The 72089-nt window shown below is 35.3% G+C and overlaps 1 pseudogene; it reads right to left on the reverse strand.

Moving 5' to 3' along the window:
* Positions 1 to 4654: 4654 nt before the first annotated feature.
* Positions 4655 to 35482, reverse strand: LOC132370192 (small ribosomal subunit protein uS2-like; annotated as a pseudogene).
* Positions 35483 to 72089: the final 36607 nt, after the last annotated feature.

A 72089-nucleotide genomic window follows, 5' to 3' on the forward strand; every position in this document is an offset into this window, starting at 1 on the left:
AATTACTGATATTATCTTTCAAATATTTTCTGATATCATTTCCCAGGAAATAGGCAGTTTATGTGAAGGTCCAATATGCTTTATTTTAAATGTGATATATACTTTTATACTTTTTTTTTTTAGGATTGTTTTCAAATAACAATTTATTTTTTTAAAAAATTGCAAAACATGTTCTAGCACATTCAGTAGCAAGGCTCTACCGGTGGTACACACATTAAGGTTTCTAGTTGGCCTGATTCAAATCTATACGCCTGGAAAGGTGGTTGTGCTTAGTGGAGCTTTTAAGAATCAAAATGCAAAGCAATGCATAAAAACAAGTTTGAAAACGTCAAAGAGTTTTGAGATAGACTTATTACAGTTTAGTGTATTATACCATTTATGTCCATTTTCCAATAATCAGTGAGGACTTTTATGTCAAGTATCTTATATTATGCCTTTATATCTGGTTCATACAAATACTCAACGAATGCTTGATAGATGAATGACTGTAGGGCAATGAACCTATAAATGAAGAACATAACTTCTATGGTGACATTTTAGATGCTGTTAGAAGCTAGTGTAGATATGCAGAAAGGTACCCTTGAGCTTGAAGTGTTTCAAGTACCATCAAAAAGAGATTCACCTTTTATAATGCTGTATGTAGACAGACACACTGTGTAGACAGTAATGTTGCCTGAAAAATTGAAATATTAATTCACATGCATAAAGTTCACATTGATATAATTGACTTTCAAAAGTGAAAATTCATATAGCACAATATGTTTTCTACAAGTAGCCACTATTCCCCTTACAACATGTTTGATCACTCAGCATGAAATTACTATAATATTATTATTCAGTTTTTAAAGATCTAGGAAAAGAAAAACAAACTGGCAGTATATTTATGATTTAAAATTATGAACATAAGCTTGAGGATAAAAACAAGCAAGTATGCTTAGGATGATGGTTGTAGCAGATGAGTATGATGCTTGTTAAGGTATATCTTGATTTTGGTGTCAAACTGCCTTCAACATTTCCTATCCAAATCCTTGGACTAATTTTGTTAAATGGAAAATGCTAAGCAGTTTGTCTTAAAACTGCCTGTAAGAACTACTCAGGCTTAAGAATGATTTTAACAGACATCAAGCTGAAATCTAACTAGTGGTAATGACAACACAACTCAATTTGCTCTATTCTTCAAGTGAACTAGATCCAAATTGTGCTGTGATAAATGACGTATAATAGTTCTAGGAAAGGAGTGATAGTAATCACACCAAACAGTTTTCTAAGGAAGAATCAGATTTTCAATCAATATAAATTTGGCCTGCCCATGGAACTAGCCTATGAAATAGGCTTATCACTCTAAAGACTGGACAAAAAGTAAAACTTCCCTTATCAAACCTATTCACCCTTTGGGCTAACGCTAATCATTGGGAGTCTCTTGCTACTGCAAATTTTCTTTCCATTCCAATAGCCTTAAAATTGCATTTGTGTAAAAAAAATTTAGTTCTTACTCCATAGCATGTTAAACTTAAAAAAAAAATTATTGGACTTATCATTTATTTTCAGGTAGCTTAAATGAAATTTCATCCTTACTTTTTAAGAGCAGCATTTCACTACAGTGTTCCAGCCAAACAAAATCTCCCATAAGAAATATGAATACTACCTTTTTTACTAGACTAAAATTCTATACAGCACTAAGGAATACGATGGCACAGATGTAAAAATAAAAAAAAAATGCAAACTTTGAGAATTATCTATTTATAAATGGGTAAATGCATAGCTTATATATTCCACTACTGATACTTTCAGGTTTGATTGTAGTAGGTATTAAACTAAAATTTTATTAAGTGCCTTCCGTGTGAAGAATATTGTATAGTTTTTGATTTAATGAACCTTGCAATTTTTCTTAAGACTTTTATTTAAAAAAAAAGGTTTTAGGTTATAAAATGAAGTGAACAAAGCACAAGCTGAAAACAAATATAAGAATATAGAATTTAGGAGAATCCAGTGACAGGGAGCTAATCAGCAAAAAGTTTCTAGAGGAGGAGGAATTTGTGTCTGGGGCTTGAAGATCATGCTCAACTTGGAAAAGTACGGGGTGGAAAATAGATACTCCAGGCTGGTCCTTAGTGAAGTATGTAGAGAGAAACAAGTAACCTACTGAGAATTATACTGATAATTATGAATAAGGACAGCTAATATTTATTGACCACTTACATTTTTTTCAAAACACTTGCTAAGTGCATTACTTCTGTTATCTCTATACCTTCATCAACTCTATGAGACAGTTACTATTATTATTCCCATTCTATGATTAGGGCCTCTAGGCCAGAGTGATCAGGTTAAATAGCTAGTAAACTATGGAGCTAGGGTTTCAGACCAGGTGAATTTAACTGCAGAGCTCACTCTCTTTTCCACAGTGTCCTCTATATTCTTATTCTAATCACATGCAGGTAAGATTTTTGGGTACTATATATCATTTCTGAGAATACCCTTAAAATAATTATTTCATTCTACCCAAAGTATTCATAAAACTGATACATATTCTATTCTTGTATTATAATTCTTAAAATATTTATTTTAGCATCCTGATATAAAAAAAGATGCTTGAAGGCCCAAATTGTGTTGACTCAGGACATTAATATGCACAGAAAAACCAGCTGAAGAAACAGTTGTTGGACTTAATGCATCCCTTTTGATATCAATCAAAGAGAATGCTTCTAATGTAACATATGGGGAAAAGTCAGTATTTCTGAAAAAGATGCATGAGGAACTGATATTTGATATGATAAACAATTAGAAGTCATTAGCATTTTCTTACACAGAAACATAATATGATGAAAACAGAACTTTATATATAAAATGTAATATATTTTAAGTGTATTTATAAACATCATATATATACTTAGTTATTTTTATTAAATTATATATGGATATATAGTTGGGATGATATATTAAATAGCTATATAGACATACCTATCCATAATTTAATCAAAATAACTAAATGATCCTCTCTAGAATGTCTAAAGAAACCAACTTGAGAAGCTTGGAACTGGGTGGAAACTAACTCCTGATCCATATAACTTCAGAGTTATTTTTTCACTGAGACTATCTCTGACTGGGTAAAGGTAAAAAAAAAAGTCATTATTTGATGGACAGGACTTTTTCAAAATGTTTAGAAAAACACCCGAAAATATAAAGTGGAACAAGACAACAGATAAGTAAGTGCATATCAAAAATAAAAGGATATTTAAAAGTTAATGGTGGATTCCATAGGTTTAGAGATCAATACACTCCTTTCTGTATAAAACATAACAATAGCAAAACAAAACAAAACAAAGCTAAAAAAGCACATATGAAGAAAACCAAAAAGAAATACCTTAGCTCAAAAACAAGAATAGCTTAAAAGATAGACATTACTATATATAAAATAGATAAACAACTAGGACCTACTGTATAGTACAGGGAATTCTATTCAGTACCTTCTATAATCTATAATGGAAAAGAATCTGAAAAATAAAAAATATATATGTATAACTGAATCACTTTGCTGTACACCTGAAACATTATAAATCAACTACAGTTCAATATAAAAAAAAGAAGAAACCAACTCTGCTCTTGCCTTGATCCCTAACTTCTAACCTTCATAATAGTGACAAAATAAATTTCTCTTATTTAAAAAAACGCACAAAAACAAGATTATCATGTTCTTGGGTCAGAAACAGGAGAGAGTCAAAGCAGAAGTTTGTTCTCTGAACTTTACAAAATGAAGGTGCAGCCTGCAATTCAGCTTTGATTAACTATAGGGATAAAAATATGCCAAAAAAAGCTAGCACTAGAGCTAAACTCATAGGTTGAAGTGAGGACAAGGTTAGAATTTCTTTACTTGTAAAAGGAGTCTCCAACTCCCCAAGCCCACACACACAGAAAAGAAGTGTACCTAGGAACATCTCACACTTGTGATAAATACACAGCATATAACTTTTGGCTGAGATGAGTTACTAACTTGTTGGTGAATGGACGTCTGATGTTCACAGTATCTCCCTGTAGAAAGAGCCCTAAAACTCATGTAAGACCTGAATTCTGACTGGGAAAATTGGAATCAGGTACAGGCAATCACAATCCCGCTCAACAGGTATAGGTGAGCAGAGTAGAAAAGAGAAGCAAAGTTAAAGGATCAAACAGAAAACGAAAACTTCCCCACAGAATAAGTCTTTGAACCCATATTCTAAGATATATAAGAAATCTATTTCTAAGAAAGTAAATAAAGTCTAAATCAGACCACAGAGGCATTGCAAGAAAAATCAATTTTACAGGACAGGGAACAAGATTTCAAAATAATATTTAGGAAACTCAAAGATACAAATGAAATAATAACATTTAAAATAAAAGGCTGATAAACATGAACCATTTTCAGAGTGAAAAAACATTAGCACTAGGTCCTATAAAAACAGCCGCAAAACTTGAAAAAAAAATATGGTTATTGAAATAACACAAAATAAAACTATAAATGAGGTGAACTTTTGTATAGCTATGATTTAAAAGATAAATCACATCATAGAGAAAAATAACAAAGAATTCACTAAGAACTACACACAGAGAAACAAACATATGTATATAGTCTCTTTTACCATCTTCAAAGAATTTCTATATTAATGTCATATTTATGAAATCAGGCAAACAACACTTGCATCTTAAAGACTCCACAATTGATGCCATATGCAAAACCATTATCAGGTCTAATATCCTGGATTAAAACAATAAGGAAAGTATTGAGAGTTTTCATATTCCCCCATAATCTGTTTTCAAAAAATCAAAAAATAAAACACAAGTATGACAGAAATCACTTTACTTCTGAAACTTTTAACAGTTAAGTTGTATCAGCTGTTTTGAACTCCAGTATAATACTTTAATTAGAAATAAAACGTAGGTTAATCTAAAAGAAAAACTTAGTCAAATGCATTTTTTAAAAAGAAAACTTTTAGCATGGTGAAAATGTGTGATCGTGGTTATTCATTTGTTCATATCTAATTGGTCAATAAATGGGATGCGTACCTTTGGTTGTAAATGTGTGAGTGAATAAAAGGTAGATATAACCACAGCTGTCTCTCCATTTCTCTATTACCCAAACACATTCATATATGTGTGAGGACAGATACATTCCTACGTGTGTGTGCCTGTGTGTAAGTATGCATATATATATATACATACATACCCACAAAATATCCTACTGAATCTAATTCAGGAATGTCATTTTTTTTAAGAAACTATATTTTCTGTCCATCTTATTTACATTTTCTGTTTAAGATTCTGTGGAAGAACAACTTAAGGACCACTCAGTGGCTGTTCCTACCTGTTCAGTGGCCTGAGCGGTGGAAGCCGCAGTCCAATCCCCGGTAGTGAGCTGAGCGCTGCAGTCTTCACTAGGGAACTGCTGGATGGCCACAGAGGGCACCTGCAGACCTGTCTGCAACCTCAGGTCGAGTAGCAGTAAATTCTCGGGAGCTGGAGCAGTCCATTCACCTGGAAATTCCTCCTGGGTCACACCTTTTCCAGCCACCGCCTGCCCTTCCTTTTCAATCTCTTCAGCATCTCTGTAGAAGTAGAGATCAGGCTGCCCTGACCCCGGGTGTTCATGGGAGACAGTGCCACGCATGCGCAGAACTTCCCGCGTCTCCCCCCGCCCCCGCCCCCGCCCCGCACGGCCCGCCGCCGCATCCACCACAGCAGACTATCGTGTGAGTTCCCTTATCGTTGCTCGGGGATGGCAATGTCCACATAGTGCAGAGGAGAGTCTGTGTGACACGGTGATGGTAGGTGGGTTAACATAAGACACCTCTGAGATCAGCCCTGGATCAGTAACCAAGGGAAGTCGTGGCTCCCAGAAGGCTACCTAGATCTCCTTAGGGAAGGTTCCAGGAGAGAAGCAGCCGCAATACGAGGGGTCCAGTGGCAGCAGCAAACTTCAGCACAGCTTGCTAGCCAGTATTCCTGGAGGATACAACACTGACATCTGCCCCGTTTTCAATGGCAACAATGGCACGAGCCGTCAGCAGAAGCTTCTCCCAGGTCCTCTTTAGGTGTATGAGGTAATACCATCACTTTTCATTTTGTAGATATACTGTTCTGTTTGGTAGTCAAGGTTGATGCTACCTAGGTGGGTTCCTGCTGCAAGGAATTTGAGGACATCCTTCTCCTTTATTTGCAGGACATCAAGGGATCCGGGTTTCCTTTAACTTATGAGATGAACCCAGAGCAATGCTGTATGGACCCCTCTCTGGGTAGTGCAGAAAAGCAGGAATGTCTCTTTTAATAAATAAAGAAAAGCACTATATTAGCACACACACAAAAAAAGTAATTGTTCACAGCAGTAAATATTTGGCAAGTTTCAATTAATGCAAAAATAATAAACCAGGTGTAAATATATTTCCTCTAATAAGTTAACTCTGATGACCTTGGTTTATCATGTTTACTGATTAGCAGTGGTTGAACATAACATTATTATTTAAACAGGTGACATTAATGTGGCTTAAGCAGCTAACAATTTTTTTTCTGTGAATGTGGAAATATATAGCATACTTTTATATTCTGGGTCTGAGAGAAAGGAATGATAATGTTGACACCATTTTAAAACTAATTTGTTTTTCTCATAAACTGAGAGGAGAGAGATCTGTTTTCCATCACAGTGGTCACTCATTATGCTCTCTAATTGAGTAAGTTGAGGAGAGAATACCCATAACAGTAATTCTGATGAAATTACTACTCCTTTTTAATGATCTCATATCATATTTATTTTTCATAGTTTCTATTCTAGGGGCAAGGATGCTTTTTAAAGCATAATTAATAATATTTTCTGCCTAAGGGGCTGCATTATCTGGTGAAAACTGTAGTCTTCTTGGACTAAAGACTCATTAATGTTGAAATCAATGGATATATGTTTTGTTCATTGCGATTCAACTCATTTCTCCATGAGTTACACTGTAGACCAAAATACTTGACTTCATTCTTTTTTCTCAAGAGAGAAGAATTTGAAAAGACCATGCAGTTGACAGAGAAGATCCTGGGCTTTAGCAGTAATGAGCTAGAGTACCAATGAGGAAAGAGAATTAACTGTATAAGCCTCAGATTTATAGTCTAAAAAATGCAGACTATAATAATATTTGCCTTGCAGGGTAGATAGCATTAAATAAAGTAACATAGTAAAACACCAAGGAGTGCCTACACATCAAGTTATCCATTGCCTTAATGGTGTGCCTTCTATATCTACCAAATTTCAGTGTCTTATAACAAGAAACATTTTCATATGCTTATACGTCTATTTATCTGCTGAAAGGTCTTTTCATCTGTGCTACACTCATCTGACCTCAGCTGGGTTTCTTCAGGAGCACGTGGTCAGTTGTAAGTTGTGGAAGAACTATTGATACCTCGTTTCAAATGTCTTTAGCTGGGATAAATTTACTCTCTTCCATATGGTCTCATTGTCCAGCATTCCAGCATGCTAGCTGGTACTTATTAGCATATGATTTGATGATGGTGCTGGAGGGAAGGGTGTGGAGTCCATGAGTAAGGGTAGAAATGTGCAAGAGTCTTGAGCCCTAGACTTGGAACTAGCACACAGCTATTCATGCTGCTTCCTACTGGCCAAATCAAGTGACAGGGCCACCTCGGATTTGAGGTATGGAGAAATTGACTCCTCTTCTTCTTAGGAGGGTTTGTGAAGTCTATTAAAAGGAGTATAGATACAGAAGGGAAGAATTGGGAGCATATTTGTAATTAATCTACTACAACCTGGCCCAAAGGGAGCAAAAAATAAATTTTTTTCTCTATCTATTGATATAAACACTATGCATAAATTAACTACCAAATCCTCCATAAAAGACAATATTGGATACATAAATTAATTCAGAATCCAGAGTACTAGTCTTTCTAAAGAATAAACACGATGTTCAGATTTCCCTTAAATATTATACTTTCAAAGATTTGCCTTCATCTGGCAGAGAGGGTGTCAGGTAGCTCATGGACCAGGCTACCTCTTCAGTCTTATCACTCATTGCTCTCACCAGCCTCTCACATATGTCAACCAAAAGAACCATGAACTATAAAGAGGCAAAAAGGCAGTTTATTTGGTGACTTAGAACTGCAATTTTGGGATCACAGATTCTGGAGGAACCCAGAATAGTGTCCCATCAGAGAAAATGGGTAAGGGTTTTGATGGGAAAAAAGAGAGACGTTCATGCAGGCTTACACAAGTTGTTTACCAAAACTTTGGATTGGAGGGTAAATTTGTTCTACATGTACAATTGGGTTGTGGAGCACATCTCATCCTTTACTAGGGAAAGGTATGTTTTCTTTCGTCCAGAAAAAGTCCAGTTCTCAGCATTATTCTTTGGTTTTGGCAATTCAGCAACTATTCGGCGGTTTGATTTTAGAGTGTTCAACAACAAAAGTTCAGCCCAGGCAGGGAACATAGAGGTCCTCAGGTCACATCTCAGTCATTCCTGACACAGCTCCTTTCACACATATATCCACAATAAGCTTTTCATGGGACTTTTGCACAATCTTTCTTTTCACCATTTCTTCTTATCCAGCAGATGCCTTCCCATACTCAAACTTTCAGCTCAGGCACCCACTGGTTTGATGCTCAATCCCATCCTATGCCTGTCTCCCTCAGAGCTGGGGATTCTTCTGTCAGCCTCTTCTCCTAGATCATGACCTCCTGCAGGAGGAATTTTCACCTTTATCTCTGTAGTCTCAGTGCTTGGAACATAGAAGTGTGTAACATATATTCAATGAACAAAGGAATATATGTTTCAAAAAATAATGTTTGTAGTGAATGGCATCCCATATATTTAGTTCCATTTTTTTAACCCAGTAGGGCAAAGCGCTATACTAAAGATAGGATATAATAATGACAGAAGAAATAGATTCTATTGCCAAGATGCTTGCTCTTTTAGGGAGAAAAAAAGTAGATCTAGAGAGAAATACTATGAAGTACTACATTTTCCATAGTGGATTCCAGTTTGGAAGTCAGTCTAGCATGTTTGATACCCAGCGTGTTTTCCCCAGTAGAACAAAATAACGGGAGATCTCGATTATAACCATTTTGAAACATTTTGTTTTATTTCTTTTAAGCACCAAGGGAAAAAAATATAATTTTTTTGGTTTTCGTTTGAAAAGGAAATAACCCCATTTCAAGTGTCTCAGTGTTAGAAAAGGCACTGTGTATTCCCCATGAAAATACACAGATGCTCATATATTTGGGAAATTAACATACATCTTCCACAAGGAAATGTATGAAGACTATTTCATTGAAACATTTTAATTTAAATGGAAAATCTAGTGAGAAATAGCTGAACTTTCTTTGAAAACTCAATAGCAGGCAATACTGAATTTCAAGCACCTGCAGTATGGCAGATATTTAGTTATGTTTTAGAGATAGATGCTCCTATCGTATCCAGATAAGCTTTATAAGTCGGTGAGGTAGATTTCTAAACTGATTGTTTCAATACTGTATGGTAACAAATGGGACCTAATTAAAGTTAAAAGCTTCTATTCAGCAAAGGAAACCACTGAAAACAAAAAGACAACAACCTACTGAATGACAGAAAAAGTTTGCAAGTCATATGACTGATAAGGGGTTAATATCCAAAATATTAATCAAAATGTCATCCAAACAGCTCACAAAATTCAATACCGAAAACAAACAAACAACCCCGTTAAAAATGGGCAGAAGACTTGAATAAATATTTTTCCAAAGAAGACATACAGGTAGCCAATAGGCACTCTCAACATTGATAAGCATCAGATAAGTGAAAATCAAAACCGCAATGAGAGATTACCTCACACATGTCAGAATGGCTATCACCAAAGAGACTGCAAATAACAAATGTTGGCAAGGATGTGGAAAAAAGGGAACGCTTGTACACAGTTGGTGGGGTTGTAAATTGGTGCAGCCACTGTGGAAAACAATATGGGAGTTCCTCAGAAAACTAAAAATAGAACTACCATATGATCCAGCAATTCCACTCCTGGATATATATTTAAAAAAACCAAAACCACTAAGTCAAAAAGATACATGCATCCCAATGTTCATAGCAGCATTATTTAAATAGCCAAGATATGGAAGCAACCTAAGTGTCCACCAACAGATGAATGGATAAAGAAGATATAGTATTTATATACAATGGAATATCACTCAGCCATTAAAAAGAATAAAACTCTGCCATTTGCAACAAGGGGAATGGACCTAGAAGGTATTATGCTTAGTGAAATAAGTCAGAGAATGACAAATACTCTATGTTATCACTTATATGTGGAGTCTAAAAAATAAAACAAACAGAAGTATATATATAAAAAAAAGACTCACAGATATAGAGAACAAACTAGTGGTTACCAGTGGGTACAGGGAAAGGGGGAGAAGCAAGATAGGAGTATGGGATTAAGAGATACAAACTACTATGTATAAAATAAGCAACAAGGATATATTGTACAGTATGGAGAAATATGGCCATATCTTGTAATAACTTTAAACGGAGTACAATTTATGAAAATATTGAATGACTAAGTTATAAAAAAATATTACTACATGGTAAGGAAAAGAGCAGAGAAAAATTTCTTGTAGTCTAGAGGAAGGATACAGGGTCTGGATTAGAGTGTTAGGAAACTATTCCTAGAGAAAGTGTTGCCTCAGTTAACTCTTTAAAACTGAGTAGGTTTATCAAAAGATGGCGAGAGATTCTACAGGGCAAGTGTGAAAGGCATTCCAGATAATACTGTGTGTTGTTTGGAGCAAATATTTTATAACTGGCTACAATTACTTTAAATTGCCGGTAGTGAAAATGGATTATACACTGAGAAATCCATCTAGAAACTATTGTTGTGAACATTGGTGGTGCCACCCACAAAAGGTGCTGTAGGAATTGTGGGGGGAATGCTGCACTGTAGTTTATGATTAGGAAGAAAGATGACATGAGTCATCCTACAGTGCCCAGGACCATACTAAACAAAGATGTATTGTCCCACATTCAACGTGACTTTAAAATCCTTACCAGATCATTATTTAGATGAAACACACACACACACAGACACAGAGTCATCTGATTACCAGAAACTAAACTATAACTATATAACTGTTTCTATAGAATAATAAAGTTTTTCATAAGGGTCTAATACATAGTAAATTTCATGAGTAGTTTAATTTACAATAAATAAATATGTTCAGCTATAAAACAAACTAAGGAAAATAATATTTGTCTCATTCAGAACTTTATCATGGACTGTTCAAATTTCATAAAATAATGTCACTAATACTAGTGCTGCTTGTGAGATGTGAGTTGTCAATACAGTACTCTTTTTTTTTTTTTTAGTACAGTACTCTTATAACAGTTTTCCTTAAAAGTTGTTGAATTTATGACTACTGTATTTTATGTATAGGTACAAGCCTGTAGTCACTTCACTTCACTAGGTTCTAGAACTCATCATGCTTAAAGATCTTTTTTGATCCACCTCCTAGAGTAATGGAAATAAAAACAAAAATAAACAAATGGGACCTAATGAAACTTAAAAGCTTTTGCACAGCAAAGGAAACCATAAACAAGATGAAAAGACCACCCTCAGAATGGGAGAAAATATTTGTAAATGAATCAATAGACAAAGGATTAATCTCCAAAATATATAAACAGCTCATGCAGTTCAATATTAAAAAACCAAACAACCCAATCCAAAACTGGGCTGAAGACCTAAATAGACATTTCACCAAGGAAGACATACAGATGGGCAAGAGGCACATAAAAAGCTGCTCAACATCACTAATTATTAGAGAAATGCAAATCAAAACTGCAATGAGGTATCACCTCACACCAGTTAGAATGGGCATCATCAGAAAATCTACAAACAACAAATGCTGGAGAGGGTGTGGAGAAAAGGGAACCCTCTTGCACTGTTGGTGGGAATGTAACTTGATACAGCCACTATGGAGAACAGTATGGAGGTTCCTTAAAAAACTAAAAATAGAATGACCATATGACCCAGCAATCCCACTACTGGGCATATACCCAGAGAAAACCATAATTCAAAAAGACACGTGCACCGCAGTGTTCAATGCAGCACTCTTTACAATAGCCAGGTCATGGAAGCAACCTAAATGCCCATCGACAGACGAATGGATAAAGAAGATGTGGTTCATATATACAATGGAATACTACTCAGCCATAAAAAGGAACGAAATTGGGTCATTTGTAGAGACGTGGATGGATCTAGAGTCTGTCATACAGAGTGAAGTAAGTCAGAAAGAGAAAAACAAATATTGTATATTAACGCATATATGTGGAACCTAGAAAAATGGTACAGATGAACTGGTTTGCAGGGCAGAAATTGAGACACAGATGTAGAGAACAAACATATGGACACCAAAGGGGGAAAGCGGCTGGGTGGCAGGTGTGGTGGTGTGCTGAATTGGGCGATTGGGATTGACATGTATACGCTGATGTGTATAAAATGGATGACTAATAAGAGCCTGCTGTATAAAAAAATAAATAAAATAAAATTTAAAAATTTAAAAAAAACCTCATGCTTAAAAATTTATGTATTAAAATATATCTTGATTTGTTATAAATAAGTTTCCATTTATATCAATTTTAAAATGAGGGCATTATTTAAATTGTTTACATTATGTTGTGGGCAAATTATATTGCCCATGAATATCTTCTTCTAACACTCATGAATGAATGTTAAATTTTGTGAAAAGAGGAAGTTGACTCTGATACAATTGAAAACCACTCTATAAATTAAGTTGAATATGATTCATGTATGTTAGCAAAATATACAGACTACTTTCTCAATGCCTATGCACTACCAAACTATGATTGTTCCTGAAATTATAAAACATGTTCATATATCATCCGGGGAAAAAAATTATATCAGCAAATAGTTTGTCAGTACTCCCACTTCATTTACCTGTGCCATCCGTGCCTCTGAAGTGATTTGGATTAAGAAAGTCAAAGTAGGAGATAACAAGATCTTCCCCCACCCCCTTATCACGTGTAACTTTCAGGTACATTGGGATCAGCTGTGGTTGCAGTTAATTATGCCCAGTTCTGAATATCTTTCAAGGGAGTGAACATCTCTAACTCAATTTTTCTCAAAGTGCGGTCCTAGGACCAGCAGCTTCATCATCATCTTAGAACTCGTTAAAAATGCAAAATTTCTGGCCTCATCGAGCATTAGTGAATCAGAAATGCTGGGGCTTTGCAAAGAAAGCTGTATTTTCATAGTCTTCCAGGTGACTCTGATGTTATACTCTAAGGTTTGAGAATCTTTGTTCTAACTCTTAATCTTTGAGTATGAAATTTAGTATGATGGAAATATATAGCTTTACACAGTTACCTAGAATTACTGACTGCCAGAGGGCTTCATAATAATTGCCTATTTCTAGGTTGCTATTTAGATAGTCATGTCTAGGCTTCAGAGTCTTCCTTAGGCCAATGCAGGTGCATTGGCCAAAATACTATATATATACTGTTAAATTTTCCTTCATTTACTGTTATTAAAAGATATATGAGAAAATATGTATATACATATATGTTACTGAAATCCTCATTAGGCTGCCTAATCACCTTGGAATCTAACAGAACAAACGAGAAAATAGTTAATTTATCTTTGTTACAACTGAAAGACTTTTTTTCTATTTGAATCGTTACATTTTAGTTAAATAAAGATGATTGGACTACATTAGTACTCAAGATCCCCTCCAGACATTAAAAAATTGTCAATTCTAAAAACACTGCTAATTATAAATTAAAAAGTGGGATAACTACACATAACTATGATCCTAAGGATGTGTTAGGGAATCAGAACATCCTAAAATTATATTGGGACATAGCTGTGATAATAACAATGTGTACTCATCAAAACATATTTCTACAATATAATAATAAACAGGACAAAGAGATGAAACATACAAACTTAATAGAGAGGTAATTGATGTGTCATCTATAAGAGCCAACTATTTAGATGACTTGTATTTTGGAAAGTATGATTCCATATGAATTTTATACAAATAATTGGATAGAAATCATTGTCCCATATGGTACTTATGGAAGATATACACAGACTAGTTGTATTACTTTGCTTGTTAAGATGACGAAATCATTGTAAACTAAGTAGTTGCTTAGTGGTGGGTAGTAAACAGTTAATTCAATCAATCTTGTAACTTTGATTTATGAGTGAGAATTTTGTAATAAGTAGATATTGAGCCCTGAGAGCACATCAGAATTGGGTCACAAGGGACCTTATACACAAATTAAGCATAATGAGAAACTGAAAACTCCTTAGGCCCTGGCATCAACTGAGAAGATGGCTCAAATACCTAAATATCTAAATATGAGCCAATTAAAGGCAGTAGTATGCCTTTAATTCTTTTATCTAAAATAAATAAAAATTATTATAAATAATAAATAAAAATTATTATATTCTATATGACAAAATTGTACATGTAGATAAATACCTTTGTACAAATGTTTGTATATATTATATACATTGGATACACTTAAAGAAGAGCAAAAATACTATCATTAGAGTCTAGGATGTTAATTCACTTTCATAATTGAGATCTGAATGTCAAGAAGATTAAAAATATATTCAGTATATGGACACATGTAGAACTTTTTGTTAATATTTCTATCTCTAAAATGTTATATTAAGAGAAAAATCCTCCAATACTTCTGTTTAATGGTATTATTTTGAATACATCTGAATTAAGAAGACAATCTACTATATTCCATCCTGAGTAGCCAGAGGTGTGAATATTTGAGACTATATTTGACATTTTAGATATAAGGTCTCAGACTGAGTTTACAACCCCTCCATTGTATTTTTAGTTCATTCATTCAACAAGCACAATTCAATTTGTCCTATTCACTGAGGGTAACCCTAAGAATTAAAAAAATAATAAAATGAAGGAAATAAATTAAAGGGCTGCTGGTCTAGTGAAAAGGAGAGCAATGTGAACCACCATAATAGGGCCATTTAATTTGCCCCTAAATGATACAATATCCTGAGACAGCACATTGCAGTAGATTTTTAAAATCCACTGTGGGTTTTCAAGAGTGCCCGAGATATCAGAGGAATTACTGTCCTAATAACATTGCACAGTATTTTATGGGAATTTTTTATGTTCTCAAGAAGTTCTATGAAGACAAACCTAGTAGAGATTTGAGGTGTTTTTCAAAATATTTATGATTTTTAGTTGTTGTTAAGTGAGGTAATAAAACAAACTCTGTCACCCCAACGCCCTGAATTCCGGGACGCTTCTTAGTGTTGGAATCATCTTCAGTGACAAGTACTGGCCGAACACGAGCTATGAGGAGGGCATGCTTTCTGTCACTGGGAACCCAGGGAAAAATCTGACATAGATTCAACTTTCAGTTTAGATGAGGGAGCAGGTCCTAAATGTAAATAGCGAAAATCAGAAAAGTACCCATTCTAGTCTCAACCATTTCATATTTTGTACTTCTTTTTATGTGTTACCAGCAGCATCTTTAATACCATTTTACATTGATAAAATGTATTGTTTTTTAAATTAATTTTTATTGGAGTATAGTTGATTTACAATGTTGTATTAGTTTCTGCTGTACAGCAAAGTGAATCAGTTATACTATACATATACATATAGCCACTCTTTTTTTAGATTCTGTTCCCATACAGGTCATTACAGAGTATTAAATAGAGTTCCTGGTGCTATACAGTAGGTCCTTATTAGTTATCTATTTTATATATAGTAGTGTATATATGCCAATCCCAATCTCCCAATTTACCCCTCCCCCCCACTTTCCCCCTTGGTAACATGTTTGTTTTCTACATCTGTGACTCTATTTCTGTTCTGTAAATAAGTTCATTTGTACCGTTTTCTTTTAGATTCTACATATAAGCTTCATCACATGATATTTGTCTTTGTCTGACTTACTTCATTCAGTATGACAATCTCTAGGTCCATCTATGTCCCTGCAAGTGGCATTATTTCATTTTTTATGGCTGAGTAATATTCCATTGTATATATGTACTATATCTTCATTATCCATTCATCCATCAATGGGCGTTTAGGTTGCTTCCATGTCCTGGCTATTGTAAACAGTGCTGCAATGAACATTGGGGTGCATGTGTCTTTTTGAATCATGGTTTTCTCTGGATATATGCCCAGGAGTGGGATTGCTGGATCATATGGTAGTTCTATTTTTAGTTTTTTAAGGAATCTCCCATAATGTTCTGCATAGTGGCTGCACAAATTTACATTCCCATCAACAGTGTAATAGGGTTCCCTTTTCTCCACATCGTCTCCAGCATTTATTGTTTGTAGATTTTTTGATGATGGCCATTCTGACCAGTGGGGGGTGATACCTTATTGTAGTTTTGATTTGCATTTCTTTAATAATTAGTGATATTGAGCATCTTTTCATGTGCCTCTTGGCTGTCTGTATGTCTTCAGAGAAATGTCCATTTAGATCTTCCTCCCATTTTTTTGATCGGGTTGCTTGTTTTTTTGATATTGAGCTGCATGAGCTATTTGTTTATTTTGGAGATTAATCCCTTGTCGGTTTCTTCATTTGCAAACATTTTCTCCCATTCTGAGGGTTGTTTTTTTCATTTCGTTTATGGTTTCCTTTGCTGTGCAAAAGCTTTTACGTTTAATTAGGTCCCATTTGTTTATTTTTGTTTTTATTTTCATTGCTCTAGGACGTGGATTGAAAAAGATCTTGCTGCGATTTATGTCAGAGTGTTTGGCCTATGTTTTCCTCTAAGAGTTTTATAGTATCTGGCCATACATTTAGGTCTTCAGTCCATTTTTAGTTTATTTTTGTGCATGGTGTTAGGGAGTGTTCTAATTTCATCCTTTTATATGTAGCTGTCCAGTTTTTCCAGCACCACTTATTGAAGAGACTGTCTTTTCTCCATTGTATATTCTTGCCTCTTTTGTCCTAGATTAGGTGACCATAGGTGTGTGGGTTTATCTCTGGACTTTCTATCCTGTTCCATTGATCCTGTTCCATTGATCTTTCTATCCTGTTCCAGTACCATATGTTTTGACTTCTGTAGCTTTATCTTTAATCTTGTTTTAGTATTTGAACTTAAGTTTGAAATCTATATTGAAATATATAGATATATAGATTATTTGTAATGATATTGATATGTTAAAATCTATTAAAATGACACAAATCTATAAATAACATAAACTACATAAATAACAATAAATCTGTGAAGATTACCAAGAATTGCATAAGCCGATTGAGTAAATTTTTTTATTTGCATATTTTGCCTCTAGTCCTTGAATATATGCTTGTTCAATCTTTATATACCTAAATTTAATTATAATTACAGATAGAGTTTTATTTTCCACACGTTCATGAAATATTATACTCTGACTTTTAACAAGCTAGTATATGCTTTTCCTCATTTTTTATGAAATTTCATATAGTTGAATATGTGCATATACACTTTGCAAGGTTAGTTTTTTTCAAAAATGGAGTTATATCCCATATGTTTGTCTATTACTTGATTTTCTCATATGACAATGCAGTACCGGGCAATAACTATAGATCCAATTCATGGTTTTTAATTATACACATATTATACGTATATATAGCTTTAATCATTTATCCCAGGTAAGTGCTACACATTATCACAGCATGTAGGATCTGTAAGTGCTGACAGCCCCCATATTTATATTTCTACACCTTGTCCAAACACAATGCATGGCTCTAGTGAAGTCCCAGTGACTACCTGAGTGAATTAATGAATGCACAAGTTATTTGTTCATTATAGAATGGCACAAATATTGCTTTTATCCAGTTAAGGCTAAAAAATAGAAACTCAACTCACTTATGTTTGGATGACACCAATTTTGTTTGAGGAAAACAATAGATTATTGAAAACTAACAAAATATTTCAAATTTAAAAAATTTTAATACCAAGACTTTAAGCTTTGTTCACAGATAAGACCTTCAGGTGTGAGATGTAAAACAGTACAAAACAGAGTTAAACTACCATACGACCCAGCAATCCCACTACTGGGCATATACCCTGAGAAAACCATAGTTCAAAAAGAGTCATGTACCAAAATGTTCATTGCAGCTCTATTTACAATAGCCAGGACATGGAAGCAACCTAAATGTCCATCGACAGATGAATGGATAAAGAAGATGTGGCACATATATACAATGGAATATTACTCAGCCATAAAAAGAAATGAAATGGAGGTATTTGTAATGAGGTGAATGGAGTTAGAGTCTGTCATACAGAGTGAAGTAAGTCAGAAAGAGAAAAACAAATACCATATGCTAACACATATATATGGAATCTAAGGAAAAAAAAAAAAAAAGGCCATGAAGAACCTAGTGGCAAGACGGGAATAAAGACACAGACCTACTAGAGAATGGACTTGAGGATATGGGGAGGGGGAGGGGTGAGATGTGACAGGGTGAGAGAGTGTCATGGACATATATACACTACCAAATGTAAAATAGATAGCTAGTGGGAAGCAGCCGCATAGCACAGGGAGATCAGCTCTGTGCTTTGTGACCACCTAGAGGGGTGGGATAGGGAGGGTGGGAGAGAGGAAGGGAGGGAGATGCAAGAGGGAAGAGATATGGGAACATATGTATATGTATAACTGATTCACTTTGTTATAAAGCAGAGACTAACACACCATTGTAAAGCAATTATACTTCAATAAAGATGTTTAAAAAAAAAAACAGAGTTAAGTTTGTAATGTAAAATTATGTTCCATTAATTTATTGATTATTATTATCACATTCATAAAAATGAAACTTTTTATACTTCTTCCAATCTTTTCAGTGAGAGCATTTCACCTAACACGACACTTAGAAAAAAAAATCTAGCTTTCCCTGAACATTTTAGACTTATGTGTTTATTTCATAAAATCTAGGTGCATATATTATATCTGCATTTTGTTTATTAATGCCTAGGTGCATCATATATTAGCGCTGCCTAATGTAGAATTGCATAGCAATGTGTTTATTATGAATCATTCATTCTACATACTTATTTGTTTATTTAAAGTGTGGATTTAAAGTTTAATATTCTTTGAGAATGGGGGCTCTTCTTTCATGCTTAAGGAATTTAGTGGTAAATTTAATTCATCAATTCAACTAATTATGGTTCACACTGTCTTCTAAACATCAGGCACTAGTGTAGGAGGTAAAATTACAGTGATAAAATCTAAATCAATGAACCTAAACTAATAATTCATAGAAAATAAAATTTAATTTTGTAATTTGCCAAGGCAGAATATTAAAAGGATTAACTTCACTATTATTTTAAATGTCAGTGATTGTAGACAGTACACCATAATCAAACTATTCTCTCCTTACCTAGTCCTGTCTGTTGGAAAATCCTCCTCTCTTTCCTGGCAAAAACTGATGTTCTAGATACCCACCAAGAACATAGGCTCACATCTATAAATAAAGTAAGCATGTCTTTCCCCTGTAGTCGTCATCTTCTTTTCCTTCTCATCCTCCTGCTCCTCCTTGTCTTCTTTCTTTCTGCTTGTTCTGTGTTTTGCTTTCCATTCTCTCTCTATCTACCACCTCTGTTCCCTCAGTTCAGTTTCTCAGATCCCTTAGGAAGGACTATATGCACTTAGTTTCCATTCCCAGGAATATGTGTTTTCAGCAGAAATGAGAAATCACTTCATTGCTAATGAAGAGGTAAAGGCAGATGGGAAGAAGGGAGAGAACAGTTTGGTATTCAAGTATTTAGTGTTTAAGGAGGTTGCTAAGGTCATGTTAATATCCTAAATTCCTGCACTTAAGCCACAGTTAAAAGGCAAAGCCAGTCTGAAACTACAACCACCAATGTCTTTACCTTTTTCTTCTGCATTGAATAGTCTCTTCTCTAACTCAGTTCACAATTTGTATATATCCTACATTTTCCACCACATGTCAACATTTCAATGTACGAACATTTACTGAAGCATGAAAATAGGTGTAGTCATGGATATATTTTGGATATGTAAAAAATTCTCTTTGTATATACTGTTAAACATTTTTGTGATATCAGAGCTTCCTGCATTCAATCAGGCAACCAATATACCACAGTAAAGAAATGCCACTAAAGACCAGAACTGTGCTACATGCTAAAAGTGACAGAAAAAAATAACTTTGAGAAAAATTTCTTTACAATTTAAAAAAAAAGTCTTCTCAACTAACCTATTTAGAATTTATTATATATATGTATTATTTTCTTCCAAATATTTTGTCAATTCTTGCCATTTGGGGGAAAGGTAACATGATGTGTTGTTTGAATTCAGGTGATCTGGGTTTTACTTTAATTCTTTTGATTATTTGCAAAATGAGACAGTAAAGTCTCTAACACTGGTTGGGTATCACTTTCCCTATCTGAAAAGGGTATGATTAATATATGTTGTTCAATGTTATTTGACAAGTTCAATGAGAGGATATGGGTATATGCATTTAAACATTATTTTACTACTCATAAGCAAGACCATCTATTAAGCTATATATTTGAAATTCACGTTCTTTCTCCATTACCAATGGACTGCTCTCTACTTTTCAAAATGTTGTATTTCTCAAGGAATTTTCAGACTACTTTATCAGACTTTAAAACTATTCTTTTTTCCTCTTTCAAGAAATGTGTTGCAATTTCTTAACTCAGAACCTTGTACTGTCCAATCTTTGTGTTATGTGGAACTGTATTCCAGGCCAATTTTTTCCTGTAGCTACATAGCTGCCTTGTAAGTCAGTGGGCAGCAAGTCATTCATTTCACCTGGGGTAAAACATTTGTTTTGTTTATTTAAACATTATAGAAGCAAGAGTTCCTTAAGCCCATTCAAGAGAAGATTCAGCTCATATTCTCTAGTATGTATCAAAAAGCAATTATAGCTTTTCTGAACAAGTTTATCACTAGAATATGTTTTCCAAATAAAGGTTTTACATAAGTCTGTTTATTAGAGAAAAGAAATGGATATTGAGAATAAGAACTAAATGCAGTTTATTAACAATTGTTGCTGACTGCTGTCTGAAAAAGAGACCTGAAAGATTACATTTTTTATCAACTGCTTATAACATATTTTTCCGGGGATGACAGATGTAAGTGCTCTAATTTCGATTGTATACATAAAGAGTTTTTGCTGTAATATTCTTGTTTCTTTTTGAGTCTCTCTTAAGCAAACTTGATATGCTGATTTGTTGACCACATATGCATTAAAATTTGTAAGAGTCTCAAAATAAACAGAAAAAGTACAGAGTTGGAAAACTGCACAGCGTATGGGGATAGTGTAAGGGGGTTGAAATGGTTGGGGTGTATAAGAAATATTTCGAAAAGAAATTAAACTTTGAAGTGAATTTATAAAGAGAAGGAGTCAGCAAAATGTTGGAATTGGGGAGGGGGAATTGGGGCAGAGGCAATGGCATGAACAAATGCATACAGATATGAGAGAACGTGGAGAGCTTGGGTATAACAAATAGCAAAAGATATCAGTGATGACCTGGCAGAAGTTGAAATATATTGGGGGGTGTTGTATGCCAGGCCTTGGTACCTTAACTTTTACTCCTCATTAGTAGTAATAGTTTTTAGAGTTTAACTGAAATTTAACATGGATGGAACATCTTAAATGAGACGTTTGTGTCCATAAACTGCACCTATGCAAAGTTCTGATTCAGGGACAATGACATTGAAAGCAGCAAGGGCAGAGTTCTTCCCTTGAAATCTCTGCAGTGAAATCCTAAGTCCTTTGCAACCTGGAAAACATATTTCAGAATGAACTGCCAGATGCTACTGGCAAGAAGTGTATTACTCAGAAGAGACTCCTATTTGCCAGTTTTAGAGGTTAAGCAACATATTCAGATGTCAAAATGCATCCCCTCCACATTTTTCTCCCTGCTGTTTTTTTTTTTTTTAACATCTTTATTGGAGTATAATTGCTTTACAATGCTGTGTTAGTTTCTGCTTTATAACAAAGTGAATCAGTTATACATATACATATGTTCCCATATCTCTTCCCCCTTGCATCTCCCTCCCTCCCACCCTCCCTATCCCACCCCTCTAGGTGGTCACAAAGCACAGAGCTGATCTCCTTGTGCTATTCGGTTGCTTCCCACTAGCTATCTATTTTACATTTGGTAGTGTATATATGTCCATGCCACTCTCTCACTTTGTCACAGCTTACCCTTCCCCCTCCCCATATCCTCAAGTCCATTCTCTAGTAGGTCTGTGTCTTTATTCCCGTCTTGCCACTAGGTTCTTCATGACCTTTTTTTTTTTTTTTCCCCTTAGATTCCATATATATGTGTTAGCATACTGTATTTGTTTTTCTCTTTCTGACTTACTTCACTCTGTATGACAGACTCTAACTCCATCCACCTCACTACAAATAACTCCATTTCGTTTCTTTTTATGGCTGAGTAATATTCCATTGTATATATGTGCCACATCTTCTTTATCCATTCATCTGATGATAGACATTTAGGTTGCTTCTATGTCCTGGCTATTGTAAATAGAGCTGCAATGAACATTGTGGTACATGACTGTTTTTGAATTATGGTTTTCTCAGGGTATATGCCCAGTAGTGGGATTGCTGGGTCATATGGTAGTTCTATATTTTGTTTTTTAAGGAACCTCCATACTGTTCTCCAAAGTGGCTGTATCAATTTACATTCCCACCAACAGTGCAAGAGGGTTCCCTTTTCTCCATACTCTCTCCAACGTTTGTTGTTTGTAGATTTTTTGATGATGGCCATTCTAACCGGTGTGAGATGATATCTCATTGTAGTTTTGATTTGCATTTCTCTAATGATTAATGATGTTGAGCATTCTTTCATGTGTTTGTTGGCAATCTGTATATCTTCTTTGGAGAAATGTCTATTTAGCTCTTCTGCCCATTTTTGGATTGGTTTGTTTGTTTTATTGTTATTGAGCAGCATGAACTGCTTGTATATTTTAGAGATTAATCCTTTGTCAGTTGCTTCATTTGCAAATATTTTCTCCCATTCTGAGGGTTTTCTTTTATCTTGTTTACGGTCTCCTTTGCTGTGCAAAAGCTTTTAAGTTTCATTAGGTCCGATTTGTTTATTTTTGTTTTTATTTCCATGTCTCTAGGAGGTGGGTCAAAAAGGATCTTGCTGTGATTTATGTCATAGAGTGTTCTGCCTATGTTTTCCTCTAAGAGTTTGATAGTGTCTGGCCTTACATTTAGGTCTTTAATCCATTTTGAGTTTATTTTTGTGTATGGTGTTAGGGAGTGTTCTAATTTCATACTTTTACATGTACCTGTCCAGTTTTCCCAGCACCACTTATTGAAGAGGCTGTCTTTTCTCCACTGTATATGCTTGCCTCCTTTATCAAAGATAAGGTGACCATATGTGTGTGGGTTTATCTCTGGGCTTTGTATCCTGTTCCATTGATCTATGTTTCTGTTTTTGTGCCAATACCATACTGTCTTGATTCCTGCTGTTTTAATAATAGGAAAACCAAAAACAGTGAAGTAGATGATCTTACTTGTCTAATTCTGGAAATCAGAAGCAGGAGAGGTAAGAGATATTTCAATAATAATTGGCCATTTATTTATGATGATATGAAGTTAAAAATAGATATTTCATTCTAAATATTCTTCTACATTTCCACAGCCACTGTTCTTTTCCAGACTTTATCACCCACTCCAAATCATTGTCGGAGCCTACCACACGGGTCCCCCCGGCCTCAGTCTTTTCCATCTGGTCTCCTATACTGTAGCTTAAATAGTTGTCTGTCCAAAATGCAACTGTGCCCATTTCCTCCTCTCTCAAATCCCTCTTATCTCTTCAAACCTTATAGGATTATGTCCAGTCTTTTTACCAGGTATACAAAGCTCTCCACAAAACATTCCCCTTAACTATCTTTCCAGACTTATCAGGAGAATGTATTAGTCCATAAAAGTGTTATATGACATTTATTTCTCCCTTTATTATCTTTGCATCCTAAATACATATTTGCATATAAGAAATGGTTTTGAAAGACAGGTTCTAGACTAGCTAAAAAGCAAATTATAGACTAATTTTCATAAAATCTTGAAAGCAAAACAGAGAGATGGGTTCCAGAAATGCTTCTGTAAAGAAAGCTTTAAGCTATAAATCAGCTCTGCTTATCATACAGAGATTAGGCAGGGGAGAATGTTTATTACACAGGGGAGAGTTCCAAAAGAAGGAATAAAGAGAAGTCACCAAGCAACAGATGATTTTTTTAAATTAATTAATTAATTAATTAATTAATTATTTATTTATTTATTTATTTAATTTTTGGCTGTGTTGGGTCTTTGTTTCTGTGCGAGGGCTTTCTCTAGTTGCGGCAAGCGGGGGCCACTCTTCATCGCGGTGCGCGGGTCTCTCACTATCGCGGCCTCTCTTGTTGTGGAGCACAGGCTCCAGACGCGCAGGCTCAGTAGTTGTGGCTCACGGGCCTAGTTGCTCCGCGGCATGTGGGATCTTCCCAGACCAGGGCTCGAATCCGTGTCCCCTGCATTGGCAGGCAGATTCTCAACCACTGCGCCACCAGGGAAGCCCGCAACAGATGACTTTAACTTAACTCTGCTGAGTAGAGAAAAAAGGGTCAACGGATTTTAAACTCACAACCCATCACTCACAAAAATCCCCTCCTCCCTTAATGAGCAGTCGAGAGAATCCAGGAATCCAGAAATATATCTTCAGTATTATTTCCTCCTGGAAAATGAAGGAGTTTCTTATAAAGCTGTAAGGTGAATGAAGTATAAAGAAAACTGTATTTTATTTTTTCTTAATAAACATAAGTTTGTTATAAAATGTACTGTTTCTCCTTTCATTAACATATGTGGTGTTTTTAACAACTATAACTACACACGCTTTGAATATGTTGGTTTATATTGGTTTGTTGCCTATCTTTGCACAATGTGAGATTTATATTGTATGATGTCTGGTTAAAATATATATATCTTTGTTCTCTTGAGGCGTGCCATGAAAACATAATATTGAGTGAAAGCTACATTGTAGGATTTCTCTGAAGCCTGTGGTCCTCAGTGCTGGGCTACGCGCCAAAATCCTTGTAAAGATATCAGAACATCTGATACTCAGGCTAAATTGATGGATGTTCTGCAACAGAAGTGTTGTGTTGGAGCCTGAGTAGCTACATATTTTTCTCAAATTTCACATGTAATTTTTTTCTGTGTGGCTACATTGCTCTGAAAATTCATGATGAAAGTAAACAGAGATGAAGAGATGAATATCGAAAAAATTATTTGAAAGTCATTTGCAACTTTAAAAAGTTCATTAACTGAAGGAAATTAAGCTTCATCTCCTCTCTTGCCTGAGATAAGCTTAATGCAATTTTTTCTTACTCCTTAGTTGTCTAATAGCGCTTAATGCCTAAGTTACAGTCCGTTTTAATAATGTTGGGTGACTGGGTAGATGCTGAGTTAGGAGGATGAATGGATGAATAGAGGATAGATAGACAGATTGGTAAGTGCATAGATATGCAGTTGTACGGATATACAGATAATACATTGCATGTATGTAATGAGTGGGAAACGAAGGATTGATCAATGAGTTGGCAAGTACCTGGGTTGATGAATGAAAAAACTGGTGAAGGAATGGATGAATGAATCTGTGAATAAAGGATGATCAAAGGAAGAGGAGCAGTAAAATTTCTAGGATCTCCTTGCAATGTCTAATCTACTAAACTGCCCAGATTAAACAAAATAAGAATTTGAGTTTTGTCATGTCCAGTAAAACAATTTCAAATTGAAGAAGTTTATTTGTTAATTTTTTGGTGTGAATACATTTTTTTGTATGTTTCAGTACATCATTGTTGTCGCTACTGAGCTCCACTGCATGAGCATGTCACAATTTAGATTTCCATTCACTTTCTCACGTTTTTAACTGTTTAATTAATTTTAAAAGTCCCTATATTAGTAAAATGTTTTCTGTTTATCAAGTGTGTTATACTTACACGATCTAACTCAATTCTCAAATATCAGTATTACCTATCAATACTGAATAGTATTGATATATGGTATTGATATAGTATTGATATATATGACAATATAGAGAATGCCATCATTATTCCCACTTTATAAGTGAGGGATGATGAAAACATCAAGAACTAATATCATTTTCAGGCCTATATGCTTGAAAACAGAACCAGAACCAGAACTCAGGACCCTGTACTCTTCTTGGAAATCTGTTTCTAGAAAAATAGTACAATTTCTTCACTTTGGTATTTCCTTGTACACTCAGGAAATGTGATGTATTAAATAAATATTTAACCCCACTTATTCATTAAAATATTTATTTAAATTAATGGCTTTTTAAATATGTACATCAGGATTCAGCAGTCTTAAGCTAGATTCCATACGTTCTCCCTCCCCAAGTTACATGCTGTAAGAAATTCGTACTTGGTTGTATGGGCATACACCCCCATCTGAATAATTCCTGATTGTCATTGATTCCATGAAACTTCTTTTAATCTCAGTCAATGTTTGAGTTGGCTATATTTGAAAATGCAAGTAAAACATACACATCATTGACATTCTTGAAGTATAGTATAAAAAGAATAAAAAAGAAAAAGATATTTTGGGCATTTCCTATTCAACAATTAAAAAGTGACTCCAAGAGTTGAAGAGACTTTTAGTTCTGGGAAACAAGATAACTATATTTCAAATAAATTTGTAGTGGTCAAATTACAAAAAATGAATTTATATATTTTAATAATAGTATTAATTATCATTATTATTATGTTTATAGTTTATTGAGCACTAACTCAATGCCACATGTTTTGATATCAATTTTTAGTACAGTATTTTTAAAGCTTACAGTTACCTTCTATGGCATGACATGGTGTAACAATCATATATTCACTCAACCAAATATGTATAGAGGTCCTTTAGTGTTCCAGGCACTGTTCTAGATGTTTAAGATATGTTTGTGAATGAAAGAGAAATGATCCCTCCTTGATCTAGCTTATATTCAATTGGGTGGAGATAGGCAGTTATTAGTAAGCAAATAAATAAACAAAATCTCAAAAAATATATTTATATGGTATATTAGAAAGATAAATGTTATACCAAAAAGCAAAAAAGGAAAGTAGAGTAGAAGGAGGATATTTAGACGGTATGGGAGAGAGGAGATTTATTTTGTAACTCTCTAGCTGTACACCTTCTTTAGCCTCCATGAACCTCACGGAGAAAGTAAAAATTGGAATACTTGCATTTAGTGTTTTAAAGGTAACAATATTTTAAATTGCTTGAAATGTGGCTGGTATATAATAAGCACTATGCATGTGTTTCTTAAAAATCATACTGAGTTCACAATAGATTATTCATCCTGTAAGACATCAACTACTAGCACAGGTTCACAAGTTCTCTGACCCTTCTCTGCCAGGTACCCCACATTTCTGAGGCTCCAGATAATTTACAGAGTTTGCATTATATCTTGATTGCTAGATCCTGTATATATTGGCTTCATTTGTAAATCCAATGGAAAATAAATAATTCACATTAAGCAATAAGGCAAGAGAACATATTCAAATCCATAAGATTATTAAAAATAAATTCACATAACAATACTTTCAGAATGATGGGGAATTTGAAAACCTAATATGTGGTAGTTTAATTATCTGCTGACTTTGAGACAATCTTTTTTGTTTTGGTTAAAGCAAATATTTTAAAAGGATTTGGGGGACAGACATCCAGTTCAGCTGTTATACTTTGTCAGTGACACACTCAAAAATTGTCTCCATTCAGCCTTCAAATGGCAGGAGGATTTGCTTAAGTAGAGAGGACCATTACATTCAATCATATTCAACTAGATAAAAGTACCTACAGGAAATATTCACCACTGACTTAGTAATTCTGACACCTATAAAATCTTGTTATGTATTTTATACCTAGTTCCTCGGTGTTATTGTTCATAATATTAATAAGCCATTATTCTTGTTTCTGGTAGAAGGAAGTGTAGCCATTTTCTGTCAGGTCAATTACGTGATGAACCATAATGGCTCCAAAAGGAGAATTTTCTGGCGTGTTCAGGAGTGAATCCAATGCAGGGGGCACGGATTTGATCCCTGGTTGGGGAACTAAGATTCTGCAAGCCGCAGGGCGTAGCCAAAAAATAAATAAAAGAAAAAACCTCTCTCAAGTACTCAACTATGTAGAGTGTACCTACTTACAAACACTAAGGCTTTTCAAACACAAATTGGAAAACAATTCTAGGTGCTTTGGAAGAGAACACAAAACATTTTTTTCTTAATATAGTATGTAGTAGAGTATCATGCATCAGCATCAGAATCATTTGTTTATTCATTAGTCATCTCTAGCTATTATAGTTTAAATGGTTTTTAAAAAGAGGCAGTTTTTATTGTGATGGAGCATATTATCTAGTGAGACTGATGGGCAATGTTAAACAATAACACAGATAGAAAAACAAATAGAAACTGTGATAAGGAAAACTGAAATATAACTGTATGCACCAGAATAGCATTGAAAATATTGAAATGCTTCTGTAACACTTGGTAAATAGTCATTACCTAGGTCACCCTGGCCCATTCCTTTGAATGTTCCTGAACTTTCCATTATTCAGAAACTAAGTATGTAATAAGTCTTCCAACAGGGCATCCCAGGACCCTACTCAAGCATAAATGAGCATCATTTCTGTTGCTATTGGTTTGTGCCTGTTGTTATATAATTTGCTATATATATATTATAATAACACACCTAGTTAACATACTTGGAAAAAATATAATATGCTAAGAGAAATATAACTATATGCCAAAATTATACTGGGGTGATCAGAGGTGGGTATCTTTCAGAAAATGGAATTTACAGCTGAAATCTAAAGAATGAATGAATTGGCCAGTAAATATTACTAATTGTAGAGTCTTTTAGGCAGAAGAAACATGGCCATGCAGTGGTCCTGAGGTATGAAAGAGGTTGGCATAGTTAATCAACAAAAGAAGATCAAAGTGGCTTTATTTTAAAGGGCTATTACATGGGGCAAGGCACATAGAAAAATGTCAATGTGGTTGTGATTTTGATATATTCCAAAGTTAACTCGGTTGATCTGAAAATGCAATATAAAATTCAACTTTTTAATAATTGATTGTGGCACAACATGCTTGGTGTTGAAGTTTTAATATATTCTGGCATGCCTACATGCCTAGTCCTAAAATTTAGTGCAGAAGACAATAAGTACTTTGAAGCTGACTGAATAGCTAAGAACATGGCCACTGCCTGGGTCAAAATATCTCTTCTGACAACAAATTCCAAGAGTAAAAGTGAAGTTCCTGGGACTTGAAATGTAACGTCAAAATACATTTTGGTGTGTTGTTCTGTGTAAGACATAGTTTTACTGGTGAATGCAAAAATGTTTAAGACACCTGTTTCCTATGAGCCTCATGAAGAAAGAGATTTCATCTTATTTTGTACTGTATTTGCTGGGTTTTCTCCAGCCAAATAAACAATGACACCAAATAAAGATATGGGGAAAGAAAAGGATGATGGTTAGGAGAAAAGAACAGAGAAAGCAAGGTAGAGGTTTTTCTTCTAAAATAGTATGCAAATTAATAATGCCTTCAATTTAATGGGTTGTTGTTAAAGCTCTGCTGAAAGATTGAATGAAGGAGGAGAATGCATATAATGAAGAAACTATATTTACCAATACTTGATAGTGCATGAATTAGAAATTAATGGCATCTATTTGTGATGGACTTCACATAGACTGTCTGTGCTTACCAGCTTGTTTGTAGAAGCTTTCTTGCAGGAAGTAGAATGTACCTAGAAGGAAATATAATGTTAAGGGTCTAGGTTGTTGTATCAATAATAATTGCTAAGCACTATTGCGCTCCATGAATATAACACAATTTGTGAATCTATTCACCTGTTGATGGACATTTGTGTTGTTTTCAGTTTTTAACCATTACAAAGTTTCTATGAACATTCATGTATAGATCTTTTATGGACATAAATTTCCCTTTTTCTTGGGTAAATACCTAGGAATGAAATGACTATTTCCCAAAGTAGTTGCACCATTTTACATTCCCACCAGCAGTGTGCAAGCTTTTCGGTTCCTTCATGTCCTCTCAAGTATTTAGTATTTAATTTTTGTCATTCAAATAGGTGTGCAGTGATATTTAATTATGATTTTAATTCACATTTCCCTGTTGACGAATGATGTTGAGCATTTTTTATGTGCTTTTTGCCATTCATATATCTTTTTGATGAATCATCTGCTCAAATATTTTGTACACTTTTTTTAAAAATCAGGTTGTACATTTTGTTACTGTTGACTCAACAGTTCTTTATATATTCTGGATAAAAGTCATTTATCAGATATATGCTTTGTATTGATTTTCTTCTGATCTTTGGCTTCTCATTTTGTTCTCTTACTAGTTCCTTTTGAAGAAATTGTTATTTTTTATTTTGATGAAGTATAATCTATGAATGTGTTCTTTTTGGATTGTGTTTCTGGTGTCATATTCAAGTAATCTTTTTTTAACACAAGGTAAAAAATGTTTCCTGCTATAATCTGTATAGTTTTAGGGTTACCATTTAGTCCTATGATCCATTTTGAGTTAATTTTTGTATATGGTGCAAGGTATGGACCAAAGCTCATATTTTTGCATATGGATATCCAATTGTTCCAACACAACTTATTGACTCATTTGTTCTCCACATGTATTTTATTTGCCCTATTATATAAAAAAACCTCAACTGTTTAAAGTATGTGTGAGTATATCTCTGGATTCTATTCTATTCCATCGATCTATTTAGACAGGTGAATTTGAGTTTTAAGAAGCCCATATAATTGAAGCATCTTTCAGACATTAAAATGAATTGGTGTCTGGCCAAGGGAAGACAGGTGAATACAAATAATTGAAGAAGCTATAGGTATATCCAAAACCAAAGTTGTTGAGTACTTCTTGTGCTTATTTATGGAGAAGAGCCCCAAGAGAATGTAGAAAATAGCAAGAAAACATTCAGCCTGGCATAATAAATAAATGAAGGATAAAGTTTTCCCCAGTGTTCTTAGAGAATAATGTTGTTAAAGAGGAAACTCTTAAAGTAGTGTCAAATCCTACGTAAAAGTAAAGTAAGTCAGGCCTGGAACAAGCCATAGATTTCTCAGCCCTTGAAAAAAACTTCATCAAAGGTATTTCTTCAAGAGAAAAAAAAAAGTTTAAAAATGAATTACCCATAGATATTCTAATTCTAAAATGCAGAAATCATAAAGAAATTGAGCCCATGGGGTAAGGTAGTCTTACAAGTCAGAGGAGTATAAGGTAGATGTTAACATCCCAATGATAAACTCTGTTTATTTCACAAGTCTACTGGAGGCCATTATTCCATTTTAAGCCATGAAGATGAAATGTTTCATAACAGAAACATTCAGAATAATGTTTAACCAAATATCTGGGCACTGTGGCCCACCTAAGTTGAAACATAAAATTAACCATTACAGTATCTAATTAAACAAAAAGTTTTATATTAACCTTTGCCACTATAGAGCTGTAAAATAGACCAGTCAATAAATAAGGTCAGCACTGCATTGAAGATTCAGTAAACACTTAACTAATTTTAGATAGTTTTTCTGACATAACACAGGAAATGTTATTAACTTCATGAAGACAACAAATTCCATGATAGACAGAAGTTTACTCCAAACACACAGTGTGCAGAAAGTTTCTGATACCCATCTTTTATGTTGTCAGTACCCTTTTGTTCTGTTTTATAAATAATGTTCATGATGAATAAAACATCAGATATTTTCTGACTCTTACAATTTCTGGATCTGTGGTGAAGGATTGAGGTTCTCATTAGAACTATAAAAAGACTATATAAAGGGCATCATAAGTGTTGTTGGAAAGTCCTAATATGATTCCTGAGACATGAAATGAGATAATGAACAAAAGAAACATGCAAATGTCTGGACTTTAAGGATGATTTGCCTTCTAGTAACTCTCTGATCCAAATGGTAAATGTAGTATGGATATGAACTGTGAATTATTTCTCCCTGTCTACTTCTTTTACTTTAATATTAAGTTTCTGTATACTTAATCCAAGTGTGATATTTTATGTGTCAACCTTGCTAGGCTATAGTACCCAGTTATTCAACCAAACGCTAATCTAGGTGTTGCAAAGATAAATATCTATATATAGATATATATAGATATTTTTTTTTGGCCATGCTGTGAGGCAGGTGGGATCTTAGTTCCCCAACCAGGGTTCAAACCCGAGACCCCGGCATTGGAAGCGTGGTGTCTTAACCACTGGACCGCCAGGGAAGTCCAAGATATTTTTAAAATGTGGTTAACAGATACAATAATTTGGCTTCAAGTAGATTATCCTTACCAATATGGGTGGAACTCATCCTATCACTTAAAGGCTCTATGAGCAAAACAGATTATTTTCCTGGAGAAGAAATTCTGCCTTAAGACTGTAGCATCAGCTCCTGCCCAAGCTTTTTCAGCCTACAGGCCTGCCCTACATAATTCAAACTTTTCAGCCCCCAAGGTACATTTTATTTATTAAGAGATTATTGCCCAATAAATGAAAGGCATAAAAGTGTTCTGAAAGATCTACTTCATACAAAAAGTTTAAAGAAGTGGCTTTCTTCTGAGAGTTTCATTTCTTCAGCTTTCTCCCAGGCACTTTATGCCAAATTATGAGGAGGCATTCAATACCTGCCACATTCCTTGGTTCACATTCATAGCTTCTCTGAATTATCTAAGCCCCAAAAGAAAATACATCAAGATGTGATAATCATAGGAAACAATATTTTCATACTCTAATTAAACTCACAAAAAAAGGCTGAATGAATTCCTTCAGGTTCCCAAAAATATATTTCCAGATGAGGGGAAAGAAAGCATAAAAATTGTTTTGGGGGCAAAGATATAAATTACTAAGATTTATAAAGTACCTATTTCACACTTTATGACCATCATTTTACACACACACACAGAGTACATATATATAGTTATACATATATACATACAAATTTGAAGCGATAATAGATTTTGGGAAGGAGGAATTAAATGGAATAGCATTTACCAGATCTTTCTGCTGAATAATTTCATTAAACATAGCTAAAAATCAACTGAAAATTATTCAAAATGTCATTAATAAATAAAATTCCATACTATCATCCCATGGACAATCTCTAAATATGTATCAATGTTTAAAATGTTAATAAATAGCCAATAATGACTGTAGAAAGTTGAAATAGCCCATTGTATTGGTAAATTCCAATCTGAGCTGGAAATGTTTGTTTCTTTGAAATGAATCCCAACACACAGGCTCTTGTAGTTAGAAAGGACACTAAAAGTAAACTTAATCCAAAGTAACTCTTTTACAGATGAGTTAATTGAAGTCACTCGATGATTGGTTTGGAACTTGTAACAACTTAGTTCTGACTCTGAGAAAACTAATCACTACTGAAATGACTTTTGGAGAAATTCAATATTGACCTAAAACATTACATTTATTCTTTTTTTTCCTAATACTCAATCCTTTTAAGAATCTCTTGAAAGCTACAAATTCTCTCCAGAGAAAAATGTACCCATCTTTGTACACATATAATGTAATATTCACCTTAAGTCTATCCGTATACTCCCACCACTGAGTTAAAAGAAAAGGTGGGGGGCATAAGAGGTGTCTTCAATGTCTCAAAGTAATCATCCACAAAGTATTACAAATTAATCAACTACAAGGTAAATATCACAGAAAATTCGAGAACTCTCATAGAAGATGAGATTGATTTAAGAAATCATAGGCTACCATTGTATGTGTAAGGCTGCCTTATTCAAAACCCATCACTGAAAAGAGAAGCATTCTCCTCCATTACCCCACAATAAACACCAATCAATCAATCAACACCAATCAATCAACAAACCAACAGAAAAAAACTATATTCTCTTAAAAGAAAAAAAAAATTGATACAAAAGATATCATAATACTCATTATTTTAGATATTTTATGCCAAAAAGTCACAAAAATAAATACCTATTTTAATAAAAATGTCCCCATTTACAAAAATGTGTATTACATATAATTCTTATATTTGAGAAAATTCAATTTGTCTGTTCTTTCTCCCAAAGGAGGCTTATATAACTTTAATCTATTAAAATGAAATTCATTTTTAGTAGCACATTAACCAGATGTTATGCTAAGCTATTTCTGCATAATTTAGAAACTAAATGAGCCCCTTATACATATGTTAGTGATTCAAGGCCAATTCTCTCAATGTTAATCAGAAGATATTATCATTGATAGAACCAAATGTTGCAACAAAAAACCTGAGGGTCAAAGTTGATCTTGACTTTAGTATTAGTGTGTGCTTGTGAGTGTTTAGGGACTGTTGACTTTCCATCTCCTTAAAAGGATGGTAAAGTAGCAAGAAGAGGTCATCTGTATTTGTGTGCTATATATACCAAGAATTAACCACAGTATATAGATCAGTGCTACCAAACAGAACACATTGCTTAATAAATCCTTATAAAGGAGCTGCATTGTGTATAACAGCACTTTAACCCTAGAATGGTTTTCCAAACATTGTTAAGTACATCCATTTTGTTAATTCATTACCCTCTTGAGATGAAAAATTTTAAATTTATTAAGGTAGTCTAAATGGTCTCTTATATTTTAAAAAAGTCATTCCTTTTAAATTTCTTGAGCACACACCCCTAAATATGCTCATATTTTATTAATTATGCATTATATACACGTACTCCTGTAGTGGGCAGAACCACCAACGCTGGAGCCAGATTGCTTAGATTTGAATTGCAGCTCTGCCACTTCCTAATTTTGTGACCTTCGGTAAGTTATTAAATCAATAGATGCCACTCTTAACCTCATCCTAAGAGATGGTTAATAACAGTACCTACTTCATACAGTCATTGTGAGGATTGAATTGTTTAATATTTGTTAAGTTTACAACAATGTTGTGTGTATATTAATAATATCACTCAATAAGTGAGGGATATTATTGTTATTATTATTGATATACTATTGCATTAAAAACCGTTCCCCAAATAGAAAAGAATAAAGGGGTTACTCACATACAGTCATGCACACATATTATATATACGTATATATAAATATATGTGTGTATATATGTGTGTGTGTATATATGTGTGTGTGTATATGTATATGTATACACATAAAGAGAAAAAGAAAGAGGGAGGAAAGAAGAAAGAGGAGAAGGAAGAGATGAAGGAGAAGGAGAAGGTCTAAAACTCTCTTTCCACAGTCAGTCTTATGTGCCTCCAAGGTGACTGCAACCCAGTCTGAAGACCACTACTCATAGTTCTAATCATTGTGTTGAAACGCATTTGTGCAATGTTATTGGTCCCAAGGTAACTGGTAAGTTACATACTTTTAATAATAATCAAAATAGCAACCTTTTGTGTATGAAGGTTTCTTCTAGAATTTTCTGACCTTGGTTCACTTTTGCCAATTACAAACCTTTTGCGCATCCTGGCCTCACTCCTTTGCCTCTCAAATTCTCTTAATCTTGCTGCTACAACCAAAGTTCCTGATAAATGTATTATTAAAATTCTCCAAATTTGAGAAAATCCCATATTTTTTTATTATGACTTTGAAGTGGCCACTATAGTTGTAGTGAACCAAGATTCCCTGGATCTGTTTTCAACCATATATTTGAAGAGTCAGATCTACTTGATCTTCTGCCACAGTACAGTCCCCAGTTGTCTCTCCAAGGAGGAGAAAGTGCCATAAACTTTTCATGTGGGCATGAATATGTGGATACTTAACTTTGACAGCTCTGTTCTTCCCCAGCATGCTTTGTCATTGGATAAATTGAGAATTTAGGCAATATTAAGAGATCCGTGCCTGCCTGCACATCCCCTCAGTTTAGCCCAATATTACTCAACTGAATTTTTAAAAATCATTTAAAATTTTGGATTTATACAAAAATATCTATTATGTGTCAGATACTATTAGCTGTTAAGAATACAATGGTGACGGAAATGATCTAGTCTTTCATATCAAAAAGTATAGAAAAGACTCTCTCTTGCTTGTATTTCAGTCCATTCTCTAGTGGGAGTGAGAATGAGTGCAATGTAGTGCATACAATGGGAAAAAAGAAAATCTGATTGTTCATCCTACTTTGTGTGCCTTGGGACGAAAACCATTAAAATTGCAGCTTTATCCTCGTTTTAAGAACCATAAATTTGGATTATAGTATCTTGGTTCCTGGACTAATTGATTTTCTTGACTTGAATTATGACCTTGATTTCTAAGATTTTTATTTTAGAGCTTATTGCTTGGAATAGCTTTGTTCCTTCTATGTCTCTGGTATCTTTTCGATTACTTGATAATGAGAATTGTAAAACAGGCTGTATTTTACTTTACACTTGGCTTCAAGGAAGGTTGGAACTAAATTTACAACTCAGCTACAGCAAATACCCTGAACATTATGACCTTATTATCAGTACAATTTTCGGCTGCCCTCCACTTGCATCCTTATCACCACACCCCAAATCACACCTTGTATTACAATTTGTGTTTCCTCTGGACCTATTATGCTTTTATTTGTAGTTAAGATTTTATTTTTGATAGTTCGATTTAATTTTTCATAGTTTGATTAATATGTGTCTTGGTGTGTTTCTCCTTGGATTTATCCTGTATGGGACTCTGTGCACTTCCTGGACTTGATTGACTATTTCTTTTCCCATATTAGGGAGGTTTTCAACTATAAGCTCTTCAAATATTTTCTCAGTCCCCTTCTTTTTCTCTTCTTCTTCTGGGACCCCTATAATTCAAATGTTGGTGCATTTGATGTTGTCCCAAAGGTCTCTAAGACTGTCCTCAATTCTTTTCATCCTTTTTTCTTTATTCTGCTCTGCAGTAGTTATTTCCAGTATTTTATCTTACAGGTCACTTATCTGTTCTTCTGCCTCAGTTATTCTACTATTGATTACTTATAGAGAATTTTAAATTTCATTTATTTTGTTGTTCATCACTATTTGTTTGCTCTTTAGTTCTTCTAGGTCCTTGTTAAACATTTCTTGTATCTTCTCCATTCTATTTCCAAGATATTGGATCATCTTTACTATCATTACTCTGAATTCTTTTTCAGGTAGACTGCCTATTTCCCCTTCATTTGTTTGGTCTGGTGGGTTTTTACCTTTCTCCTTCATCTGCTGCATATTTCTCTGTCTTCTATTTTGTTTAACTTACTGTGTTTGGGGGTCTCCTTTTCTCAGGCTGCAGGTTTGTAGTTCCCATTTTTTTTGGTGTCTGCCCCAGTGGGTGAGGTTGGTTCAGTGGCTTGTGTAGGCTTCCTGGTTGAGGGGACTGGTGCCTGTGTTCTGTTGGATAAGGCTGGATCTTGTCTTTCTGGTGGGCAGGGCCATGTCGGGTGGTGTGTTTTGGGGTGTGTGTGAACTTAGTATGATTTTAGGCAGCCTCTCTGCTAATGGGTGGGGTTGTGTTCCTGTCTTGTTAGTTTTTTGGCATAGGGTGTCCAGCACTGTAGCTTGCTGGTCGTTGAGTGGAGGTGGGTCTTAGCATTGAGATGGGGATTTCTGGGAGAGCTTTAGCCATTTGATATTACATGGAGCCGGGAGGTCTCTGGTGGACCAATATCCTGGACTTGGCTCTCCCACCTCAGAGGCCCTGGCCTGACACCCAGCCAGAGCACCATGACCCTGTCAGCCACACAGCTCAGAAGAAAAGGGAGAGAAAAAGAAAGAAAGAAAGAAAGAAAAGAAAGAAAGAAAGAAAGAAAGAAAGAAAGAAAGAAAGAAAGAAAGAAGGGAAGGAAGGAAAAGTTATTAACATAAAAAATAAAAAATTATTAAAAATTAAAAAATTAAAAATAAAAAAAAAAGAAAAGAACATCCTAACCAAAAAAGAAGTCCACCAATGATAACAGGTGCTAAAAACGATACTAAAAAAATAAAAATAAAACAGACAGACAGAACCCTAGGACAAATGGTAAAAGCAAAGCTATACAGACAAAATCACACAAAGAGGCCTACACATACACAGTCACAAAAAGAGAAAAAGGAAAAATTATATATATATATCTATATATTAAAAAAAAAGAGGAAGAGATCAACCAAATCAATAAACAAATCTACCAATGATAATAAACTCTAAATACTAAACTAAGAAAAACATAAAACCAGAAATAAATTAGATGCAGAAAGCAAACCCCAAGTCTACAGTTGCTCCGAAAGTCCACCGCCTCAATTTTCAGATGATTCGTTGTCTATTCAGGTGTTCCACAGATGCAGGTACAACAAGTTGATTGTGGGGATTTAATCCGCTGCTCCTGAGGCTGCACAGAGAGATTTCCCTTTCTCTTCTTTGTTTGCACAGCTCCTGGGGTTCAGCTTTGGATTTGGACCCGCCTCTGCGTGTAGGTTGCCTGAGGGCGTCTGTTCTTTGCTCAGACAGGACAGGGTTAAAGGAGCAGCTGATTAGGGGGCTCTGGCTCACTCAGGCCAGGGGGAGGGAGGGGTACGGAACGCGGGGCGAGCCTGCGGCAGTGGAGGCCAGCACGACGTTGTAACAGCCTGAGGCACGCTGTGTGTTCTCCCGGGGAATTGTCCCTGGATCATGGGACCCTGGCGGTGGCACGCTGCACAGGCTCCCGTGAAGGGAGGTGTGGATAGTGACCTGTGCTTGCACACAGGCTTCTCGGTGGCTGCAGCAGCAGCCTTAGCATTTCATGCCCAACTCTGGTGTCCGCGCTGATAGCCCCAGCTCACAACCATCTCTGGAGCTCGTTTAGGCAGTGCTCTGAATCCCCTCTCCTTGTGCACCCCGAAACAATGGTCTCTTGCCTCTTAGGCAGATTCAGACTTTTTCCCAGACTCCCTCCCAGCTAGCTGTGGCGCACTATCCCCCTTCAGGCTGTGTTCACGCAGCCAACCCTAGTCCTCTCCCTGGGATTTGACCTCCGAAGCCCGAGCCTCAGCTCCCAGCCCCCACCCGTCCTGGTGGGTGAGCAGACAAGCCTCTTGGGCTGGTGAGTGCTGGTCATCACCAATCCTCTCTGCGGGAATCTCTCTGCTTTGCCCTCTGCACCATTGTTGCTGCGCTCTCCTCCGTGGCTCCAAAGCTTCCCCCCCCCCCCCGCTGCCATCTCCCGTCTCTGCCAGTGAAGGGGCTTCCTAGTGTGTGGAAACTTTTCCTCTTTCACAGCTCCCTCCCAGAGGTGCAGATCCCTTCCCTATTCTTTTGTCTCTGTTTTTTCTTTTTTTCTTTTGTCCTACCCAGGTACAAGTGGGGAGTTTCTTGCCTTTTGGGAAGTCTGAGGTCTCCTGCCAGCGTTCAGTAGGTGTTCTGTAGGAGTTGTTCCACATGTGGATGTATTTCTGATGTATTTGTGGGGAGGAAGGTGATCTCCACGTCTTACTCCTCCACCATCTTGAAGGTCTCCTCCCAACTTATTGTTTAGGCATGTCTTTTTATGTTGATGCAGAAGTGATATAGAAAAATCCAAATGCAAGCCCTTTTAAAAGTGTCTGCAGACCTATCACTTGCCAAGGTAAGTGGCCAATTTCAGGAGCAATAGGAAGGGAAACATACATAAGCTCTCGATAGGAAGAAAGTCCTCAATCATATGCAAAGGGATGGTTCCAGAAAGGGATGAAAAATTGCTTCTATCAATTAACTCTACTACGTTCTGCTACATTCTTGCTACTACATTGGTTTTGCAGCTTGATTTTCTTCATAGCACTTACTGCTACCTTGTATTATCTTTTCATATTTATATGTGGTTTTCTGCATTTCCAACTGTAATGAAAGCTCCATGAAGGGAGGGAATTGTCTTCCTTATCGTTATAACTCTAGTGCACAGAAAAGTAATTGTTTTATATTAAACACTAAGTGAACATTTGTTCAACAAGGGAAATAGTAAATTCATTCTGCTAATACATAGTAACATTCACAAAACACATCTTTAACTTAGGTTTGGATTTTGACACCAGGTATATAAACCAGGTTTCGATTTTGACACCAGGTATATAAACCATAACTAAAGGCTGGCTCTGTTCCTAATCTCTGACAGGAAAAGTGACAGTTCAAAGACAAATTAGTTGTAGATAAGGGCAAAAAGATAAAAGAGAAGCATAAATTAAGAAGACAAATTAAATAGCTTACCTTCTCACCTATTTCTCCTGGACTTTTCTGTAGCCTCTCATACTGTGGACACAACTGCCTCATGGACATTCTTTTGTCCACTATCACTGGGGATACCTCACTCTCTTGATCTTCTTATGTGTCTGCCCACTTATTCATTGGCTCCTCACCCTACTCACTTTCACAATAGTTTCTGCTCTGATTTTCTTTGTACCTTCTTTTTGGTGACCGCATTCATACACATAGTTTAGCTATGCTTTTCATAACACATTTATTAATTTTCCATCTAATAACACATTTTTATTCCTGAATCCCGGGCATTCACTTCTGACAGAAAGCTGGTTAGCTGCACCCGCAAAAAAACCCGCCTGCACCCTAAGTTTCAAGCCCAAGCTTGTCTCAATTCCACAGTTCTTTATAATGGTCATTATTTCCCTAGCTTTCCGCCTTCACCCACATGGCCCCTCATTTACACCAACAGTACATCAATCACTGAGCTCTGCAAATTCCAGCACTGCCATATCTTCGATGGTTGTTTCCTTCTTACAATTTGTTCTGCCTCCTCAGTTAAAATCTCTCATATACACAACAAAATGGTGCCCTAATTGTCAGACTTCTTCCCTCGCTCTCAGATCCAGCATTTCTTAAGCACAACTCCAGTCTTGAGACTTAAGATTACAAAACACTGAAAGCTTCCTAATCTTTAGTGAGAACATAACAAATTTCTCAAACTGTCGTTTAAATCCCTCTGGAATCTCCCTTCTTGTTTCTCTATGACTACTTCTACTATCTTTATTTGGAAGGGAGTAAGAAAGGGAGTTTCCAGTTTGTGATAGTGTTCCTTTCTTAATTGAGGTGCTAGTTATGCATGTGTTAAGTTTGGACAATGCACCCATCTGCACATCTATGCAGTGTGCACTCTTCATATGTACATTACACTCCATTAAATGGTTAAATTAAGAGTGATCATAGAGAAGATGAAAGGGAATGTGCTAGTTAAGGCATTTCTAGCTTCTTATATTGCTCAGAAAGAAACTAAAACTATGGTTTATATATTTAGCTCTAATTAAGACACTCATGCCTTTTACATATTTTATATTTATTCCTTAAGAAAAAGGAAGAAAATGTGTAAGTTCCAAAATACTGTGCTCACTTCAAATGAGCAAAAACTACAGTTTGATGAAATAGCTGCTCACCTTTTTCTGTCATATTTACATGATGTTTTAACCCTTTTTAGTTGTGTACCTCCTAAGAATGTTGTATCTGCACTTAAAATATCTTAAATAAATCAAAACATGAGAACACTTTAACATACCAGAATACTTTTCAACATCTATCTGAAGAATCAATCATAGCTCAGTTTCCTGATACGTATCAGTAATTTTAACCTCTAGTTAAAAGAATCAACCTTGACTTGAGTTTCCTCCATATTCAATTATTTATTGGGTAGTACCCTATGAAACATCTTTATCGTGGAAATCTTACTTACCCAGAGGTTACCCAAGCTATCAGTATTTACTGCATTTTTCTGTTACTTTATACTTTTTTTTAAAAAATAGCACATTTGACTCTCATAACAACTTTGCCAGGAAAGGTTCACGTTTCACATTGATTTAATCATTTGTGGATAATGAACCTAAAACACAGAGAAGTGAGGCAACTTAGACTCATAGGACCTGAGAGGTATGAAATTCTAACTCTTTCTGCCACAGCCATTACCTAACAGATTAGAAAAAAAAAAAATTTATTATTGAATACACAAATGAACACATGAATTAATAAATGAACAGCAATAAACATTAGTCCTGATTAAATCTGGAAGGACTCAACAGATGTTCTAAAAACAGAGCCATCATGTTAAATGACTTTCTAGTGTTCATACAACTCTTTTAATAGCAGAGCTGAAGCAAGGTTAAAATCTTCTGATCTCCATTGCCCATGATTGTTTCATAGACAGTGGCTGATTTGCACCCAGATCATTGTGGGGAATTTGTACATTCATTTAAAGAGTTAAAGGTAAAATTAATTCTGCCATATGTTGATTTCCATTTTGTAGAAAGCTAGGAGTTAGGGTTATGGATGACTTACTCCCAGACAAATTGTATTTTTCTGCCATGACTCAAAAAACAAACTGTTATCTCTCCTAAACTAAAAGCTACCATTCTAACATTTCTCTCCTAGCTACCACATTGGTTCTTGATGTACCATTCACATTATATAAGATGTATGCCTGCAGCACAAGAAAATTTAATGTGTGAATTTAAAATTTGTTTATAATATTTAGTATATGGTATAATAGCTTATAAGATACACATGTTCTGCAGCACAACACCACAGTTTTATTCTAGTTTGAATTCAGATTTTGCTTATAATATTTAAAATAGAGAACAACATGAAAAACTCTTCATAAGCATCTGATTTAAAACAATCTCAGTACATTTCTCCTTAATTTACTGGGCGCCTTCTATATGCCAATCACTGTTGAAGGAAATAGAGAAAACTTGCCCAAAAAAGTACCTGCCCACATATACACTATGTCCTATGGGAGAAAATTGCACAATAAACACACAAATATTTTTGATAATGCAGAGTGGTAGTGAGTTCTATAAAAGACATCAACTAAAGAAATGTGATAGATGATGTCTGATAGACTGGAAAGCAACAAGCAGTGGTGAGACAGCTACGTGAATTACATCAGCAAGAGTATTCCAGGCAGGAGAATAAGAGGCTCTGAGATGGGAGTGAGATTGTTGTATTTGAGGGTCAGGAAAAAAATGGATAATATGGTCAAGACATAGGAGGTGGGTAAAAGATGACATTATAGAATTTGTTGGGGTCTGATTATACAGGATGTTTTGGTAAGGAGTTTGCATTTTATCTTAATATTATTTAATTTACTTAATTCCTTATTTAATTATTTAATTTTTATTTAAATTATTTATTTTAATTATTTAATGCCATTTAATATTAATTGCTAATCAGGTTGGAAGGATTTGTTGTTTTGATGTGGGAGAGGGTGGCCGTTCCAAAGGTAAGCCTGCCCTTGGAAAGGGAGAAGGTTTTAAGATCCAGGGTAAATTACATTGTATAGAGTTTACAGTACATATCATCAGATGGCATTTGGTACTAGTGAATCTCAAGGTAAACACTGACCTATGGATTCAAAACAATTGTACCAAACAGTATAAAATGAACATTTTATTATGTTACGTTGTACAACAGATGTTCAAATCCTGCTATAGGAACTGGGTAAGCCAAGACTGAGTAGTGCATGCTGTCTGTTTTCAACATCTGAAAGCAATGATATCTTGTTATTTTTCCTTAATCTATGCTTAAGATAGATCAATTAAGGGAAACTATACCTTAGGACTGTTATAGATCCAACTTTTTGATATGTGATGTGATAAGAAGAGTCAAGATTTGAATAAAAAGAATATGTGGTCCTTGGACAAAAATAATCATTGCTGCTCCCTGACTGATCTGATATTTCATGTCTGCATTTCCAACCACATAGGCTTTGGATCCTGTCCAGGACATGCTGGACTCTATCACATTGACTCTATCCCTAATATCCCACGGCAATATGCAAAACAGAGAACATGTTTACATTGCTCAGTGCCAGCTGGCTGAGTTCACTCCTGGCACAGCAATCTGTGACTTTCTGGCCCGCTGTGAAAGAGAAGGGAGGGGTGAGTCAAAGTGATACCCACAGAAACAGTAATTCAATCTATTTGTTTTAATGTTTCTTTGCTAATGAAATAGCATATAACTTTCTTTCACTGCCATAAAGAGAAAAGAAAAAAATATATATATATATATCATGTCTGTTGAATCATTCATCGAGAAAACAATCTGATGAGTCCTTCTATGTGTCAGAAACTGAGGCACATGATGATTTTACAACGTTGAACAAGATAGACAAATTGCATGACTGTATTTATGTCTATTAATAGAAAATACATTAATGATTATAAACATAAAAAGGTGTGAAGGTAATTTGAAAAGCAATCAGTTTCTATGTGCTCTTCATTCAGTTTAGCATTCTCCCTAGCATGTTTCACCACTCTTCTATCCCAGCTTTTTTAGATGCTTATACTGCTTTAGACAACATGACAAGGCAAAGTCAGTGCGAAGTAAAAGGATATCTGTCCAATTTTTAATGCATGCCTAGTGACAAAAGAAGCTGCTTCTATTGTTACAGCTGTTCTTAAAGATTTTTTAAAAATTGTATGCCAAACCTGATTAGAAAACATAGTACTAGTACTAGGGACTGGGGATAACCTCTGTTATGATTTCAATCCTCAAGAAGTTTGTTGCTTAAATGGAGGATTTATTAAAAGGTGCTAATAGAGGGTGTTTTAAAAGTTTATCCCTGGTACATTTTAAAGAGGGCTACAATTTGTTTGGTACTTTATTTTATCAAGCAGAGAAAATAGCCCTATGGTCTCACTGATGCAGTGGGTGCAGTAATGGGGTCATTTCTTTGTCCCAAGTTGTGCACAGGACTTAGTTCAAGGAACTAAGAGCCTCCTGCATCTCTCCCTTATCCCAAGGCCCCAACTTCTATGCCTGAATGAGTGCTAATGAGCCATTCAAATTGTTCCCAAACTCATGAGTTTTCCCCTGTTGCCTTACGTCCCTCTTTATTTGGCACCTAGGGCTTCATTTTCTTTCATTTGGAATTAGATTTATATTTTGGTTATATTTTATCAGCATTTTGAAATTAATAGCGGGAGCTGGGCAAGAGAGAAAATCATAAGGGATTGTCTACATTAGTTCATTCTGCTTTGTTGTCTTACTCAGAACTTACCCATGTGAAAACTCTGAGCCATGGACTTTCATATATAAAATTCTAATCATCATGTCAGATTTATAGCTGTCTGAAAGGAGCAAATAAATTGTTGATGTGAAGATTCTTAGAATATTATTAATTTTTATGTAAAAATGAGTTAATGTTAATAATTGCTATTAGTTACTATTATAACATCAGATTAACTCCTGTCCTCCAGTAAGACTCAGAGGAAGTGGGAGTTAATAAATATCAGAGTTTGATCGAGATAACAATATCCTAATACATAAGAAAATTGAGTAGTGTTTTGGATAATCCGAATAAGAAAACATACATTGCCAAGGGGGGCATTCTTACTAAGGTAGGCTGCTTTTAACAGAAAGTCAGCAGATTTTTTATTAGTTTATCTGAATCTTTCTTATTACAAACTGATATAATTATCACCTAATTAGTATGTTTCTCATTAGAAAATAATTAATTTCTCTACATTCATTCAACAAAGTGTTTCTTAATCCACAATATAGTCTAGAAACTAGGTGTTCATTGGATTAGTAGTGAGAATGTTATGGTACAAAACTGGATAAGGTAACTATTCTCTCCATTAGGGATTTAAAAATAAATAGAGAAATCTGGCAAATTCAAGTGTAATTTGAAAGAAAGAATAATAACTTTAGAATAGAGAATATCAGAGGAAACTTGAATTAAATATGATGGTCAAGTAGGCAACACTGAGGAGGTAAAAATATACCTGAGACCTGAAGCCTGAGAAGGAGGTGGGCAAGAGTGATGTCAAATAGGCAACTGGATACAAGGGTCTTGGATTCTGGGTAGAAGTCTGGTGGGAGATGTACATTTGTTTCTATGTAAAAGATGGGCAGTGGAGATTCTAGTTGTAGATGAGATAGCTCAGAGAGCAGGAGTATAGTCTGAGAGGGTACAGTGGTCCAGGGCAGAGTTTTCAGGACCTGCTGCATTTAAAGTCCAAGAAGAAGATGAGCCAGAGGACTAGGAACACCAGAAGAGTGAGTCCTAGAAGACTTATGAAGAGACTAGTTCATGGGGAGAGTGGTGAATGATGGTGAAACTTGCTGACAGGACAGTTAAGAGGTGGTCCAATGACGGATTTGAGAAAAATGGATGTCTCTGATAACCTATGGAGGAACTGCTTAAATGAAGCCTTTAGTCTACGGTCATCTTTTTGAAAATCTAAATCTTTGCTTAACAACATCCAAGCAGCTATCTAAGCCAATATTATCTCTCTGTACATTTATAACCAGTTTTAGACACCAAAGATAGCCACTCATTGTGATGCTTAGGATTTGAAAATTTTCTTTCAAGAGTAGCATATTGGAGGTTGAGTGTAGATTAAGCTGAGAGTTAAAATCCCCTGTGGGGCACAGTCTAAGGGGATACCCGTAGCTTCATGTGTTTACCTCCAGGAACTCTCCCTGCATCTTCCCAGGTCCTATAATATATAAAAAAAGTTATAAGACTTCTTAGAAGATTTAGAACCTCTTAGATGTCTTGGAAGAATTAGGACTTCTTTGAAGGCAGTATATCTTTGCTTATCCATGGCCATTGTGCATTTCTCTTAAATTTATGTCTTCATTTCCATTGTGATTGCTGTAGTCTGAGATCTGGTCTTGATCATCAATCATTTAGCCTAGTGCCACAGCCTCTGACTTTCTCTCCTTTCTCCTGATCTCTTTGCTCCTCATAATCAACTTGGCCACACTGCTGGCTTCTACTACCTAAGTCACTAATCTGTATTACATAATTTCTCAATCCAGAAAGTACCTTCAGGTCCTCAGCAACTACAGTATCAAGTCTAAATATGATTTGTTACAATCTGCCTCTAATCTACCCTTCTAGTTCATAATTGCTTACTTTCAGTCCCATTTACTGTTTTCCCCATTCACACCTAAGTACAAGTTAACAACTTTCACGTGAGGGACCTCAATTCATTTTGTTCTCTCAACTTGGAACATCCAAAACAGAGTAAATTAATTTCTAGAAGACATTCACTTGCAGAGCAAGTTCATTATAAATCCGTTTTCACAGAGAATGCTCCTCCTCAATCACCAAATTTAATTGTCCAGGAACTGCTGTTGTGCCATCTTGATAGCCTGAGGGAGATTCTCCACGAGTTTTAATTTATGCAGTCTGCATTTATGTTAATATTTATGAACTAACCTTTATAGGTTTAAAATTGAATTTCTATTGCATGAGCATTCCTTATTACTTATGTTCGCTTGTTCACTGAATCTCTCAAAAAAGTCCAACTGCCTTTGTATTTTACATATTAGCACAGAAAATATGTTTTATCCCTTTAAAAACCCAATAATATAACGGTAGCTAAATATAAATTAAAATAATTATTTGCTGGAAACTTACAATGTGGAAAGTACTATTCTAATCACTTTGCATGAATAAACTCGTTTAAAACTTATAACAATATGTTCTATTATTATCCTCATTTTACAAATGAGAACACTAAAGCACAGAGAAAAAGTATCTTGAGAAATATTATAAAAAATAACGAAATATTGAATCTTGGATTCCAATTCAGGTTACCTGGTTCCAAATTCTGCAAATGATGAATTCTCAAACATGACTTCCTCATCTATATTAGGAAAGAGGGAAATCATTTTTTTTAGAGAGAAATAGCTCTCTTTATATTCTCTTTTTTTAAAAGGACTCAAATGCATTTTGTATTAAATTATATACAATTTAGGGGTGCTTTAAAATTATGGCACAGAAGGACTGAGCCGGAGCCATCCAGCGAAGCTGCTCCCTGACCCTCGGAAACGGTGTGAGATCATAAATGTTTACTGTTTTTAGCATCTATGTTTTGGAGTGATTTGTTATGTAGCTGTAGATAATTGAGAAACCTTGTCAAAGGCAGATCCTCTTGACAATCCGCAGCTGAAGGCGTAGGCTGCAGCGCTTTAACAAGATCCAGGTGATGCCAGTGGGCCTGCACGTGGTCCACGAGGAGGAGGAGGAGTCGGGCTCCTGCCCCCACTGCAATGAGAGGCAGTCATACAAAACTGCGGAGTCGGCAGCCTCAGAGCCGTAGGAGGGGTCAGAGCAGCCGGTCTGTGAGGACGGCGAGGACAGCCCAGCACAGAGGTGGTGACCAACCACGAGTACCAAGCCGGATGGCGGAAGGATGCATGGCGGACTCCTGAAGGTGCTGTCAGCCCGGAGCTTCCCGGTGAGTTCTGGTTCCATTTAATTCAGAGTTTGCTCAGTGGGTTCCGGAAGGTTCTGTGAGTTCTGGTTCCGTTTAATTCTGCTTGCTCTGTGGGCTCTGGAAGGTTTTGTGAGTTTACTCAGTGGGTTCCGGAAGGTTCTGTAAGTTCTGTTTCCACTTAATTCAGAGTTTGCTCTGTGGACTCTGGAAGGTTCTGTGAGTTCTGGTTCTGTTTAATTCGGAGTTTGCTCAGTGGGCTGTGGAAGGTTCTGTGAGTTCTGGTTCCACTTAATTCTCCAAAGTCACCTTATATTCTGGACATATTTCTTCTTTCTGATGCTCTGTTAAAAGCTAGGTTGATTTCCTTAAATACACATTATTTTCAGAAGAATTTAATAAACAAGCACAGGCATGCTAATTAAAACAATTATATGTATTTATTTTACATATATATTAAATTAGCAAATATTTTGAAATGGACCATCCGGTTTGGCTAGGCTCTACTCCTTCCTCTCTGAGCTGGGTTAGGTGTCCCTCTTGTGGTTTCCCAGTGTAAACTTGTACCACAGCTCTTCCGCAGTTTTCTTATGTGGGGTTTACAGGTTTGATTACTTGTATCAACAGACCTCTTTGCTTCCTAGCAAAGCAAATTATTCTGAACAAGTTAAACCAAGGGAGTTTATTGACCGAACATCAGGATTTTACAGTATCAAGGAGAAGACAGGAGAGACCAGCTTGGGAATGGACTGGAATAAAGGCTGTTCCAGAAAACTGGGAGGCAAGACTAGAAATAAAAGGAAAAAAAAATCTTGTAGCCAGAGAATCAGGGCAATGCCCCCTACTAGAATGAATGTACCCAACCGTTTATAGATGTTCTATACTCTGTTCAATATTCAAATTCCTGGGAGGGAGTGTCCGATTAACTTACCTTGGTATACCTGCCCATAAGTTGGGTAAGGTAGGGCATGTATTACGCCAAGTATACATGGGATGCCTGTATATTTGCTTATCTCCACCCTGTTTATCTCATGAGAATGCAGTAAGCCTCCAGAAAGGTATCAGTGAGTGTTAGGAAGGGAGGAGGGAAATGAGAGAAATAGTAACTGGTTTGTAGGTTCTTTGAGGTCCACTTTAAAAAAAGAAAACAACTTATTAGCATAATGTTGTCACATAGCTGCTGCTAAATGTTTTTTTGACTCACACTGTGTGTAGTAAATTACCACCTTTTGACCTTATTCTGCTACCCATAAAAACATTCATTTCCCTTTCATTCTTCCTTCTCCTCTTCTCCCTATGCTAATAAATGAAGAAAAGGAAAAAACACACTATACAAACATGTACTTTGGGGCTTAATATATGCAAGTTTCAGCAGATGCAGTGGGGAATAAGGCAAGATGTCTTCCCAGCAGGAGTTAACAGCGGAGCCTGAAAGATATAGGAAAATGCCTGGGATCAGCTGACATGATTTAGAGTAAAGGCTTGTAATATGCAGACTGATGCTCACCACAATATCAACTCTGATAATCAAAACCTAAAAAGAGCCTAACACTTCAACCACTGAAGAATAATTCTACATTGTTTGACAAATTTAATCAATAGAGTATTGTTCAGAAACGTAAAATATAAATGTATAATATAACCCACAAAACAACATGAAAGCAATTTATATTTTATATGTATGAAAAATGGAATATAGAATAGTACAGGCACTGTAATTTTAACTGTGTAAAATATGCACACATAAAGATATGAACAAGGAGTTTGAGAACCCAGAGAAATAAAAAATAACCGATGCTAAAATAATGCTTTATTTTTAACTTATTTTAATTCAGTTATAATACTATTATAAAATAAATACAATTTATAGAAATAAGGTGGGCTATTTAATCAGTTTTGCAATTATTCAACAAAAATAAAACATGCTAAAATTGCTCTGTTGCCTGTTGAGGTGATTGGCTTCCATTCTCTAACTTAGCCTATTTGTAGCTTAGGTTTTGTTGTAAATGTCAGGAGAGATTTGTTTCTGTGTTATTGTTTACTTCTGCCTCTTCAGTTCTCAATAGCTTTGTTCCCTAGTTGTATCTACAGGTTTTCAGCCATAGGGGGGAAAATAAAAGTATTGAATGTGAAATAAATACTAGTTAGAATAAATGCTTCTCCCGACTCTTTCTCGTGCTCTGCTTCTTACTGCTCTCAACTTTTTCTGGGAGTTGCAAGTGCTTTAAACGTTTTATTTAAACTGAACACCCCCTTTCTTTTCATCTCTATTTCAGTTGAATTTTCCAAACTATGAAGGTTCTAATCTTTTTTATTCAAATAAGAGAAGTGTCCTTTTTGTCACATGACCACTGTTAATACCTTAGTTCAGGCCTTGATATCTCCACCTGAGCTTAAGTAGCCCTTTAACTGGATTTGCCCACCTGTTTCTTTTCCATTCCTAAACTTCATACTGACTGCTGCCGCATCATCCTGGCAGGAACCTAATGATGCCACAGTCCTCCGTTAAAAGTGTTTAAGTGGTTCCCCATGAATTATTGAATAATAGACACACTCTTGGCCAAATATTGGAATTTCCTTCCTCTCAAGTATTATCTTCCCTGTATGCACTCCTCTGTAACCAAGTCAAATTGTTTGATATACTGTTTCTTGATCATAATTCTAACTCGCCACACCTCCATGTCTTCGCTTATATTGTTTCATTCATGCTGTTCTCATTGCTGCCATAATCCGTCAAACTTCTTCCTATCCTTCAAAGTCCATCTCAAAAAATATCCTTCCAAGATACCTTTTCTTATCATTCCAAAGAGATTTGCTCTCAACCCTTTCATTCAACACACGTTTCTGCTCGTTCCCCTTTTATAATATTTAATCTGCTTTGTGTTGGAATAATTTGTGTAAGTAAAATCAGACGTCATCATCTCTCTGAGGACAAGGACTACCCATTTCTCCTCTTGGATCCACCATCAGCATCTATCTCAGTCTGCTGCCCTGTGTGTTAGCTTAAAGACCAACTCTAAAGGTTGATTTAAAGCTTAATTGGCTTAATTATTTTCCTAGTTTAGAGGGAATATTCAAGAGTACGTAACAAAACACAAACATACAGAAGGAGGACAAAAACAGAAAGAAGGAAAAAAACAAGGGAAGAGCAGTGTATCTATTAGTATTCCACAGCTAAGTGAAACTTGGATAAATATAAAGAAAAAGGGATACCTTACTTATTTTTTTTTTTAATTTTATTTATTTATTTATTTATTTATGGCTGTGTTGGGTCTTCGTTTCTGTGCGAGGGCTTTCTCCAGTTGCGGCAGCCGGGGGCCACTCTTCATCGCGGTGCGCGGGCCTCTCACTGTCGCGGCCTCTCTTGTTGCGGAACACAGGCTCCAGACACACAGGCTCAGCAATTGTGGCTCACGGGCCTAGTTGCTCCGCGGCATGTGGGATCTTCCCAACCAGGGCTCGAACCCGTGTCCCCTGCATTAGCAGGCAGATTCTCAACCACTGCACCACCAGGGAAGCCCCCTTACTTATTTATTTAGTACTTCAGGCCAAACAGGTAAGGTTAGTATGTTAAGGACTACTTTAGTGACATGGGTGTCTTATTTTTTGTAGGGTCATAAGACACCCTGCCTGGCACTCTTCCCATCAGTCCTGGGTTCTCTAACCATCTGTCTTCCTATTTCCACATGTCAGAGCTCTCTTTGCACGGCATCCTACACTGTAGTCAAAGATTACAGTTGTACTTTATGAAAATAGGTCTTCACCATTTTGTCCAGTCAGAAGTCCTCTAACTAGAATTTTAATTTACCTCTAAATGTTCTCTTTTTGCTTTAGATTGAAAGAAATTTGAGAACACAAACTATATAGATAACTGTATTCTCTTCCAGCTCCTATCAAAATACTTGTCATGGCAAATGTTTAATATTTATCAAATAGAATTATGTATATTTAAAGCTAGAGGGAATGTGTATCTCAAAAATATAATAAATTGCAGACAAGTTTGAGAAAATAGGGAGTGTAGATTTCCTGGAGTCACTTGGTCAGTCAATAGAGAATTGGTATTGAGACCCCATGTACTCTTTCCCAGTCTAAAACTCGTTATTGGCGCTGTCAACTGGCCTCAGATTTACTGCTTTGATTCAGAATCTTATTTTCCTTTTGTAACTTCTTTATTTTTTCCTCTTTTATTCCAATGCCTGAGGATTTCTGAATAGCTAACCAGTGCTAAAGTGCCCTTTGTAATAAATGCAACAAATGGTGGTAATATCACAAATAAATTTTTCCAAAATGCACACGTTTCCAATCAACTTAGAACTTAATTGCAATATTTTTCTCCTTTGTAATATTCTAGAAAAAGATGCTTAATTTCAGCATCTAGCCTCATCTATCTCTTAATTTAATAGATAGGGGGTTTGGATTTTGTTCTGTCATAGTTAATTCCATTTGCTATAGTTTTTGTTTGCCAATTATGCATTTGTTTTTTATTTTGCTGTGTTCTTTAAGGGTTTTACAGGAAAAAAGAAGTCTTAAGAAACTCAATTTAATGAGCCTCTCTTGAAATACAGACAGGGAGCATAGGTACAAACTCAACCAAGACTTGTCAATGAATCACTGCAGAGCCTAAATCCCTCTGTTGGCTTTACTTATGTTTACTTCGTTTTTTAAATTCCAGAGAATTAAATCACTCTAAGAAAAACAAACAAGAAATGACATGCCCCATTCAAGACTTTTCAAGAAAATAAGTTGCTAGCCTCGGTTACAGGGATCTTTGGCATATGTCCTGTTTAATACAAATTTGATTCAACAAAAATTTTCAAATGGGATATTTGCATTAAAATCAAAGATGTGCATATAAAATAATTTTAAAATTTCCAAATGGTAGATCAGAATGTCTGGTCTGCTGATCTGAGAGCTACCTTTTATCCAATGTGATGTCACCAAAAATAGCAAAATTAATATAAATATTGCTGTTTGCATCCTCATAGGACCCATACATTTATTGTTAACATATAGACATTTTGGCTAAAAGAAAGGAAGGCTGAGAAAAGAAGAGGAATGGAACAAACTAAACTTAATTGAGTACCTACTTTGGATAATGTATTTTATTAGAAATCTTCATATATTATATTTAATCTTTCAACAACCCTTTAAAATAAGCATTTTTATCTGCTTTACAGAAGAAGAATCAGAACATCAGTCAGATAAAGCAACTTTCCCAAGTTCAGACAGCTAATAAGTAGTAAAGGAATTTGAACCTGGGATGTGTAACCTCTTCACTTTTTCTGCTATATTGTTAACCTCAGAAAGGGACCAGAAATTAGCTCACATTTGTTTTGTATTTACTGTGCATTCCCCAAATATGTGCTGTGTCTATTATTATATTTTTGATCCCGTGTCAACATTTTATGAATAAGTATCATTATATCCATTTTTACAAAGAGGAAAGAAATCAGTAGAGGTTAAGTCTGTTTCCCCAGTACCAATCCACAAACCAAGGAATAGTTTGTGATAATGTTTTCTACAGTCCAAAATCATAAGAACCTGAAGGAATGAGAAAACAGGGAATAAAATAGTGACTTTTCCATGAATCATTTTCTTGTTTCTTTCTTAATTTAAAGCTTGCTAATTTATTTTGATATTGCATATTTCTTGTGTTTTGTGTGTTCAGATGTAAAAGATGGTAGTTGAATGGTTTTTTAGTTTATTTGTTTTAATGTCAAATTTTATAGTTAGTAATCTCAATTTTTGTCATTGGTGCTTAATTTCACTATCCTACACAACACAAACTTTTAGGAATCCAGAAGTATTTTAGATTACTATGTTTAGTATATTGTTTAACTTATATTTTTACAGCTAGTACTAGATGAAGTTGGGACACAAATCAGATCAAAATCTGTTCTCTCCTTACTACAGTGTAATTCTATTGATTATTTGGAGACACACCAGTATAACACTCCTCCCATCATGGATTGTGTGCTATTTTTCACGCAGAGAGATAAGAAATTAGAGGGATTTCCTTACCTACAGAGTTTTGGTGTTATCTTGCATGCCTTTGCTGCTAGATTATCACATTTTGGCAGATGGCAGATTGTTGTCAAAAAGCACAGAAATAAACAGATTAGTGGGGTAGTATTGGTGGAAATTTGTATGTAAGTGAGATGATGTGTAATTGTTTTAATAAAGATGCATTCGTGGCTCATCCCATTTCATAATTTACAGACCCAGCTGTGTTCCTCCATAGGTCTTCTGTATAATTAAATGGGTAAGCCGTATATTGAGGCAGCTGAATTTCTGCATGATTTTCCGATCAAACTGCATATTTTATTCCTTAATTTCCAAAGACAGGTACTTTTTCTAATCAGGCTGAATTTTTAACTAATCAAGATAAGTATTTTGAAGACCTGTGCTTATCCTTTCATTGTACTCTCTTGTTTAATTCTTTTTTTTTAAACTCAAGTTATGTATGTATGTATGTATGTATTGGCCTTGCAGCATGCAGGATCTTAGTTCCCTGACTAGGGATGGAACCTGTGCCCCCTGCAGTGGAAGTGAGGAGTCTTAACCACTGGACCACCAGGGAAGTCCCTTGTTTAATTCTTAAACTTACTGCTTTCATTTTCTGTTTCCTTTAATTAGAAAGTAGTTCTTCCATAAATTTAATCAACTACCCACTATATCTATACTCATATACATCTGTTGCATTCCTTGGTGTTATACTCACAAGAATATTTGAGGAGACAAATTTAGACTTAGTTACTTTGAAGTTATGTGATCATGTTCTCTGATGGAGAAGCAGGGGAAATAGCAGGATAGAAAGGATGCTTATAACAAGAAAGTGATTCATGGAAAAGTCACTATTTTAAGAGTATACATTGAAGCCTACTTCAGTGTATGATAAAAGAGTTACCTAATAGCAAATCACTTCCTCTTTGTCTTTTTATATCTCAGTGCATTTGAAATCTGGAAATAATATTATTTAACCTCATAAAATGGTGGTGAGATTTAAATGAAATTATTCATGCAAATAAATAGTCACTAGCACACTGTAAGCACTTAATATTCACTAACATAAATGTTCTATGAATATCCAATAAGCAACAATGTATGAACATATCAGACCATTATATGTATATTTATTTATGAATATAGCATGAAATATTACATAAAGATATAGACAATATATAGCATAGAAAATATTTTAAGATAATAGTAAAAAAGAAATAAATACCAGAAATTATTGATTAATATCTATATTTTAATAATTTCCTTCAATTCACTTTTTTTGTCAGATCTCATTTAACTGTCATTCTTTTTACTTTGATGTTTGGTTGATATAAATGAAATCATACAGTATTTGTATTTTTATGTGGAATCTAGAAAAGTCTAATTTACAGAAGCAGAGAGTAGAATGGTAGTTGCCAGGGGCTGGGGGGTGGGGAAAATGGGGAGATACTGGTCAAAGCATACAAACTTTCAGTTATAAGATGAATAAGTTCTTGAGTGTAATGTACAGCATAGTGACTATACTTAATGATATTGTATTATATACTTGAAATTTGCTAAGAGAAGAGACCCTAAGTGTTCTTGCCACAAAAAAAGCAAAAAAGTATCTGTGAGGTGATGGATTTATTAATTAGCTTGATTGTGGAGATCATTTCACAATGCATACATATATCAAATCATCACTTTGTACATCATAAATATACACAATTTTTATTTGTTAGTTATACTTCAATAAAGCTGGAGATAAAAAAGAAAAGTTTATAAATGTAATAGAAAAATATGTTAGTGATGTAATTATTGTGCTTGCATTACAAATATTATCTTTAATTTGTGATTACTTTTCAGAGAACCAAAGTAACTTTTAAAAACACTTTTATATTTTGTGTTTTGTTTCATCTAGGTAATATGCTTCACATTTTTTAAATTGGGAATATATATATTTCAATGAGCCTTGAACTCTCTGTGAATGGCATTTTGAACTCCCACGTGACACTTTATGACAAGTTTCAGATTGAAAAGTGCAAATTTGATAGTCTTCTTGTTTGGGGCTGTGTCCAAAAAACAGCATGCCTGGTTAATGAGAATAGTAGTTTGACCAGAGTGGGGGTAACACAAACTCCAAAAGGTTTGTCAACAAATGGTAGGCTTGATTTGAGACAGAGAGTTAGAGGATGAAAACCCATGGCATGGCCAATAAAAAGCAGCAGACTCAGTAGAAAATGAATACTAGCCTGAGGCTATATATTCAGAGCCATCACTGTCAAAATCCCAATGATGTTATCAGCAGAAATAGGCAAAACCATTCTAAAATTCATACTGAATTTCAAGGGACACTGAATAGGCAAAAAGAATCTTAAAAAATAAGAACAAATTTGGAGGCTTCACACTTCCCAATTTCAAAACATTACAAAGCTACAATAATCAAAGTAGTGTGGATCTAATAATTGATAAACAGAACAGAATAGAGAGCCCAGAAATAAACCCTCACTTATATGGTCAAATGATCTGCAACAAGGGTGCCAACACTCTCAATGGGGAAAAGCAACTCTCTTCAACAAATGATGCTGGGAAAGCAGACATCCACTTGCAAAATAATGAAGTTGGAGTCTTATCTTACACTATGCTCAAAAGTTAACTCAAAATATATTAAAGATCTAAACATAAGACCTAAAATTATAAAATTCATAGAAGAAAGCACGTGGGAAAGCTTCATGACATTGGATTTGGTAATGACTTCTTGGATGTGACACTTAAAGCACAGTAAACAAAAGCACATATAGACAAATGAGACTACATCAAACTTAAAAATTTCTGTGCATCAAAGAAAATAAGAGACCGAAAAGGCAACCTACAGAATAGGAGAAAACATTTGTAAATCTGTATATCTTATACAAAGTTTAATTCCAGAATACATAAAGAACTCCTACAAGTCAACAACAAAAAACAAACCAATCAAAAATGGACAAAGGATATGGGCAGATATTTATCCAGAAAAGTTATACAAGTGGTCAACATACATATGAAAAAATGCTTAGTTTCACTATTCATTAGAGAAAAGCAAATCAAAGTTACAATAAATATAATATCACCTCATACTCATTAGGATGGCCACTATTAATAAAACAAAATAATAAGTGTTGGTGAAGAAGTAGAGAAGTTGGAACACTTATACATGGTAGTTCCTCAAAAAATTAAAAATAGAATGACCATATGATCCAACAACTTCACTTCTTCAAATAGTTCCAAAAGAATTAAAAGCAGGAACTTGAAGAGATATTTGCTTTCTCATGTTCACTGCAGCATTATTCACAAATGCTAAGAAGTGGAAATAACCGAAATGTCTGTCAATGAATGTGTGGATAAAGAAAATGTGGTCTATACAAACAATGGAATATTGTTGGGTTTAAAAATGAAAGAAATCCTGTCACCTGCTATAACTAGATGAAACTTGAGGACATTATGCTGAGTAAAATAAGCTAGTCACAGAAAGACAAATACTATATGATTCCACGTATATGAGGTACCAAAAGTAGTCAAACTCATAGAAATGGAAAGTAGAATGGTGGTGGCCAGGGGCTAGGAGAAGGAAGGAAGAAGGAGTTGATGTTTCATGGGTATACGGTTTCAGTTTTTCAAGATGAGAAAGTTCTAGGGATCTGTTTCACAACAATGTGAATATACTACTGAACCATATGCTTAAAAAATGGTTAATGTGGTAAATTTTATGTTGTATTTTCACCACAAATAGAAATAAAGTAAAATAAAATAAAGTGAAGAGGACAAGCAATTTTTAAGTACCTGGGTTAGTTAAACAATATTGCTTGAGTACTTAGGATATACTGTCCCAATATGCTAAGCATCTTAAATTTAATTAACAGTTATAAAAATTACTATGATATATATTAATATTCTCATGTTTCCAGAAAGTAAAATTGGGCCCAGTAAGATTAAATGACTAGCCAATTGACATATATTAATTAAATGGAAGAAGAAGATTAGAAGGACGAGCTCTCTGACTCCAAAGCCTTTATAAGAGATGCAACCTGAAATGAATTGGTGGAACTTACCATAATCACATTAATCATCATCTGTTAGTCCCTTAGTTAGGTCCCTGATATTTATTTTCTGTTTTATGAACTAGAATATAAGCTCCATGAGAGCAGAGATGTCCTTTTTTTACTGCTCCATTACCAATTCTAGAACAATCTGCCTCATAGAAATCACTTAACCAATGCTTTTGCTCTTAGTTTTCTGGCCACTGAAGATTAAATATAACTCAATCTGAATCGTTTCCATTTGCTATCATATAAAGAACAGAAAATTCATCTGCTGATGCAAAATTTACCCTAAGCATAAGCAAATCTTTCCCTCTATGAAGGTTGTTCTTAGGACATTAACTCCTAGACATGGTTGGCCTGTCCAATGTGCTGGTGGAGCATGCTTCTTTGGCCAGAGAGTGTTCTTAGAGAGAATAAGATGCTGTCTGCATGTAAGGAAACTGCCTGAAGAGAGCCACCAGAGGACAGGAATGAGTATGACCAAACAGTGGCATTCCTATTTTTATTGATAGAAGTGAGGAGGCTGACAGAGAGGGAGGTTAAGGTTCATGTGAAAGGCAACACAGCAAGTTCATGGTAGAGGCAAGACTACATGGACACCTGACTACCAAGTCCACCTTTTTCCTTCTCCTCATATATTTTCTACTCCTCCTGTTTTCTCTGATCTGAATCACTGACTGCAAATTTTCACAACAACTAGAGAAAATGCAAATGGGAAGGTAAGCTCACAAGAAGCCTTCAAAAAACACAAATCTCTTCATTTCGAAGAGTTATACCAAAGGGCACGAAGTGGTCATTAAGAGATATATAAAGAATGGCTATTGTTTCACAGGAAGACTTTAATTAATTTCTTTTAAAAATATGACACTTGAGGGGACAAATTCATATTAGTTAATAAAATACTATGAGCTAATAGGCTTTCTAATAATTTGTTAATTTAAATAGATATCATTAATACCCACAATTTACTACTTAAGATGTATTTTATTTTCTATTATATAGTATGTACTATATAAAATGCTAAAATACTATTATATACTATTTTTATTTTTTTGAATACGTAATATTATCTAAAATATACCCTTGTTTCATATCACTGATTGTTATTGGAATCAAATGAGAAGGAAATCAATGACAGAATCAGGAAGTTGAAATGCATTCAGTATACTTGGAATAAGACCCACCAAACTGATTTCAATGTCAGATTGCTCAGTAAAAAACAAATTGGGTATATTTGTGGACCTCTGTATCTGAGTTCTTTATTCTATTCCATAGATTTGTATATCCCTCAGCCAATTCCCACACAGTCCTAACTATAGAGTTAGGAGGATTGTTTCTTCCCACTTTATTTTTCTTTTTTGAAAATTATGTTAGTTGTTCTAGGGCCTTTTACTTTCAACGTGAGTTTTAGAATACATTTTTCTATGTCTACAAAAACTTTGCTGAAGTTTTGACAGGAATAGCTTTAAAGCTATAGATCAATATAGGGAGAATCTGCATCTTTGCTATGTTTAGCCTTCCAATCCATAACACTGCATGTTTCTTCAATTATTTAGACACTTTTTTTAAAAATAATTTTTTAAATTAATTAATTAATTAATTTATGGCTGTGTTGGGTCTTCGTCTCTGTGCCAGGGCCTTCTCTAGTTGCGGCAAGTGGGGGCCACTCTTCATCGTGGTGCGTGGGCCTCTCATCATCGCGGCCTCTCTTGTTGCGGAGCACAGGCTCCAGAAGTGCAGGCCCAGTAATTGTGGCTCACGGGCCCAGTCGCTCCACGGCATGTGGGATCCCCCCAGACGAGGGCCCGAACCCGCGTCCCCTGCACCGGCAGGCAGACTCTCAACCACTGTGCCACCAGGGAAGCCCTATTTAGACACTTTTGATTTCTTTCCTCAGTATTTTGTAGTTTTCAGCATTTAAGTCCTGTAAATCTATTGTTAGATTGACAACTAGTTACTTCATTTTGGGGCTATATAAATGGTATTGTATTTTTAATGTTGGTGACCACATATTTATTGCTACTCTCAATGCAGTTTATATAAGATATATGTACATTTTATCCTGCAGACAAACTGAACTCACTTATTAGTTTTTAAATTTTTTAAGTTTTTTGAGTTTTATACATAGAAAATCATGCCAACTGCAAATAGGGACATGCCTTTTCTTTTTTTTATTTTTTTAATTTTTTAACACCTTTATTGGAGTATAATTGCTTTACAATGGTGTGTTAGTTTCTGCTTTATAACAAAGTGAATCAGTTATACATATACATATGTTCCCATATCTCTTCCCTCTTGCATCTCCCTCCCTCCCACCCTCCCTATCCCACCCCTCTAGGTGGTCAGAAATCACTGAGCTGATCTCCCTGTGCTATGCGGTTGCTTCCCACTGGCTATCTATTTTACGTTTGGTAGTGTATATATGTCCATGCCACTCTCTCACTTGGGACATGCCTTTTCAATCTGTAACCATGTTATCTCATTTTCTTGACTTACTGTGCTGGCTAGAACTTGCAGCATTCTGTTGAACAGCAGTGGTGAATGTGCTCTTGCCTTGCCCTGATCTTAGGGAGGAAGCATTCACCGTTAAGTATGATGTCAGCTGTAGGCTTTTTTTTTTTTTTTTTTTCTTTTGTGGATGTTCTTTATAAAGTTGAGAAGGTTTCTGTCTATTACTAATTTTCTGATAGCTATTTGTTTATTAAGATTTTTTTTAGAGCAGTTCAATGTTCACAGCAAAATTGAGAGTAACATATAGAGATTTCCCCTACACCTCCTGGCCTCACATGCATAGCCTGCACCATTATCAACGTCCCGCACCAGAGTAGTATATTCACTCTTGGCATTGTACATTCTATGGGTCTGGCCTGTTTATCAGGCTTTAGTGCCACTGACAGTTCAGTTTTCTGCTACTTTGACGTTGTGGTGCAGCTGAGGTTCCCAGGCAAACCCTGTTGGCACTATTTGCAGGTAAAGTTGTTTCCACAGGCAACATGCTGTTCCTGGGATAACTTCTCAAGCCAAGTTCTATTTATACTATGACAATGCTGCTTTTTACCATACTATAGGAAAGGGGGCAAGTCTCCTTGATTTCAGCATTTGCAGTCATCTGGAGTATTTTCTGGGGTTTTTTTCCCCCCCAAGACAGGGTGAGTGCTATTTGTAACTCGAGCAAGGTGGCAAGAACTCCATCAAGGATTCACATCTGCTTTGTATTCTCGCAACGTGAAAGTCCATTTCCACGATAGCTATAATGCTGATAAAGATAGTTAAGACATGATACTTACAAGTTATAATTATTTTGGACTTATCTCTTCTTTTCCCCCTGAGAAACACTGAAAATTTTATGAACACTATTTCACTAAGTTTTCATAATGTCTGAGAAGCACACACACAAAAACAGATTTAAAGGTGTTTTTATCAATAAGATCAAGGTATTGGATGTTGCTGATATCCAGTCATCAATCATTTTCTTTAATTTTCAAATTTAATAAACAGTGATTGTATGATCAAAGAATTTTATCCTCATAATTATCTATGCTTAAATTAACGAAGGAACCCACACTGCAGCATACTCTAAAGTGTCTTTTTCATGATTGTGGTTTCAGGAGATGAGCTACCTGTGAAATCCTTATGACATCCTGGGAAGTAGATACTATATTGCTCCTTATTTTATAGAGGAGGAAGCAATTACAAAGATGTTGCACAAGTTGCCCATCATTATACCTGTAGTAAGAGGATGAACTGGGACACTGACGGGTAATATGTTGCTAGAGTTCATGTGTTTAATCAGTATCTCCTACTGTTTCTCCAGAAAAAGTTAGAGCACTGTCTTTACACAGCATACATTCTGGTGGAAGAGGCAGCCGTTAAACAACATAGCATGCAATTAAACACCTAATTACAAACAGTGGTAACTACTACCAAGAAAAGCATTACGATTTTAGCACAAAGGGATCAGAACTTGTCTGAGTTGTCTGATGATTTCACCTAGGAAAAGGCATTTGAGTTAAGCTTAATTAACATTCTATGTAGATTTTCAAAACCTCCAAAATGAAATTTTGTAATTTTCAGATACTACCTTGAACTATTTGAAAGTATATTCTGGGATTCAACTAAAAATAATTTTGGAAATGTGGTGGGTAGAGAATGAGAGCAGCATTTGAGACAAATGCCTTTGCTTCCTAGTCTGTGCAAGCTAAGACTTCTGAGGTTGATTGGGTTAGTTGCCTTTTAAACTTAATTTATTCCATTAGACATTTTATAATCTATCTCTGTCTCTTTTTCTCTCCCACTCTCTCCAGCGTATCTCTAGAGTGTGTGTGCATATTAGAACACCAGAAGTTTGAAATTAAAATTTTCTATGGCTGGAGTGGTTTCCATGTACCGTGGCAGCATCAAAACAAATAAAAATTCTGTGTACATGTGTTTTCTCGTCATCTATCTTAGCTCAAACCAAACTGCTTAACTCCCTTAGTTACACCATTCTACTTCATGCCACTTAGACACAGGAGTGTCTTGAGAAGAACAGGTAATGAAGTGCACTTATTCCCAGCAACACCCACCCTCCCTCCCACAGGGATAGTAAACTGCTCCTGGTTATACAATAAGCAGATCTCTAGCTTCCATGGTCAGTATCTCTACCAAGAGAGAGAAGAAAGAGCTAGAACATGTGTTCCTTTTTTTCTGATTCTTTAACACTATTATTATGTAAAGTCTGGCTATTAGAAAAATATTTCATCTGCATTATTCTAGTGACTTATATTTAGCAGATTGGTTCTGTTCAAGTTTAAAGGATAGAGCAAAATTGAGTACAGGAGTTCTACCTCTCTCCAGGCTCTACTCTTATCCCTTGTTAAGTGAGCAGCACATCCAAGATGATAAACATCCATCCTGGGAATTTCAGTTCATCTCCCCTTAGGCTATTTCAATATTTGTCCCAAGCATTATAGAGATGTTTGAGCAGAAACTCCCCAGAGATCCTACTTGTGTCCTTTACTGAAACAGTTATCTGAATCTGTAAACTGGTACATGTGTGTCGCCCAGTTTCCATATTGTCAAGTGATCATATTTCCAGTATAAGTCAAACACAATGTAGACTCTTCATTCAGGAGCCACAGGGCATGTTGTTTTTGAGAAAGAGTGACAGAAGTGTAGGGGAGATGTTGGTAAATGAAGGGGTGATTAACACATCAGCACACTCATAAGATATACTCTTAATTCCTGAAATTGATGTTGCTAAGGATGCTTGCTATTATGACTTAAGATGTTTAAATAAAATTTACTTAGTGGATTTGGGTCTAGCCATTGAACTATGCACATGCTTACATTAAAGCCAGGGAATGTATAAAAAATTGAGTGCATTTGAAAGAAAGATATTTTGATTTTAAACTTCTGATATTATAGTGCAGACTGTATTTTTATTCCTTTCCTTAAGTGAGAACAGCTACGTGTGTCCAGGAAAGTGAATTAGGTGATCGTGAACGTGATGAACTCTAGACTCCTTGAAGAATGAATTTTCTCAAAATTTAGTCTCCTGTTAGTAAATTGAGAGGCTCATTTATGTGTTTTCAGATTAATTTGAATACACAGCGTAAGGGATTAAAGGATTGATTGCAGTTTGGGGAAATCAGAACTCTGGAAGAAATATGCTCACACTTCCTCTGGAAAGGCAGAACAGCTTTTTGATGAGCAGTTAGCACATATCTCTCTTCCTCACAAAATTATGTCCACAGCCTCTCATTTCTCCTTTCATTATCACTTCATCAGGGGAGTAAAAATTTAAAGGCTTTTTGGTGTTTGAGTTTCCTAATAAATTTCACATCCTTCTGGAATGCATCTGTTTTATCCTTTGAGATCTCATCTATTAGCTGAAAATCATTAATCCTGCTTGTGTTTGTATTTATGTAAATATATGTCTCCTTCTATGAGTGGATATTACTCTGTATAGTCCTACTGTGGGCATTCTCATAGGTATGTGTTCTATATTCGTTTGTGGTTTCTGGCATTTGGGCACATTCATGTTTGTTAGCACATAGCATATGTGCCTCTATATGTTCATCCCTGTCATGTGTGGTACACGTATCCATGCGTGTATCCATGCCTAATAATATGACACAGCAAAATGTAAGAATATGTGTTGAGTACTTTTTGGTTTGCTTGCTGTGATTTTTATTTTTTTAACATCTTTATTGGAGTGTAATTGCTTTACAATGTTGTGTTAGTTTCTGCTGTATAGCAAAGTGAATCAGCTATATGTATACATATATCCCCATATCCCCTCCCTCTTGCGTCTCCTTCCCACCCTCCCTAGCCCACCCCTCTAGGTGGTCACAAAGCACATAGCTGATCTCCCTGTGCTATGCAGCTGCTTCCCACTAGCTATCTATTTTACATTTGGTAGTGTATATATGTCCATGCCACTCTTTCACTTTGTCCCAGCTTACCCTTCCCCCTCCCCGTGTCTTCAAGTACCTTCTCTATGTCTGTGTCTTTATTCCTGTCATGGTTCTGTGATTTTATTTTTTTTTAACTGTTCACAGGATTATATACACAGGAATTCTAAAAGCATGAGATATTAAGATTCTAAAAGCATGAGATACTATTCTTGTGTGAAGTCCCAACATAGTTGCAGTGACCAAAGCTACCATTTGATTTAGACATTGATACCTGCCTCATCTACAGGCTTGGTTCATGTCCATCTTCATTCAGGGACATGAATGGTTCATGTCTGCTCATTTGGCTACTGTTGGACCCAGACTAAGGAGTTACATTGGAGTCATTCATGGGATGCCCAAAGAGTGGATTCGTTTCAGCAGGGCTGCATATACAGAGAACCCTAAAGGAATTTTATATATTACTCTGATTTATATCCAAGGTATATTTTAATTGGATGCAAATGAAGGAAGCAAGTATGTCACATGATACACATTGTGACTGTGCTATAAAAAAGAATGTGCATTATTAGAGAAATCATAACTTAGCTATAATGTCAAGGAAATTGGAATATTTCATTTGTCCCCAGCAACAATAGGTGGAATGTTCTTATGATTGGAACTAGCATTGGATGTTTCAGGGCATGGACTTTTTTTTTTTTTTTTTTTCTAAATCTCACAGCATATTATTGGGAGAAATTAGATTTCAACTTAACTTCTTTCTTTCTTTTTTTTTTTTTTTCACACACGCACACTGTATTTTATTTTTACAAGAGATAAATAGACTGACACCAAGCATTGTAAATGGATGACCACAACAAAAGCAACAATGATTGCAATTACCAGACACGAAACACACTCATACTATGTCATAATATTGACATTCAGTCCAGTAATCCTCCATTGTAACAGCTCCTTTACTTTGCAGTGAAAATTGATTTCTATATTCTTTGCCTCTGAGTCCTTGTGGGATTTTTTTTTTTTAATTCAAACAGAAAGTCACAAAAATTATAATCATCCTCATCAGTTCACTCAGTCCCATGTAATTAATTTTTTTTTCATCTTGATCTTTTGTTAGCACTTTTATGAGTTCATCAGTTTTTCATTAGAGTTCTGAAAATGCTTATTCATTCAGTTCAGCAGTACAGTTGCCAGAAACCTGTACTTGTCAAAGTCTTTTCTATGAATTCCTTGAAGATGAAACCCTTTTATAGGAACATATTTGCAAAATCATCAGAGTACACCCAGAACTGTCTGTACATGACAAAAGACTTAAAAATGACCACGGTTAAAGATTTGATGAAAGTTCATAATAGTGCAATTGACAAGGAAATTTAGTTATTTCTGAGATATACATTTTAAAGTAATAACTAGAATTATGACTTATAACATTATACCAGAACATATAAGATTTCTAGAAATGTCACGTAATGTCTGAAACATTTATATTAACATATTTCCATACAGATAACCCAATGAAAGTTTAGTATTAGTTGTTTTGTTTGTTGTTTTTTTATACTGCAGGTTCTTATTAGTCATCAGTTTTATACAAATCAGTGTATACATGTCAATCCCAATCGCCCAATTCAGCACACCACCATCCCCACCCCACCGCAGTTTTCCCCCCTTGGTGTCCATATGTCTGTTCTCTACATCTGTGTCTCAACTTCTGCCCTGCAAACTGGCTCATCTGTACCATTTTTCTAGGTTCCACATACATGCGTTAATATACGATATTTGTTTTTCTCTTTCTGACTTACTTCACTCTGTATGACAGTCTCTAGATCCCTCCACGTCTCAACAAATGACTCAATTTCGTTCCTTTTTATGGCTGAGTAATATTCCATTGTATATATGTACCACATCTTCTTTATCCATTCATCTGTCAATGGGCATTTAGGTTGCTTCCATGACCTGGCTATTGTAAATAGTGCTGCAATGAACATTGGGGTGTATGCGTCTTTTTGAATTATGGTTTTCTCTGGGTATATGCCCAGTAGTGGGATTGCTGGGTCATATGGTAATTCTATTTTTAGTTTTTTAAGGAACCTCCATATTGTTCTCCATAGTGGCTGTATCAATTTACATTCCCACCAACAGTGCAAGAGGGTTCCCTTTTCTCCACACCCTCTCCAGCATTTGTTGTTTGTAGATTTTCTGATGATGCCCATTCTAACTGGTGTGAGGTGATACCTCATTGTAGTTTTGATTTGCATTTCTCTAATAATTAGTGATGTTGAGCAGCTTTTCATGTGCTTCTTGGCCATCTGTATGTCTTCTTTGGAGAAATGTCTATTTAGGTCTTCTGCCCATTTTTGGATTGGGTTGTTTGTTTCTTTAATATTGAACTGAATGAGCTGTTTATATATTTTGGAGATTAATCCTTTGTCCGTTGATTCATTTGCAAATATTTTCTCCCATTCTGAGGGTTGTCTTTTGGTCTTGTTTATGGTTTCCTTTGCTGTGCAAAAGCTTTGAAGTTTTATTAGGTCCCATTTGTTTACTTTTGTTTTTATTTCCATTACTCTAGGAGGTGGATCAAAAAAGATCCTGCTGTGATTTATGTCAAAGAGTGTTCTTCCTATGTTTTCCTCTAAGAGTTTTATAGTGTCCGGTCTTACATTTAGGTCTCGAATCCATTTTGAGTTCATTTTTGTGTATGGTGTTAGGCAGTGTTCTAATTTCATTCTTTTACATGTAGCTGTCCAGTTTTCCCAGCACCACTTATTGAAGAGACTGTCTTTTCTCCATTGTATATCTTTGCCTCCTTTGTCATAGATTAGTTGACCATAGGTGCGTGGGTTTATCTCTGGGCTTTCTATCTTGTTCCATTTAAAACTTTAAAAATTCAATATATTTTTGAAACCAGTGTGTGTTTATGAGTAAAAACTGTTTACTTTTTGTTTAAAACAAACAATACCTTAAAACTTTGCCTGTTCTCTGTGTGTTGTATTTGAAATTTCAGTCAATGCTGTCAAATGTATACCAAGAACTTGAAGAACAAAATGCTAACTCTTCCCTGGTGTCACCCACCAAAAGTTTCTTTGCTTTTATCTAAGATCTAGTGTGTATTGTATAATCTTCACAGATAATGTCTGGATTACAAGTAGGAAACCAAGTCACTTATTATTTCTCTCCATCACATTATCTAACATCTCCAGTTGTTTCCTAAGATGTGCATAAATAGTGGAAGCTTACGAATACTTGTCTCAGAAAGTTTATCTATTTTGTCTTGGTCCAGGGATGAGGTATGTGGTGGTGGCTTTCATTAGAGGGCTGCAGAGACCTTCCTGAGCATGGGTCTCTATTTGCTGTCTTGTAATAAACTGCTCAGAATGTATCCAGTCTGCTTATCTAATAGTTACTTCTCTACATAGTAAGGTCCAAACATCTAGGGGACATATGTATATATTATAAGTGGTACTGCATAATGGTTAAAAACAAAGACTTTGGATTTGAACTTCTTGGGGATTCTCAGTTCAACTATTCATTAAATGGATGATCATAGGCACATTTTTTATCCATTATGTGCCTCGCTTTTATCATTTTAAAATTGAAATAAGTATGCCTATCTAATAATTATGGTAGGTATCCATTTGAATAACATACAATATAAACAGTATACCTGGATTATAGTAAACCTTATATAAATGTTAGCTATTACCATATATGCAATGTATTTAACATGTTTGCATACATACATGCACATTGCCATGTCCTTATATTCAAAATGCTCATATGTACATATGTGTAAAAAAACCTCTGAATATACATACACAAACTTTCATGCATTGAACATATTCAGCAAGTATTGGTGTGTGTGTAGAGGGCAGGCATTGTAATTTTCTCACCTCCAAAAGAATACTCCTACTTTTAATTATCTGGAGAAAAAAACCACTGAATTCCTCAAGATAGTTCTGTATTATACTTATAGCTGGTAAGATACCGGAGTCACAGATATTGTGATCACCCTTGTAAAACCCCTAGAACTGTGGTATCAAGTGACTATTTATTCATTTGCTTTGTCACATAATATTTATTTACATAAAGTTTTTCTGTCTCTGTTGTAAATCACCAAGTCCAATACAGTCTGTGTGATTTTGTTTACCTATATTGCAAAAATTATAATACAATGGAATTTTGTTCTTTTTAAAAATAATTTATTTTCTAGATCTTTTTCCTATGTTAATAAGTAATATTGATAACCTTAAAGAGAATAAAAATAAGTCATATATTTATTTTCCATAACTAAGAGATATAATATTTTAATGAAAAATCTTAGTCTGTAATTGCAATGAGAAAGTTGGTTTTTTTTTTAAATTAAGTGCCTGAGTAGTATGTTGAAACTGTAAGTTCTCTGTTTGGTGTTCTTATACAAAGGGTATAAAAGTATGCATTTCAGATCATCTCTTTGCTTTCCTAGTTTTAAAATTCTTCCAAAGATCTCAGAGCAATAATACCTGAGATATTTAAAACACTGATAAAGCATTAATCAAAATAACCACAGTTCATATTTTATGGTAGAAAGGATTCAACTCACATTTATGCATTTTGAATTGAGATTTTCTTTTCTTATGCAGGAAACTGAAACATCACCTTTTCTTTACTATCTTTAATCACTACTTCAAGCTCTAAAGCCTCTGAGTGAACTCTTTAATCCTCTCCCTCTTTTCTTCAAAGGAACACATGTAAATAGATTCATGTGAATGGAATTTTTCTTTTACTGAATTCTGCTTGGAATGGTTAATAAATCTTAAAAACCTCTTAAAATAAAAACTTTATACTTCTTGAACTACTCTAGTAGCTTCCTATATTGTCTCTCTGCTTTCACCCCCCCACCCCTATAAACTATTTGCTGTACAGTTCCCATAACAATTCTTTGAAACCTAAATCAGCTCATGACACGCCTCTCCTTAAGTGTTCCAATGGCTTCCCATCTCCCTGCAAATTTGATTAAAAACATATTTTAACATAAAAGGTTTTTACCCTGACCTAGTAGGCTCTCAGTTCTGTCAACCTTTCTTGGCCTCATATCATTCCATTCTCATGGCTCATCCTGCTCAAATCACACTGGCCTTCTTTCTGTTTCTTTAATTTGCTAGCAAACATCTGCCCCAGGACCCTGGCTTTTACTTTTCTCTCTTCCTCGAATATTCTTACTCTCAGTGTTTTTTTTTTTTCTTTTTTTAAAAATTTTTATTGGAGTACAGTTGATTTACAATGTTGTGTTAGTTTCTGCTGTACAGCAAAGTGAATTAGTTATATATATACATATATCCACTATTTTTTAGATTCTTTTCCCATGTGGGTCATTACAGAGTATTGAGTAGAGTTCCCTGTGCTATACAGTAGGCCCTTATTAGTTATGTATTTTATATATATATATATATATATAAATAATAGTGTGTATATGTCAGTCCCAATCTCCCAATTTATCCCTCTCCACCTCCAGCTTGCCCCCCGGTAACCACAGGTTTGTTTTCTATGTCTGTGACTCTCAATGTTTATTCTTACTCCTCATGTTCGTTCCACTCTCTACTCAAATAAATCTTTATAAGAGACTTTTTTTTTTAACTGATCTTCTCTTATCCAAAATAGTACCACTAACCCCAGCATTGCTTTCAGCATATGTTATACTATTATCTTACTTATTTGTCTTCATAGTAGTAGTGAACTGACCATAAACATATAGATATACACATGTGTATACATGTATATATATATATATATATACACATAATACTATATATACTGTGTATGCACATGAACACACATACAACTCTTACATAGTAATCACCTTGCCAGACTGTGATCAAATTTTCAGATTGGCCAAAGCAGATAAAAATAGTTGTGTCAGTTCTGAGATAGCTGTTCTTAGAAAGACCTGCTTGAAAGGTTGGCCATTGGTTGGCATCTGGAAACTTGGCTTTCAGGAGGGTTCCCACAATTTCCTAATTAGTTTAGAGTGGTTCATTGTGTCTAAACATTTTATGCAAACAATAAGGTTTATGCTGAACACATGCTTTCCTTCCGGGAGTCTGGAAATTTTTAACACGATAAGCAGTTTTTCATGTGAATACCCCCAAACATATATGCTGGCACTGAGTCTCTAATGAGTTTCCCTTGTAGACAACATTACACATGTGTTTCCTTAATCCATTGATGAATGAATTAAGTGCACTTTGTGTGATTCCAAGAGAGAGAACTCTTAGGACTCTCATTAGCTTGTACTTGGTTTCCTCAGGACTTCACCCCATGTGCACTTTTTCTGATTTTGTTTTCTACTCTTTCATAATAATAAATCATAGTCATAAATACAACTGTATGCTGTGTCCTGTGATCCCTCTAATGAATCACTAAACCTGGGGGTGGTCTTGGCGATCCTTGACACAGCAACTTAACGACTTATTTCCTCTTTCGGTCTGAATATAAAAGCTATCAATCGCATTATCAATGGAATAATATGGATAATCATTCTAATAATAATCTAATCATCTGCCATAGAGATGGCTGTGATGAAATCTCTTAGGGAACAGCCTCTTTTAAAATATGATTCCATTATTTCTTCACCATTATAAGTTTTAGGAACTGTGATTTTTCCTACACAATAAAGAGTTTTGATGTGATACTGTATTTTGAGTGTTACAGAAGTTTCTGGATGTTTTCTTGAAAGAGAGTAGTGGGTACTATAGATAGACTTGACCGTGAAAAAGGTATCAGAAAAGGAAGCATACTTCAGGAGATAAAAGTTTGCTTCCAACAAGTTTGGAGAGGAAATCTTCTGACTGATTATAATAGAAATAATAAAATGGTGATCGGCAGTTACTAGCTGATTGGTAAGCCATTACAGAACCTGAACTTGGGCCATTTCTTGAATATATTACAGTGTTGGCCTCAGACCTTTCTGTATCTAAAAGGAAGATAAGAAAGTGCAACTAGGCAGAAATTCACTAGAAAAGCTGCTACTTTGTACATCTTAATAATGAGAAAGTATTCTAAAAGTGACTATCATTTCAACATCAGAAAGTACTCTTCTGAAGTAACTTATGTCTGTGATCTCTGAGTTGAGATATGGAACTAAATCTTTAGTAAAGGAATAAAAACTAAAGAAAAAAATGCAAATCATAGCATTTCATTCCTTTCCTCTTAAGTGTCCTATTCCTTAAGTCCAAACTCATCACCTAGTGTCCCATCACTCTCCTCTGCTCAGGGGGCTCCAGTCACACTGGCCTTGATGTTTCTTGATTGCTTCACATTGCTTCTGCTTGTGGCCTCAGTTCCTACAAATCCTCCTGCCAGAAAGGGTCCTCCTCCATTCATTCATATCTCTCCTCAGTTGTTACCCCACCAGTGAGACTTTCGCTGACCCCTAATCTAAGTCAGAACACTCTCTCTCCTGTGCTTTTCAATCCCCTTTCCCTGAAGTATTTTATTCACAAGTCCCCCATTCTCTACTCACTGGACCCATACATGGGTGGTTGCAGTGTTGGG

This window comes from Balaenoptera ricei, chromosome 8 (genome assembly GCF_028023285.1).
Source record: "Balaenoptera ricei isolate mBalRic1 chromosome 8, mBalRic1.hap2, whole genome shotgun sequence".
In the NCBI taxonomy this organism is placed as follows: domain Eukaryota; kingdom Metazoa; phylum Chordata; class Mammalia; order Artiodactyla; family Balaenopteridae; genus Balaenoptera; species Balaenoptera ricei.